Below are 72,089 nucleotides of genomic sequence, written 5' to 3'. Positions count from 1 at the left end.
GGTACCTCACGAGGTGCCCGTGACGCAAGCTATGACGACCAAGGCGCAGGCGGGCGCCAGGAGGGCGCCGGCCTGCGCAGAGTCTTTGTTTCCCCTTTGGTGCAAAGGGGGCAAGCGCAGGCAAGGGTATCAAGCAAAGGCAACCATTTTGGTGCAACAAGACCAAGACCAGCAGGACGGCAGAATGGAGGTCATCATGGATCCCAAGCCAACGTCATCGTCAGGGTCTTTTGGCAGGCGAGGACCAACTTTAGTCAGGATAAGTGTACTAGATGTTCCCCTTGAAAATGGCCAATTGTTGGCGCCCTTCCCGCTCAATATTTGGGAAGAGGCCCGGGGCCTTCGCCTATAAATAGGACTAGCCACCCACAGGGTAGGGGGAGATCGGATCGGACCCGAACCCAAGACACACACACAGAGAGGCGACTGAACCCCCCTAGTAGTTCATCGTCTCAACCAAGAACAGACCCTCGCGAGGCTGTTCTTCCCTTGTACTGTTCCTCATCAGCCCCAGAGGCAATCCACACACCTCAAACTAGAGTAGGGTATTACACCACAATGGTGGCCTGAACCAGTATAAATCTTGTGTCCCTAGTGTTGTTCTTCGTGTAGTCTAGATCCTAGCGAGGCGGTGAAACACGGGTAGGTTGAGGGTGTGATCTCCGCGCGCACCCCAGTGTTTGAGCCTCAAGGGTCTGCCGGAACCCGAAATCCTACAGTAAGCAGTCCCAAAGTGGGTTGACTCCTAGTAGGCGGCCACCAGAGTGGCCGGCCTCTAGCAGGTGGCCCACCCCATGCATCCTCAAAGTTTGTACCCCACATAATGGCGATAAGACGGGGCGCGGCTACAGTATAGCCTGCCACCCCCAAATCCCAGAGCAGGCATGGCCACAGTAGAGCGTACCGGGCGGCCATCCCCCGCCCGGCGCGGCACTGTTGCCTCATTGACTATGACATCATCCATGATAGAGCAGCCATGCCCCCCCGGCGAGCTGTCGGTATGGCCCGCAGGCGGCGGGCCCTACCTGCCAGTGAGTTATCAGAAGACGGCCCGACCAAACCAGTCGGCATGGGGAGAGGCCGGCTCCCTGCAGCCGGCCTACCCTCACCCTGGAAGTTTGTGCACCAACCAGATAAGGCGGGGTGAGGCTACAGTGAACGCCCGCGAGGCGGCGGCACTATAGCCATGCCCGCCCCGACAAAGTTATCATCATCAGGGGCAAGGCTACAGTAATGAGCAGCCGACAGGGTCCACAGGCGGTGGGCTCAGCCTGTCGGCCTAGAGCTCGGCGGCCGGCAGGACCCACCAGTCCGCGGGCCCCAGTGGACGGCAGAGAAGCCGGCGGCCACAGACATTGATGGCATGGGTCCACACCCGGCCGGATTACCATTGTACCCTTGGGGGTAGGCCTATATAAACCCTCCAGGGCACCATGCAAAGGGTTGATCTCTTAGAGTTTCCCACACCACATAGAGAGAAGAGGAGAGCTAGCCTTGCCATTCTTCTTCCTCTAGCCAAACAGCTCAAGGAGCAACTTGTAGCCACCTGTTGCCTTAGTGATCATGCGGAGACACCGCAAAGCAGGACTAGGGGTGTTATCTCCTAGGAGAGCCCCAAACCTGGGTAAGATTCGCCAGCATGCATGTCTTCGCCTTGTCCCGTTTCCAGGCACCAGCGACGTCTTACTATCTCCCACAATGATTAGCCATCCTTTGGCATATGTTGCACCTACCTCCCAACAATCGTGCTAGTGTCTCTCTAGAGTTGTGCAACAAGAGAGTTTTCTGTGGAATCTTCATTTTGTTCTCATTCCTCGATTGCACAACCTTAATTATCTATCTGTGTATGTGTTTCTGTGTGCCGTTCATTGCTATTAGTTTACTTGTTTCACTTGCTAATTTGTTAATCTATTTCAACATTATTGACTCTTGCTAACAGTTGCATAAATTTTTGTGTCACTATCCTCACCAAGCTACTCCATATGCTTTATTTGTGTAGGTGTGAGAATTGACAGGATCTGGTACCAATTGTGCTACTTCCATAATACCATATTGGATGATCATTGATCCATCTTGAACATTGGAAAAGGTACATTTGGTCTAGTTCTTCCCTTCCTTCCACTCACATTTGCTCGAGTCTCATGATGGATAGGCAAAGCACATCATCTCCGGTCTTCGATGACAACAATGGCGCGAATAACTAGGTCATCAACACTCACCATGTCGGACTACAACGACAGATGTGAGGTACTTTGCATGACCACATTGAGCGACTTGCCATCGACATCCATCACTCCAAAGCAAGGAAAAGGGACTACATCAACGACAAGTTGGACGAACAAATGGGTCAACTATGAGACATGTTGGCCAACTACAAGTCTTCTTCCCCTTCGTCATATTCAAGGTTGCGGCAAGCATGTCGCATCTTTGAAGTGCCCATGCGATACAAGCACAATTCGTCCATGTCCCCATATTTGTGACGACCACTACCACATTTTTCATCCACCTCGTCATGAAAGGCAAGTCCCTTACAAGAAACATGTGTGTGACGACGAAGCACGCCATCGAGCTCAAGCATGGCAATGTCACCATCAAGATGGAGATACTCGAGATGCGCAAAACTACAAGTCCCCGCAAGCTCCATCAAGCTACAGCCAATCTTCAAGAGCACAAGGAAAGACCATGAGATGAGCGCCACCAATAAAGAGACCCAGCTACCAACACCACTTTGGCATCTTCACCAAATGCTATCAAGGCATCTTCGCCTTTGGACATATGACATCTTCAACTACTTCCCACAAGTACGCCTATGCCTACATCCACGAGTCCAAGGCGAACGACTACACGTGAGGGTGACACTTCCATCGTTGGAAGCCCCTCAAGTAAGAAGGTCAAGCATGGGAATTTCCCTTTGGTCATGAAAGCGATCTACAAGGTGCCACATCATATGGGCCTCCTACAACAAGACACCGACAAGACGGTCGAGCATGGGCCACCCCCTTCGACCAGGGTGGTGAGCATGAACCTCTTCAACAACATGAAGACGGCACCCTAATGGGACTCATACTCCGAGTCAACCTACAAAACCGCACATGAGACCCTCTCTTTGGTCTCCACGGAGAGCGATGATTTGACACATACTATGGCATTCATCTTTGGTGGCATTATGGATGAGGAGGTTGAGCATGGGACTATCCCTTCAACAAAGGCGGTGAATGGAGTTGCGTATGGAGACGTTTGCACCTACATCTCTCCAGTACCCACATATGATGAGATGCCCGAATTCCCATGTAAGGAGAGCCACCACCCCATGAGTGTGATGAGTGACTCCACAATATGTGACATTGAGTGCATTTCCTATGAGTGGATGAGTGTGACCTCCACTAGCCCACGCGCAAGAACATGCCACACATCCTATGTGAGATTGAGAGTCATCAACACCATCTGAGTGACTCCAGCAACCATATGAATGAGAGCATCCTAGTGGGAGTGAGTGATCCACGACACTTAGTGAGTGAGGTAATTGAGAGGGCTTATGGAACCACTATGATTTCTAATGACTTAACCTCTACTCTGAGTGTGTTTTCCTTTTTGGTGCTAGATCTCCTACAAGATGAAGCGCCAATCCTTGATGAGTCCATACCTCAAATGGGAAAACAATGGCCATGGTGGACGATGATGCACCCTCCACATGATAACATAAAGTTGGTGAGGATATTGACCAAGTGTTATTTATTGCCACCTCACCTACAACACAAGAGTGGAGCTCTAATGGTAACATATGTTATGGTGCTTCACTTGACACACTAGTGTACTATATTGGCATTGATTGCTTCCATGATGTTGATCACCTTATGGATTCACTATATACTATCTCTTCTACATGCTTAGATGTGCCACCCATTCATGATGAATATGACGATGAGCATGTCGAATTACTTAGTTGTGATGCTATGCCCCATAGGATATCATGTGAATGCCCCATAGGATATCATGTGAAAATTCTATTGGTCACATCATGTTTGACAATCCATTAAATTTGTCATGTGCTATGAGATTTCCCATAACGCATCAGTACAAACTCACCATAGTATCTCTGCATACCCAATTAAAATAAATCCCTTTTGCACTTATGGCATAGATGACGAGATGATGGTTATTGGTATTAGTTTCTCTTGCAATGATATTGTTATGCTCCCCTTGAACATTTTGAGCAATGCATCCCATATGCCATGCCATAAAATTATGATCTATCCCTTGTGTGCACCATACGCATACCATTCATGACAATGCTCTAGATGTTTCACATGATGCATTACACATTTTACGTCTTCATTATGTTATACATAATAATAAACCTTTAATGATGTATGAAATTTTCTATATCATGCATCTCATTCATTTGAGCATTGGATAATTTGTGCTAACCAACACATGCACGTATGCATCACAATGGATGATGTGTACATATACCACACACACATATGTTTTCCTTTGCCTTTGTTTTGTGTAGGTACTTATGCATACTCATCAACTTCACAATCCCATGAGTTTATGAAAACGAGTTCTTGAGAGCAAGGATGATTTGGGATCCCGTGGATCATCCTTATCACCATTCACGCACATTACTTTTAATTGGCTCTCACACGACTATGGGCTATGTATCACCTGTCACCTATTGCCCATTTTATTGTGTTCACTTTACATATGTATGCCTCTTTCCATGATTTTGCCATGCAATTGTGACCCTTGCTTGCATTTACCCATGCTCCACCATTATAATACTACTATGTGTATTTGCATGCTTGGTGGAGATCCTTGTTGCTATTTCCATGTTTACCTTGTACCACATGCTATTGTTGATTCTTGCGTTGGGAGAGTCATGATGTTCCATTGCTATTTACATAGGACTTATTGCCAATACAATGGTCCTACTTTGCTCCTATCATGTTTTCGTGCTTGTGATATGTCATGTGCATTATGTATGCTGACTATTAATTGCCCATATTACTTCTAGTATGTTGCATCTTTGCACTACTAGCTTACATAACTTGATCACTATGATTGCTTGTTTGGTTGCATCACCAATGATTCATTCTTGCTTGTTTCATTGGGTTGATGACATATATGTTCATGTCTCTCGCATGATTTGTCGAGGTCATTGTACCTTGTCCCCATTAGTTGCCTCTGTCACATTCACTTGTAGTGAGTGAAACCATGCTTTGCTTATTGAACTTGGAGACTTGGACATCTTACTTGTGACGCATTCTTGTTTGATTGAGCCGAATGACTTTGATTGTGCTAGCATCTTATGCCTACATACCATGCCATACACACGAATGGTAGGTTTTGCATTTCCGCTAACCTTATTTGTTTTTCTGAGTGGTTGTCAAGTTCTTTCATTTTGGACATTCATGAGGTGGTACCATCATGAGCAATTTGGTCATGTGAAGGCGTACACGATGTGCGACACCGAAATCTTCGGGAACATTAATATGAACTCCTTCCCTTTGAGAAATCTTCAAAACAACATATTTGATGGGCCATACTTTCATTGTTGTCTCCTTCTTGTCTACATGATACATCTATTGTATCCAGGACCTACATTGGAGATGGACTGTATGGACCTTCAAGTTAACAAGTGCTCGAACTTAGTGGATGTGCCTAATTTGGAAGCACCACCGAATTCACCACTCATGTCACGACATCGAGCAACGGTATGACAAAAAACTTTGGGTATATTGCACTAACACTCCTGTATTTGTAGATGCGCATGACAAGTTTGCACCTTATGCGTGGATTCACTGACATTATGATTACCTTGATGCATCTTGAATTTTCATGTCATCCATGATATATGAGCTTGTGCACTTTCTTAGCCACTTTGTTGCCATCTACCTTAATGGCATATTAATACATTGTGATCACATTGTACACCATCAATTGCATGACAACACAAAAACACCATCACACTATGACATCATTTTTCACAATGGTAGAATTTGTAGCTTTGTGCACCATGACAATTACCATGCTTTGTCGGCACAACAAATGAATTTACTCCCATGAATGCTTTACATATAATTTGGCTAAGCGTCATGAACATTCTTGTCACATGGACTCATGCTTACTTTATGGACACCTTGTGTGTGCTAACCATTGTATTTCCAAGTGTCCCTTGTGTTTTCTCTTTTTGCATGTATACCTTACCGGCGACATCTTGGAGTACTTTGATTGTGGCATGACATACATGACATCCAACGACAAGTCCCTCCATGGTGATCAGGATTATGATCTGAGGTCGGATCTTTCCCAAGGGGGAGGGGATTATGCCGAGCATCCTACGGTCATCCCCATGGTCATACCATCGTCACCCGAGAAACTAAGTGGGCCGATGACAAGAGCTCGTGCAAGAAATATCTAACCTAAGGTTAGCTCTCTCCTCTCCAAACCTCCACTTTCCGCATGTGATACATGGCTATTACCTCAAATGTATGTGCTATGCATGATCGGGAACCAAGAGGAAGAACATGGAGAAGATAGGAGCAACAGGCAAGAAGGCGAGGAATCAGAGTGTAAGAAGCAAGATGAGAAGCTACCAGGAAGCTACAGGCAACGGACTTCCGAGGACATTCGACGTCCGGGAACCCACACGCCAGCCAACGAGAACAACCGCAGCCGAGTCACACTACCATGATCGGACGACCACCAGAGGCCGGATGTCCTACCACCTCCAATCACCGGATGACCGAGCATGGTCCGGAAATCTGACGCCAATCGACCATAGAAGAAACGTTGGAAGTCCGAAGCCTGATAGACGTCCAGTCCCCAACGAGTGACTGGACATCCGGTAACCACCGGACGTCTAGCCCTGCCTGTGTGCGGCCACCTCGAGTTTCCACCCATGTAGCTCTCTCTCACCCCTAGACTATGTATACCCCTTCACTTGGATGAATTAGAGTTAGCAAAGGATTACCTCAAGATAGAGATAACACTTTTCTCATCCACTTACCTCTCCCATGGAGATCAAGGCCTCCATGTCAGAAGATCCCCTAAGTGGATTCAACACCCCTTCATGGGAAGATCCTTCAAGGATTCAAGACCTCTCTCCTTCAAGGATTGGGATGAACTAGCTGGCCTTTGTATCCTCTTGTGTTGACTTTGGATCTATGTATCTCCTCTTGTGTATGTGAATTTAGCATATGTGTGATTTGGATCTTGTTGACTGAGTGTTCTCCCTCTCGTGTTCTTCATTTCTTCTCGGGATCCCCTCCATTTAGTGAAAAAGATCGACCTTTAGGGTTCCACCCTACATCTTAAGGTTTCACAAAAGTCTAAACATTTAACTTGGGTGGACCCTTATGCTAAACCTTGCCTTGTTTCTAGTGACATGTCCATGTTTATCTTGCTTCTTCTTAAAGATCCACTTTGTTCCAATGACATTATGATGTTCTTTGGGCCTTTCCACAAGAGTCCATACTTTGTTGCACATGAAGTTGTTGAGTTCTTCATGCATGGCATCTACCCAATACGGGTCATCAAGAACACCTTCAACCTTAAGGGGCTCAATACAACAGACCAACGAGTGATGTTCACAAAATTTTGCCAAACGTCTACGAGTAGTTACCCTCTCTTTGATGAATCTGTAAATGATCTCGGTGAGATGTTCGAGATGCTTTAGCTTGGCAGCCACTTTTTGCTCTTCGAGAGCAAGCTCTTCTTCACTTCGTTTTGAACTTGTTGAAGAAGCTTGACCTTGAGAATGTTTTAGCCTTGGAGATGCCCTTCTCTTCACAACCTCAAGCTCTTGTGCACTTTGATCTGATGTTATGGAAGAAACTTGAGGTTGAGATTGATCTTGATCTTGAACTTCAGCTTATCTTGAGCCTCAATATTTGGTTCTTCACCAATAGGTTGAGCTTGCCCTTGATCTTGCTCGAGAACATGAGGGACTTGATCTTGTTCTTGGATAGGTTTAGGATCTCCCCTAGCATTTTGCACTTGTGATGGCGGTGATGACTTCCCTTGTGGAGAATTTAAAAGAGAGGCTCTTACTCCTTCTACTTCTACTTGGACTTGGGGTGTTCCTTGTGGACGAATGTGACCTATCCCCGTGGTCCTTATAGCTTATGAAGGAGCCTCATCACCTACAACACTAGGAACAATTTGCTCCGCACGGGAACCGTTACCTTCACCAAACTCCACATTTACTGTTTCCTCGGTGCATCTGGTGGATTTGTTGAGAACACAGTAAGCTTGAGAGTTTGATGCATATCCAAAAAATATGCCCTCATAAGTTTTCGGCTCAAACTTTGCTAAACATGATTATTTTTTATACAATGAAACACTTACAACCGAATACTCAAAAGTATTTGATGTTAGGCTTTCTCCCGATAAGGAGTTCATAGGGGGTATTGTTCTTGAGCTTACGAAGATAAAGACAGTTTGTAGCATGGCACATAGCTTCGGCCCAAAGCTTGTATGGAGACTTGTACTTGGCAAGCATGTACCTACCCATCTGAATGAGAGTTCGGTTCTTCCTCTCCGCAACACCACCTTGTTGGGGAGTGTATGGCGCAGCATATTGATATATGATCCCCTCTTCACTCGAGAACTCATCCATCATATAATTCTTGAACTTGATGTGGTTGTTGCTTAGAATTGCCTTGATCTCACAATTATGTTGACTTTGAGCTTCTTTGGCAAAGTTGATGAAGGTGTCTTGTGTTTCATCTTTAGTCTTGAGAAAGAACACCCATGTATATCTTGTGTACTCATCGACAATGACATGGAAATACCTCCTTCCTCCCATGCTATCATAAGATGGAGGCCCAAAGAGTTCCAAGTGAATGAGCTCGAGGGGCCTCAAAGTGGTAATGATAGTCATCACCTTGTGAACTTTCTCGTGTAGTTTTCCGGCAATGCAAACACTACAAGGACGATCCTGGCAAAAGACACACTGGTTAGTCCAAGGATGTGCTCCCCCTTTAAGAGATCTTGTAAATTTCTCATGCCAGTGTGGGCTAGCCGTCGGTGCCATAGCCACCGCACATCGGTCTTGGCCATTAGACATGTTGCAACATGAATTTTCTCTTGTGAGAAATCAACCACGTAAGGGTTTTCTTAAACATTCCCAACAAAGATCATTTTGATATTGCTCCTCATAAAGATGGTCACATGAAATTCACCGAAACGAGAATCATAACCGCACGTGCCAATTGTATCATTGAAAGTAAATTGTAGTGAAGGGATTGAACAAACATGACATTCGTAAGTCATGAATCACTAGAGATTACCACCTTGCCCCAAACCCAATACCTTGACCTTGCTATTATCACCAAAGGAGATGTTTGAATAATCCTTGAGCAAATCAACGAACTCCACAAGCATCTCCCTCTCTCCGGTCATATGATTGGTGCATCCACTCTCGATCACACATAGTGTTCCACCGGAGGTATAGTCCTACATAAATCAAGCTTTGAGTTTAGCTTTCCATTTTGCAATGGCTCCTCAAGAGTTAGCAACAAGGATCTTAGTAACCCAAATAGACCAAGCATAATCATCATAGTTAGTGCCAACAAATTTAGCAAAGGTATAACCACCATCCCCTCTCATGAGGTCATAAGATGGGTTCTTTTTGCTGGAAAAAACTTTGGGAATGGCCTTGACCCTAGTGACCTTGCCATCCCCAACATTCCCCTTTTCCTTCTCCTTCTCCTTGTGCCCTTCGTGCACAAATACTACTTTTTGTTGAGGAGGAGGCGTAGGACCGATCATCTTATTGTTCTTCTTTTTCTTACAAGAGGGATCAAACCCCTTCCCTAATACGTCTCCAACGTATCTATAATTTTTGATTGTTCCATGCTATTATATTATCTGTTTTGGATGTTTTATATGAATTAATATGCTATTTTATATTATTTTTGGGACTAACTTATTAACCTAGAGCCCAGTGCCAGTGTTTTTTCTTGTTTTTGAGTTTTACAGAAAAGGACTATCAAACAGAGTCCAAACGAAATAAAATTTTCGCAATGATTGTTTTTGGACCAGAAGACACCCAGGAGACTTGGAGAGGAGGCCAGAAGACATACGAGGAGGCCACAAGCCCTAGGGGTTCCCCTAGGCTTGTGGGGACCCTGTAGACCTCCTAACCCTAATCTTCACTCCATAAATACCCAAATATTCCCCCAACATCAGAAGCATCGACGAAAATACTTTTCCAGCTCCGCAACCTTTTGTTCCCGTGAGATCCCATCTTGGGGCCTTTTCTAGCACCCTACCGAAGGGGGATTCGATCATGGAGGAATTCTACATCAACTCAATTGCCCTTCCGATGAAGCGTGAGTAGTTTACCACAGACCTAAGGGTCCATAGCTAGTAGCTAGATGGCTTCTTCTCTCTCTATGATCTTCAACACCATGTTCTCCTTGATGTTCTTGGAGTTCTATCTAATGTAATATTCTTTTATGGTGTGTTTGTCGAGATCTGATGAATTGTGGATATATGATCAGATTATCTATGAATATTATTTGAATCTTCTCTAAATTCTTATATGCATGATTTGATATCTTTGTATTTCTCTTTGAATTATCGGTTTGGTTTGGCCCACTAGATTGGTTCTTCTTGCAATGGGAGAGGTTCTTAGTTTTGGGTTCAATCTTGCGGTGTCCTCACCCAGTGACAAAGTAGGGGTAGCGAGGCACGTATTGTATTTTTGCCATCAAGGGTAAAAAGATGGGCTTTTCATCATATTGCATGAGTTTCTCCCTCTACATCATGTCATCTTACTTAAGGCGTTACTCTGTTCTTATGAATTTAATACTCTAGATGCATGCTGGATAGCGGTCGATGTGTGGAGTAATAGTAGTAGATGCAGAATCATTTCAGTCTACTTGACACGGACGTGATGCCTATATTAATAATCATTGCCTTGGATAGCTCCACAACTTTGCACTTTTCTATCAGTTGCTCGACAATAATTTGTTCACCTACCATATTATTTTCTTTCAAGAGAGAGGCCTCTAGTGAAACCTATGGCCCCCGGGTCTATTTTCCATCATATATTTTCAGATCTATAAACCAAACATACCTCGCTACAATTTATTTACTTTTACTTCGTTCTACATTTTAGTAATCTTTTATATCTATCTCTATAGATCTCATCCTTGCAAGTGACCGTGAAGGTATTAACAACCCCTTTATCGTGTTGGGTGCAAGTGTTTGATTGTTTGTGCAGGTGCATAGATTGGAGACTTTCTTGTGCCTCCTACTGTATTGATACCTTGGTTCTCAAACTGAGGTAAATACTTGTCTCTACTTTGCTGCATCACCCTTTCCTCTTCAAGGGAAAAACCAACACAAGCTCAAGAAGTAGTAATCCCCTCCTTGGCAACACACTCCTTTTGGTTACTCAAGAGGTTATTGAGGTTTTTCTCCCCTTGAATGCACGACACAAGCCCTTTATTAATTTGCGCTTTCAACTTCTTATTCTCCTCTTGGTGAGAGGTGCAATCATGAGCAAAGTTAGTTGTACAAGATTCATCATTTAAATCAATACGAGGGACGGAAGTAAGAGCCTTAATGGTTGTAGCTTTAAGTTGAGCATATGACTCAGTGAGGGAAATGAGTTCACCTTTGACAACCTCTGAACTAGTCACAAGGAGCTCATGTTCCTCAACAAGTCTTGTGTGATCAACTAGAAGCTTTTCAACCCAACCTTAAGGGCATCTTTGTCCTGAAGAGCAAGTTGCAAAGCATCATTGGTTTTAACAAATTCAATTTGATGAGAAGACAAGGCTCCCTCAAGTGTGCTCTCATGGCACTATTTTCTTGTAGTTCGTACTTGAGGAGTTCGACTCTCTTTTTCCTCGATGAGGAGATTTTCAACATTCTCAATAAAGTCATCGCGTTCGGTGAGTGACATAAGGAGATCGCCAAAACAAGCACGAGCTTCACCATGAAAAGCTTTCATGAAAGCCATCAAGGATTCCTCATCATTATCCTGGTCATCTTCGAACGCATCCTCATCTCACATGAGACATTGGAAGTGTGGATGGCGGGTTTTAGAGATTTGGACTTTACTTTTACTTCTTTGGCCATGAAGTAACGATAGTGAAAGTCTTGTCCTTGTTTGGGGAGTTGAAGAGGCCAGTGGTGGTGGAGGAGGTGGTGGCATGCACGGTAATGGCGGTCATGCCCACAGGGTCATCATCACTGTAATCTTCATCTCCGGACATGCACTCCTCATGAACAAGAGCCTTGTCATCTTTCTTCTTTGTGAAGTTGGTGAATTTCTTATTCTTGAGCACAATCTTTTCGGACTTGTCTTCATGTCTCTCATACGGACAATCATGCACAAAGTGTCTTAGGCTATCACAATTGTAGCATTTTATTCGTCCAAACGATCTCCCCTGAAGACCCTTTGTTTGCCATGGTCCCGGAATATTTCTTGACCAAGAGAGCCAAGTCTTCCACAAAGTCATTTGCCAGGCATGAGGTGTAAACATCTTCATCACAAGTCTCTTTAACCATCTTTTCTTCCCTTGAGGGTTGAGAAACTACTTTCTTGGCCTTCAAAGCAAGATTTAAGTTCTTGGTTGCTTGAGCAATGGCAAAGGTCTTCTTGGACTTGGTATCCAAAAGAACATGAGTGGGGAAAGTGGATACAACTTGTGCCGCGGTCAACTTCTGATAGTCCGAGCGTTGATGTATCATCGTCACCATGGTGTGTTCCATGAGAACCATAGATCAATAAAGTTTTCCATAATGAATTCGTCATTTTCCAAAGTGCACCAAAAGGTCCTCGAATTGAGCATAAGAAACTTCAACCTTTAGTACATCTCTTTCACAGTATCAATGACAGAGCGAATTCCCGTCAGATCCCTCGGTAGGGGTCCAAGCGCAGTTGGAAGTAATGGATCGGAGGTCACACGAGGGGTTTATCCAGGTTTGGGCCTCCTGAGAGCAATGCCTTACGTGCTGGTGGTTTTGATGATTCATAATGGAGGGATACCTTGTGTGAGGGGTTAATGGTGTGTGAGATTGCTAAGAGGTCACCTATATCAGGATAGATGATCAAGAGGAACCCCAGGCCTTCCTTTATATAGACAAGAGAGGCCTAGGGTTTACATGTTAGATGCAATCTAGGGCGCTGCCGCCCTCTAATCTTGGGTGTCAAGAAAGTCGTTTGGCCTCCTAGAGTTCGCGCCATGTCTTGGGCCCGTTGGACCCCCTTGTGGTTGATGAGGTTAGGCTCCCTGGTGTTAGCCACCCCCAGTATAGGCCCCCATAAGTAGCACCCAAGCATGGCAGAGGTCATAGTGAGGGCCACGAGACCTCCGGCAGGCTCCTTTGTTGACTTGTCTTCCTAGAGACAGGCTATGGTGTCGCCATCTCGATGGCTTGTGAGAGTATTGATGCTTACCCCTTGTGGACGTCGTCGGTCGATTCTGCTACAGCTGTAGGCCTCCTCATCCTGATTTTGATCCTGACAGAGAGGCAGGGCCACCACCTTTTACTTGAACCATCGCATCAGCACGGGGATTGAAACGGGTGAGTGCATGACTTATCATGACAACCTTTCCTCGATTCTCGCGCGCATAGGACATGAACGGGACCGCCCATAGGTCGTGGGATACACGGAACATAGGGGTGCCTTGATTTATGGCTTTCCCGTAGTGGGTCATAAGAGCGGTGGGGTGAACAAGAGCCATTTCACCTTCATCTGCTTCCTTTGCCTCTGTTTTTGTTCCATCTATGCTTCCACTTGCCCTGATTCATCATCATAGCGATGTTCATGCCCACCACCTCCTCCCCTGAGTGATGAGAGATGGGCCGACCAGGCGCCTCGACTAGCGCCCGCGGTTGCAGGCAACCAAGGAGTCAGAGTAGATGTAGAAGGCGGAGAGCTCCAACATCTTCGTCGAGCTGCAATCCACCGCTAATACCTTTGTCAACCGGTGGGTCGGTCCATTATTTCCGATGGGGACATCCAGAGATTGAAGGGAAAGGAATCGTTCCCATCTGATCTGAAGTATCAGATTCCTCTGTCCATGAAGGAATTTCCAGCGCCGCCGGCTGGCATGTGTGTCCTCCATATAGACTTTTTTGGGTGAGGCCTTGGCCGCCCCTGCATACTTCTTCGTGTGGGGGCTTATCTTCTTCTTTGGCATCCAGCTTCACCACCTCAACCCCACTAGCATTTTGCATCGTGCAAACTTCATAACATGCTGCGACTGTATTCTCGGGGCCGCCTCTCACTTTGACCTCTTTTGGCGTTTGTTTGGCGTCAATGGTCAGATAAGTGGTAGCACTGTTTGTGAAAATGGTGGGGCTAGCCTCCAGTTGCATCCTCACTCATCCTTCTTCCGCATGAGCCTACCAAGATCAATGGAGGCCTCACAGAAGAAGTGGTTCTATGTGTTCTGCCTCAAGGCTGATCTGCCGACCTTCTCAAGTGAGCCCCCACTGTGTCTGAATTCCCGGGAGTCGCTGTCGGACATCGTTGAAAACACAGAGTCGCTTTTGAAGGCCACTTCACTCCTAAAGATGGTGGACTAATAGGTCTCTAGATCACGCAGACTTGGGTGGAGTGTCGGGTTCTCCCCTGCAGGCCTGTGGTTCGCTCGTAAGAGATTACTACGGGTCATTTGACCCCTCTCGAACCTTCCCTATCGACCTTGAGGAGAAGGAGATCCGCCGCCATCTTTCTCTATTGATGGGGCTGGACACCGACAAGGTGTCCATGAAGGTCGAGGTGGAGGCCTCCATCCGTGCGGTGATACGTCTCTGTCGTATCTATAGTTTTTTTACTATTTCATGCCAACATTCTACAACTTTCATATACTTTGACAACTTTTTATATTATTTTTGGGACTAACATATTGATCCAGTGCCAGTTCTTATTTTTTGCATGTCTTTTCGTTTCGTAGAATATCCATATCAAACGGAGTCCAAACGCGATAAAAACTTACGGATATTTTTTTGTAATATTTGTGATTTTTGGTGTCGGAGTAAATGACCACGGGTAGCCTTATCTGCTCCTCGTGACGTTTCAAGACATCGGGGCCGGCTGCGCCCCTCAAGCATCCAAGACAAAGGGCCGTCTTCTCGTGGCCGGTTGGTCCAAGCGGCCGGCTGCAGGAAGGCGGTAAGGCCCAAAGAGCGGACCCAACATGGGCCGACTCCTAGCAGGCGGCCCACCCATGCACCCTCAAAGTTTGCACCCATATAACGGTCCCGCAGCGCGTGTGGCCACAGTGCAACATACCGGGCGGCCATCCCTAGCCCGACGCGGCACTGTTGCCATGTTGACTATGACATCATCCACGGCAGAGCTGCCATACTCCCACGCGGGGCTGTCGGTATGGCCCGCAGGCAGCGGGCCATACTTACCAGTGAGATAGCAGAAGGCGACATGCCTAGACCAGTCAGCATAGGTGGAGGCCGGCTCCCAACAGCCGGCCCTCCCCTTCCCTAGAAGTTTGTGCACCATTAACCAGATAAGACAGGGTGTGGCTACAGTGAACGCCCACCAGGCAACGACATTGTAGCCACGCTTCCCCCGACTAAGCCATCATCATCAGGGGCGAGGCCACAGTGATGAGCAGCCGACAGGGCCCACAGGCGGTGGGCCTAACCTGTCAGCCGAGAGCCCGGTGGCCGACGGAGAAGCGGGCGACCATAGACACTGACGACCCGGGCCTACTGTCGGTGTCAAAATCGGCGGTTCTCGGGTAGGGGTCCCGAACTGTGCATCTAAGGCTAATGGTAACATGAGGCAGGGGACACGATGTTTTACCCAGGTTCGGGCCCTCTCAATGGAGGTAATACCCTACTTCCTGCTTGATTGATCTTGATGATATGAGTATTACAAGAGTTGATCTACCATGAGATTGTAGAGGCTAACCCTAGAACCTAGCCTGTGATTATGATTGTTGTTGTCCTATGGACTAAACCCTCCGGTTTATATAGACACCAGAGGGGGCTAGGGTTACACAGAGTCAGTTACAGAGAAGGAAATCTACATATCCGAATATCCAAGCTTGCCTTCCACGCAAAGGAGAGTCCCATCCGGACACGGGACGAAGTCTTCAATCTTGTATCTTCATAGTCCAACAGTCTGGCCAAAGTATATAGTCCGGCTGTCCGAGGACCCCTTAATCCAGGACTCCCTCAGTAGCCCCGGAAAACAGGCTTCAATGACAATGAGTCCAGCGCGTAGATTATCTTCGGCATTGCAAGGCGGGTTCTTCTCCAAATCCTTCAGAGTATTGTTGTGACGAGTAGTGTCCGGCTCCTCATCAATGTCGTCCTCCTCGGCTTCTGAGCTTTAATAACGGCCGTATCCACGTGTCGAGCAAATGCGAGAAGTTGAGGCATTTTTACATTTACCACCCCAACCACGCGAGTAAATCATCTATAAAAGAGACAGGGATTCTCAGATCCAAATCACACCATCTCCTCCCAGCGAGTATTCATCACAGCGCCCGGAAAAATCCACACCACCATGGCCGGTCGTCGCAGTTCCTCCTCTCGCTCTAGAACTAGGCCAGGCGATTGGGAGAGATGTTCTGTTCCCCACAGCCGACTAGTTGAGTTGCAGACCAAGGGGTTTCTCCCACCTGCATACATGGTCCCCGTCCGAGCTGGACTAGCCACTTATAATGGCGGGGAGCAAGCGGAGAGCTTTCCAAACCCGTCCAAGGGAGAGCGGGTATGCTTTCCCCTACTTGCTGAGGGGGCTCGGATTTCCAATCCATCCTTTCCTCTGCGGGCTCATGGAGTTCTATGGCCTCCAACTGCATAACTTTACCCCAGCCTCCATACTGCATATCGCAGGCTACGTTGCCTTCTGTAAGCTTTTTCTGGGATGTGAAGCTCATTTCGAGCTATGGAAGAGGCTATTCTGCCTCGTACCCGTACTCAGGAGGGGTCGGTATATCAAGTGGGCGGAGTCGAAATATGGCGCATCGCCGGGACCGGATATCTATCCGGCACCCCGAAGAAGACATCTGAGAACTGGCCCTCGGAATGGTTCTACGTGGAGGACGTCCCTCTTTCGGACCCTGTTCGGAAGGGCCTTCCCGAGTTTGTAAATGCCCCATTGAAGAAACGCCACAGCTGGCACCCCAGGAGCCCCCAGGAGGAAGATAACAGAGAGATCCTTTTCTTGATGGACAAGATAAATACGTTGGCCAAATCAGGACTGACAATTATTGAAGTCATGTCCATATGTATAATGCAGGGAGTGCAGCCACTTCAATATCGGGGAAAACCCATGTGGCACTTCAATGGAGAAGACGATGCCACCCGCTGCGTCCGTAAAGGTCCGGACTCCCCCGCCGCTCTGGCGAATATGATGTCCGATTTATACAAAGGAGAAGAGGAGTAGTTCATCCATATCAAGCCACGGGATGGATTCTCCATGTACAACCCCCCAAGCTGGGTGAGTCGCTATCTTTTATTCCAGTCTTTCCCACATTTTTAGCACAGATGTTTAATTCGTCAATTCATAGCAAGAACTACGAAGGGCTATGAAGGATGTTTACAACCCATCTCCACAGCTAGAGGACCCTAACCGGGCTCTCGATACCGGACTCAAAGAAGATCCAGACACGTTTGTTGTTGAAAGGACTTTTTACCAGTTGAGCTGCGATGGTGTGATGGCCATCATAGCCGATTATCCTGGCCTACTCTCTGTATCCCAGGTAAGTAAAGCCAGAGTCCCAACTTCCGAAAAGGATTCCCTCTTTACACTTCACCCACCGCACATGTATTGCATCTTACAGGGAAGGCCATCGGGGCGCCAAGCTGAACTCGTAGTGACTCGCCAACAAGGGGCACCGAAGTCGAGTAGGCTTAAAAGGAAGGCGGATAGGACCGAGACACCGTTGCAAAGGTATGTTTAAAAACCTGCCATGAATTTATCATCGTTAAAATATAATGATGTCCACTGCGTTCCCACAGAAAGAGCGCTCGCCGGACTGTATCCGGAGAGCCTGCCGGTCACGCTTCCACCAGCCGACCTTCGAGGCCGGACTCAAGGGTGGAGGTCAATGCATACGATCCTTCTACAGAGGATGCGGATAGATTTTCTGCTACAAACTCCAAAGTGGAGAGCGCCATAAATCATAGGCGCCATCAGGCCGCACTACGCGACCCTAATTTCTCTGAAGAGGCGTTCGATGCCTTCAACTCAGGGGACGCGTACCTCCGGGCTGCTCAAGGTGGCCTTGCCAGGGCCACGGACCAGTACGTAAAGGATATACGGGTAAGAAAATTTGATAAGTATGTATATTGGTAGCCCCTGAGACTTGAAACAGTTGGCACAACTGATTTAAGGATCCTTGTGTGCATAGGTTCTGACAGAGAAGAATACCTGGCTATCCAAAGAGCTGGAGGAGTGCAAGGCCCAACTGTGGGCCGCAATTTCCGTGATGGAGGAGTCTACGAAGGCCCCATCTGGTAATATTTGTTTTAAATTAAAATAATATCATGGCATGTACCAGTTAAGTATTCGGCATGAGTGCGATTCTAACAATAGAATCTGCAGACAATCCCGGAGGCAATCCGAAGATCGTACCAGAGGATGAGCAACATGTTTGGCGACAACTGAAGGCTGGCCAGCATGTGCTTAAAAAGGTTATAAAGGAGAAAAATACTCTCCAGGATGTGAACGTCCGACTGGACGTCGAATTACAGGATGTTCGGGCCCAGCTTGCTGACTCCGTAAAGGAGAATAAGAGGCTACGGCGGGCCATATTCAGTAAGTGCTCTGACGAACCACTATAAAGTTCGGCAAAGAAGCATGCTAACAGAATTATATCTGTAGGCATGCTAACAGGCCGCCCCGAGGAGGAGATGGCCAGATCTGCATGCGATCTTCTGTCGGAGCTCTCACAACTGCACGAACAAGTTCGACAGGTGATGGGGGGCATTGCCCAAGCCTTGTGGCCATCCGCCTCCCTGCCAGGAGGCATGAGGGAGGTTGTGGAGATGCTCAAGGGAGCGCGGTAGCGCTTCCGATTATGGAAGATATCGGCCTGCCGACAAGGCGCAAGGGAAGCCTGGGCCATGGTGAAGACGCGGTACACCAAGGCTGACCCGAACCACATGGCCGAGGTCGGACCTATAGGGTCAGATGGGAACGAGATCCCTGTACATCTGGTGTATGACCAAGTAGCACTAGCCGCTAAGTATTCCCAGCAGGACTGTAGGCTAGACAGCCCGTTGGATGGTATAGAAGAAGAATTTAGTCAGTCTAAGTGACATTGTACTTCGAAGGACATATTTTGTCCCTAGCCGGATTGTATATCATTTGTCTTGGCCGACCTTTTCGCTTTAACCTCTGGACCCGACAGTCCGGAGTGTATCTGAATACCCGCTTGGTTACGTGAAAACTGGGGCACGCGTGGAAACCAGGCGTAGGGGTCATAAGTGCTTGAACAAACAAGTACCCAACTAGTTATGTTATATTACATAGGTAGTAAGAAACATCTTCCAGGGAGAATAGTTCCATTAAGGGTTCCTTTCCCTGGGTGTGCATGCATCAATGTACATGTCCGAACTGCAAGAATTTATGCAGGATATAAGCATCTGGGGGCATGTTTTGTAATAGGTAAAATACATCTTTTGTTCACTGACTGAATCAAAAGCAAAACATCCTCAAAAACCACGAATCGAGGCGCGCATGTGCCCCCCCAAAAAATATAAGAACAAACATTTTTGTATTCCCTTAAGAACGCTAGCTTTCGGCTTCACCCAGTCTGAGGTACACATCCGGCTGACCCGGCAGTAACAATCGCAGAGGTGCTCCCCTTGTGCCCTAGCCGAATTTGTCGGATTTCGGGTTCCGGTAGACCCTCTAGATTCGAACACTGGGGTGCGCACGGAGATTTGTCCCTCTGCCTACCTGCACCTCACCGCCTTGCTATGAACTAAGCAATCAAAGGAACAACACAAGAGACACATAGTTTATACTGGTTCAGGCCACCATTGTGCTGTAATACCCTACTCCAGTGTGTGGTGTGGTGGATTGCCTCTTGGGCTGATGATGAACAGTACAAGGGAGAACAGCCTCGCGAGAGTCTGTTCTTGGCTGGTGCGATGAACTGCTGGGGGGAGTTCAGTTGCTCTCTCTATTGGTTTCTAGGTGAGGATCCGATTGATTTCTCGATGCCACTACCTTGTGGGTGGCTAGCCCTATTTATAGGCAAAGGCCCTGGGAATCTTCCCAAATATTGAGCAGGAAGGGCGCCAACAATTGCCATTTTGAAGGGGAACATCTAGTACACTTATCCTGACTAAAGTTGGTCCTCGCCTGCCAAAGGCTCTGGTGGTGACGCCGGCTCGGGCTCCACGATGACCTCCATCCTGCCGTTCTGCTGGTCTTGGTCTTGTTGCACCGAAATGGATGCATTTGCTTGACGCTCTCGCCTGCGCTTGCTCCCTTTGCACCAAAGAGGAAAGAAGGACACTGTGCGGGCTGGCGCCCCCCTGGCGCCCTTGGTCGTCATGGCTTGTGTCATGGGCACCTCACGAGGTACCCCGCCTTGATCTCTCCACCTCCTCACGAGCCAGCCTGACGAGGCCGTGCCTGAGGAAGCCTCCCGTCGTCCGCCCCGCGAGGCTTGGCCCCTCGCGAGGGTCCTGAGCTCGTGTTGATGAAGATGGGCCATGCTGGGCCGCCCCTTGAGCCACGCCGTAGGCCGCAGGCAGGCAAGTCTGGGGACCCCCGTTCCCAGAACACCGACAGTAGCCCCCGGGCCCAAGGCGCGCCCGGACTTGGCTGAGCAGAGAGGCGAAGGGGCAAGCGCGAAGCGATGTGGGCCCTAACAGCCTGCGGCCTCGGGCGCCGCGTGGCGGTTGATTGGACGTGGGCGGCTCCGCAACCGCGTGAATTGACAAAAGAGCGGCATCTTCCTAGGCCTTGCTTCCCTCGCTTCCTCCGGTCATTGCCCAGATCCCCTTTCTTGCGCCCTTCCTCTCTGCCTCCAAAATCTTCAGATCTACTCCGACCGCGCACCCTAGCAAGTCATGGCGCCTCGCCAGACCCCGGCCGAAGCTTGGTACTCGTCCGCCTTGGACTCGCTGAACGTGTCGGAGGCGATCCTTGCCCGGATGCGCCGGATGGTGGCGGCACAAGGCGTCGACGGGGCGAAGGTGTTCAAGGCCGGCTCCGCCCCTCCTGAGGCCCAAGGGACCACCTTCTACCCGCTCTTCGTAAGCGCCATTGCTTCCGGTCTGGTGCCTCCTTTTTCTGAGTTCTTCTTCTCCGTCCTTCACCATTACGAACTGCAAGCTCTGCACCTCCACCCCAACTCTGTTCTCCTTCTGGCGATCTTCACATACTATTGCCAGGCTCATGTCGGGGTGCAGACTTCGGTGGCCTTGCTGCGCCACTACTTCTCCCTCCGGCTCTCCCGCGGTCCTCTCTCCGCATGCACGAGCTTCGCCGCGTATGGTGGCTCCAACACCATCTCGAAGCCCGGGAAGAGGATTGAGGGCTTCAGGAGCAAGTGGGTCATGGTGGATGCTGGGCGCATCCACCCTCGGCTGATTCTACCCATGGAGCAGCCCACGAGCTCTGATGATTGGTCTCGCGCGGAACTCGTGGACCCCCGCGCGAAGCCGGTGTTGGAGAACATGGATGCGGATCTGAGGCCGGGGAACACGGTGATGGCGAAGCTGACTGGCGCGTCGCTCCTGAGGGAGTTCCTGGAGCATCAGGTGGCCCCACTTCGCAAGTATTCGCTCCCGCTGTGGAGGCCCCTCCTGAGCCCCGAAGTTTTGGCTGACGAAAATCTGGCCGCGGTCCTCCAATCTTTGGTCGGAGGGGACGTGGCGAGGCTGGAGGGCGCCCCTGTTCCCCTGTTTCTTCGAGATGATTGGGAGAAGGTGGTTGACTCCATGCCCGTTTTTAATGGGGACGGGCCTATGCCCGCGGTGGCTCCCGAGGACCCGGCGGCCCAGGCGACGGTGAACGTGTCCTCCGGCGACTCTAGCGAAGAGGAGAAAGAAGAGGAGCGGGAAAGGGGCCTGACTCCGAGGCTACCGACGGGGAGTCAAGAGTGCCTCTCCCCCGGTGCAGGTCCCGCGCCCTCCGCCTTTCACCGAGCAACAACGAGGATGACGACGAGCAGGGCGGCGGGAGCTTGCCCCCGATCTTGAAGAAGGCCAGGTCTGGGCTGATCCCCCTCGGGTCTGCTCCGGCTCCGAGGCGGTCTGCAGACGTGCCTCCTGCTTCCGAACCTCTCGAGGCTGATCCCAGCAGTCGGCTCTCGGGCTTCAAGTATGGCCGGAGGTTGCTTGAGCTCGCGAGCGGCGACGAGTAAGTGCTCGATTCTTGTCTTGTTCCTTGCTTTGTCATTGAGGCTTGATGTCTGTATCTCTTGGCTAGGCTGGCGCCTGCGGCGAAGAAACTGAAGGGGGCTCTTGAGGCTCCGTCTGGGGCAGCACCTCTGCCCGCGAAGGGAGGTGGCTGCAAGGCATGGGCCTCTCCTGCCCGGTCTTCCTCGCGAGGCCTGGTGGAGCTGGCTGGGGCGAGCTCAACCCCCATGGCCCAAGCGACTCCTGAGGTATCCCTGCCTGGTGCCATCGCCACAGCTGTTGGGGCGCTGCAGGTCCTGCCTCAGGGTCCTGTGGTTACGCTGCCGTCCTCTCCTCCTACTCCACCAACTGCTGTCTCTCCGACCCCTTCCACCGTCTTGGATCGCGCTGCTGCCGAACTGGACCGGCTGCGGCAAGATCTTCTGGGCGCCGACCCTCTCTTGGTGGCCGGGCGCCTGGAGCTGGCTTCTGGCTTGATTCGCTTTGGCGCTTCGATTCGAGCGGCACTGGTTTAGGCCTCGACGGCTTGCGACGAGGAGAAGCTGGCCATCCTTGAGGCAAAGGCTGCTCGTGACGCCGCCTTGGGGGAGGTGGCTGATGCTCAAGGCCGTTGCAAGGCGCTAGAGTGCGAACTGCGGGGCCTGCAGGACCAGCTTGCTGAGGAGGCCCGCATCCGCCAGGAGAAGGAAGGAGACCTGAAGGCTCGCGAGGCGGCCATCAAGGACCGAGACGCCAAGCTCAACAAGCGCCGCGACCGCCTGGGCGTACTGGAGCAGGAGTTGGAGGCGTGGAAGGTCGAGCTGGACGGCAAGGCGCGGGTCCTTGCTGAGGACCGTGAGGCCTTCACGGAGACGGAGGTGAAGGTTCGCGGCTTGCTGAAGTCGCTCTACGATAGCGGTCTGGAAAGCCCGCTGGCCGGCACCAAGGACGGCCCCGCCAAGCTGCTCCCCTTAATGGTCCATGCCCTTGATGTCACCCTTGGCCTTGGCCCTACGGCCGAGGCTGAGGCACGCGTCTTGTCTTCTGCAGTGCTGACGCGGGTCCTCACCCACGTCTACCTTCACGACCCCAACGTCGACCTCGACAGCCTGCTGGAGCCAGCGAGCGGCGAGCTTGCCGCTGCCGCTGCTAAGGCCGTGAAGGGCACGCGGAGGCTCTGCTGTCGAAGTTCCGGGCCTTCAGCACCCAACTGAAGCGAGGCGCTGCCGGTCCTACAGCTCCACGAGGCGAACCTGCTTCGCGCAGCTCCGCTGCCAACAAATAACTCCACCGTGGCTCCTGCCTGCTTTCAGCTTCTGCAACACGCATCATGCCTCGGGGAGGTGTTTAATCTTGTGTTTGGTATCGTGATAACAATTATGGATTGTAATATTTGCTTTTGAATTCCTTGAAATTTGCACTCTTCCTACTTGCTTATGTTCTACACCGACAGAGCCCGGCCCCGTGCATACCTCAGCCGCCGTTAGCCCCGACCGGAAACCAGGACGGGACCAAGGAGTGAGGGGCTATGTGACAAGTTAGGAGGTGAGATGTGTGGGTGAATCTGTTCTTGGCTGGTGCGATGAACTGCTGGGGGGAGTTCAGTCGCTCTCTCTACTGGTTTCTAGGTGAGGATCCGATTGATTTCTCGATGCCACTACCTTGTGGGTGGCTAGTCCTATTTATAGGCAAAGGCCCTGTGCCTCTTCCCAAATATTGAGCGGGAAGGGCGCCAACAATCGTCCATTTTGAAGGGGAACATCTAGTAGACTTATCCTGACTAAAGTTGGTCCTCTCCTGCCAAAGGCTCTGGTGGTGACGCTGGCTCGGGCTCCACGATGACCTCCATCCTGCCGTTCTGCTAGTCTTGGTCTTGTTGCACCGAAATGGATGCCTTTGCTTGATGCTCTCGCCTGCGCTTGCTCCCTTTTCACCAAAGACGAAAGAAGGACACTGTGCGGGCTGACGCCCCCCTGGCGCCCTTGGTCGTCATGGCTTGCGTCATGGGCACCTCGTGAGGTACCCCGCCTTGATCTCTCCGCCTCCTCGCGAGCCAGCCTGATGAGGCCGTGCCTGAGGAAGCCTCCTGTCGTCCGCCCCGTGAGGCTTGGCCCCTCGCGAGGGTCCTTAGCTCGTGTTGATGAAGATGGGCCATGCTGGGCTGCCCCTTGAGCCGCGCCGCAGGCCGCAGGCAGGCAAGTCTGGAGACCCCCATTCCTAGAACGCCCGCAGAATTAACGGGAACGTAGGGCACAAACACAAGATCCAGGCAACCCAGCTTGGCCAAAACATAAGTCATGTCGATGCATATAGTTGTGAAAAAAGGCACATACGGAGAAGTGACACATCTGTGGTGGGCATAAAGCCCAGAAGACAATTAAGCTTCTGTGTAAGAAGCCCCCAGGTATATTGAGCGTGCATAGCACGGCCAGAGTGTGCGTTCAAAGCATACTTGAAGCTTTTAAGGCTACAAATGTAAAAGGCAGAGAGGGAGGATATAATTTAAAAAGGGAGACTGAGGTAAGGAGACAAACACGGAGTACAACACTAGGCGTAGAATCTTCGGAGTCTGGCCGCGTTCCATGGGTTCGGCTCGAGTCGATTATCTGATGCATCAGCAGACGGTACACGCCTCCAGTGATAACTTTGCAATGATGAAGGGGCCCTCCCATTTGGGCTTGAGCTTGTCCTTTTTCTTCTCTGGTAGGCGTAGAACGAGTTCGCTAATGTTATAAGTTTTGGCCCGCACTTCTCTGCTTTGATACCTTCTAGCCTGCTGTTGATAGAATGCGGAATGGGCCTTCGCGACGTCACGCTCCTCCTCCAGGGCATCTAAGTTGTCCTGCTGATCCAGCTCGGCTTCTCTCTCTTCATACATGCGCACTCTAGGTGAATCATGGATGATATCGCAGGGTAGTACTGCCTCTGCGCGGTACACCATAAAAAATGGTGTGTATCCGGTTGTGTGATTTGGCGTGGTCCGCAGCCCCCATAATGCGGAGTCAAGCTCCTCGACCCAGTGCGTATCTGATTCCTTCAAGAATTGCACTAGTCTGGGTTTAATGCCGCTCATAATCAGAGCGTTCGCTCGTTCGACTTGACCGTAGGTTTGGGGGTGATAGACGGAGGCGTAATCAAGTTTTATTCCCATTTTGCTGCACCAGGTTTTCACCTCATTGGCTGTAAAGTTTGGCCGTTATCGATGATGATGCTATGGGGGACACCGTAGAGGTGTACGACCCCAGATATAAAGTCTATCACTGGTCCGGATTCGGCCGTTTTAACTGGTTTGGCTTCTATCCATTTGGTGAATTTATCGACCATGACCAACAAGTATTTCTTCTTATGGCTTCCTCCTTTAAGGGGTCCAACCATATCGAGCCCCCAGACCACAAAGGGCCAAGTTATGGGGATTGTTTGGAGGGCGGTGGGCGGCATATGGCTTTGATTTGCAAAAAGCTGGCAATCGACACAGTGTTGGACAAGATTTTGTGCATCTGCTCGGGCTGTCGGCCAGTAGAAACCTGTACGGAAGGACTTGCTCACGAGCGCCCGGGCTGCGGCATGGTGGTTGCCGAGTCCGGCATGAACTTCGGCCAAGAGCTGCCGCCCTTCCTCTTCGGAGATGCACCTTTGGAGTACTCCTGTCGCGCTTTTCTTATAAAGCTCTCCCTCGTGGACTTCGTAGGCTTTAGAGTGCCGCAAAATGCAACGTGCCACATTTTGGTCCTCCGGGAGTTCCTGCCTATTTAAGTAAGCTAGGAAGGGTTCCGTCCACGGGGCGATGACTGCCATAATCGTGTGGGCTGAAGGTGTGATTTCGGTGGCGGAGCCTCCGATTATGTCGGATTGTTCAGGGTCTAGGGTTGTGTGAGGATCCGGACTAGTATTGCCGGACTCCCCTTCCCATACCATGGATGGCTTGAGCAGCCTTTCCAAAAAATATTTGGTGGGACGGGGTCACGTTTAGCGCTGATGCGGGCTAGGATATCCGCCGCTTGATTGTTTTCTCGAACCACATGGTGGAATTCGAGCCCCTCGAATCAAGCCGACATTTTGAGAAAGGCATTACGGTAGGCCACCATTTTCGGGTCCTTGGTGTCAAAGTCTCCATTTATTTGAGGTATTGCGAGATTTGAGTCCCCACGTACTTCTAGACGTTGAATGCCCATGGAGATCGAGATCCGAAGACCGTGCTGCAATGCCTCATACTTGGCTGCATTGTTGGAATCTGTGTAAAGTATTTGGAGTACGTATTGGACTGTATCTCCGGTGGGGGTCGTCAGGACAACGCCAGCCCCTAGACCAGCTAGCATCTTAGAGATGTCAAAGTGCCTGATCCAATTGGAGTACGCGTCATACTCTTTAGGGAGTTTGGCTTCCGTCCATTCGGCAACGAAGACAGCCAGCACCTGCGACTTAATGGCCCGTCGTGGCTTGTATGTTATGTCGAATGGGAGGAGCTCGATTGCCCATTTTGCAATCCAGCCCATGGCGTCGCGGTTATTTATTATGCCATTGAGTGGTACTTCGGAGGCCACCGTGATTGAACACTCTTGAAAGTAGTGTCGTAGTTTTCAGGATGCCATGAAGACCGCGTATGCTATCTTCTGATAATGTGGGTACCATGACTTGCATGGAGTGAGGACAATGGATACATAGTATACCGGCTTTTGTAATGGGAATTTATGTCCATCTGTCTCTCGTTCGACGACGAGCACTGCACTTACAACCTGGTGTGTTGCGACTATGTATAGTAGCATGGGTTTGCCAACATTTGGCGCTGCCAGAATTGGATTGGTGGCCAAGAGGGCTTTTATTTCCTCCAGCCCAGCCGTAGCCACATCCGTCGACTCGAAGTGTTCGGTGCGTCGAAGAAGGCGGTAAAGAGGTAGCTCCTTTTCTCCTAATTGGCAGATAAAGCGGCTTAGGGCAGCCACGCATCCAATTAGTTTCTGGATTTGCTTGAGGTGTGTTGGGGTAGCCAACTGTGACAGAGCTCGGATTTTAGCCGGATTTGCTTCGATTCCTCTATTGGAGACAATAAAGCCCAAGAATTTTCCGGCTGGTACGCCAAAAACACATTTTTCTGGGTTGAGCTTGATGTCGTATGTTCGGAGATTGTCGAACGTAAGCCTCAAGTCGTCTATTAATGATTCAACGTGTCTGGTTTTAATGACCACATCGTCTACGTAAGCCTCCACTGTTTTGCCGATTTGTGTTTCCAGGCATGTCTGAATCATGCGTCGATAGGTTGCACCACCTTTTTTGAGCCCGAAAGGCATGGTGTTTAAACAGAAGGGACCGTATGGAGTGATAAGTGCCGTTGCGGCTTGATCAGATTCCGCCATCTTGATTTGGTGGTATTTGGAGTATGCGTCGAGAAAACACAATGAATTATGTCCTGCGGTAGCGTCGATAATTTGATCGATGCGGGGGAGGGGGAAGGGATCCTTGGGGCAAGCCTTATTAAGGTCTTTGAAATCGACGCATAGGCGCCATGATTTGTCCTTCTTTGATACCATCACCAGGTTTGCTAGGCAGTCCAGATGTTTTATTTCTCTGATGAATCCGGCTTCAAGTAGCTTGGCCAGCTCTTCTCCCATGGCTTGTAGCTTGGGTTCTGAAAAGCACCGAAGAGTCTGCTTGACTGGGTTGTATCCCTTTAGTATGTTTAGGCTATGTTCGGCCAGCCTGCATGGGATACCTGGCACGTCTGAAGGATGCCAGGCAAAAATGTCCCAATTCTTGCGCAAGAACTCTCATAGTGCAGCGTCTATTGTGGGGTTCAGCTGTGCCCCAATTGATGTTGTTTTTGTGGGGTCCGTTTGGTGGACCTGAAATTTGACTATTTTGTCTGCTGGTTTAAAAGAGGTAGACTTGGGTCGTTTGTCGAGTATCATGTCGTCCCTGTCTACTGCAGAGCGCAGTGCAGTTAACTCTTCGACCGCGAGGGCTTCTGATAATGCCTCTAGGGCTAGTGCGGCAGTTTTATTTTTGGCCCGGAGTGCTATGTCCGGATCACTGGCTAGAGTGATGATTCCATTGGGCCCCGGCATCTTGAGCTTCATGTACCCATAATGGGGTATAGCTTGGAAGCTTGTGAATGCATCTCGTCCCAAGAGGGTGTGGTATCCACTGCTAAACGGGGCCACTTGGAATGTGATTTCTTCGGACCTATAATTCTTCGGGGTGCCAAATACCACATCCAGTGTGATTTTCCCTGCGCATCGCGCCTCCCGGCTAGGGATAATTCCTCTGAAGGTCGTGCTGCTTTGCTCAATGCGGCTCTTATCAATTTCCATTCTGTTAAGAGTTTCCTCATAGATGAGGTTTAATCCGCTGCCGCCGCCCATGAGCACTTTAGTAAGCCGAAATCCATCGATGATTGGACTAAGTACCAAAGTGGCTATTGCTCGGACTGTTAAAAATTGAGGTTCGTCGCTGGCGCTGAAGGTTATGGCCGTGTTGTTCCACGGGTTTATTGCTGCGACATGGCAGACTTCAGCAAGGCTACGGAGCGCTTGCTTGCGCCTGTTGTTTGAGGCGAAAGTCTCGAAGATGGTCAATACTGTATTGTTATTTTCTGCGGGATGGTGCTCTGCGGTATTGTCGACGAGAAGGTCCTCGCCGCTCTTGGCCACCTGCCAGAGTATCCAACATGCTCTAAGGCTGTGTGTTGGTATGGTGTCCGGTGTGATGTGAATTTTGCATGGCCTATTGAGCCATCCCTCCAGTATGGTTCCATGCCCTGTAGAAGGCTTTGGCTTCTTTGTAATTGGGTTGGGTGACTTGCGAGAGCGTACCCTTTTAGTTCGGATGAGGGGTTTAGTTAGGGCCCGAGGATCCCAGAATTTTGTTTGGGTCTTCCAGGCGCTTTCCATCGTGCAGTACTTCTGTACTATGGCCGCCAGGTCGGCAAAGTGTTCTATGTCACGGCGACTTATGGCATTAAGAATTCCCTTGTCTATGAAATTTTTGCAAAAGAATGAGATTGTGTCTTCCTCGTGGCAGTCCTTAACCTTGCTCATTACAAGGAGGAATCTGGCCTAGAAGTGGTGTAGTGTCTCTTGGGTCTCTTGTCTAATGTGGGAAAGATCGCTTTCGTCTGGGAGGGTGGGTGGAATTAAGTCCACGTCCGGACCCAATCTAGAACCCATGGGCGAAGGAGCTCCTGAGCCTGGGAGCTCGGGCTCCAGGATATTGCCCAATATTTGTGGCCCGCTGCCCGATTCTAAGTTCGGAGCCTGGGCCACGTGCTCCCGTAGACGGGTATCCGGCTTAGAGAGCTCGGGAATCTGGACATAGTTCGTCCTCAAAATAGAGGAAGAATTGTCGTTTTGTTCCTCCACCACTGCTATCTGATGGGTGACCGGCGGAGAGTTAATCTCCCTTAGGTCGGGTTTAAGCCCGATCCGATCATAATCTGTAACGACTCCCAGGGCGGCAATGCGATCCAAGAGCTTGTTTAAGGAGGAGAGCTCCATTGGATCCATCTGCTCGGTGAATTCCGGGCTGACGCGGAGGTTGTTTTTGATGACCTGAGATGTCATTGTCAGCACGGCGGCCGAATGGGCGGCCATGACGAAACCGCCCAGCCGGAGAGTTTGGCCTATAGCCAGGGATCCTCCGGAGGTGATGTTATCCTTAACAACGAGGCGGACCATCAAGCCTTATCGGGACGACACAGTGGAACTCTCAATGAAAGCACCAATATCGGTGTCAAAACCGGTGGATCTCGGGTAGGGGGTCCCAAACTATGCGTCTAAGGCTAATGGTAACAGGAGGCAGGGGACACGATGCTTTACCCAGGTTCGGTCCTTCTCGATGGAGGTAATACCCTACTTCCTGCTTGATTGATCTTGATGATATGAGTATTACAAGAGTTGATCTACCACGAGATCGTAGAGGCTAACCCTAGAAGCTAGACTGTGATTATGATTGTTGTTGTCCTACGGACTAAACCCTCCGGTTTATATAGACATCGGAGGGGTCTAGGGTTAGACAGAGTCGGTTACAGAGAAGGAAATCTACATATTCGAATATCCAAGCTTGCCTTCCACGCAAAGGAGAGTCCCATCCGGACACGGGACGAAGTATTCAATCTTGTATCTTCATAGTCCAACATTCCGGCCAAAGTATATAGTCCGGCTGTCCGAGGACCCCTTAATCCAGGACTCCCTCACCTACACCCGGTCGGATTACCATTGTACCCCTGGGGGTGGGCCTATATAAATCCCCTAGGGTACCCATGCAAAGGGTTATCTCTTAGAGTCTCACACACATAGAGAGAGAGGAGTAGATCTAGCCTTGCCCTTCTACCTCCTCTAGCCGAACAAATCAAGGACCAACTTGTAGCTACTTGTTGATTTAGTGACCATGCAGAGACCCCGTAGAGCCGGACTAGGGGTGTTATCTCCTAGGATAGCCCCGAACCTGGGTAAGATTTGCTGGCGTGCAGCTCTCCGCCTTATCCCGTTTCCAGGCACCGGCGACGTCTTACTAGCTCCCACAATGATTAGCCATCCTTTGGCATATGTCGAACCTACCACCCGACATTTCGCGCCTACCGTGGGCCTAGGTGCACCATCGTGCAAAGACCTGCTCTGGATGGGAACCCTATTCTTTCCCCGCGAGCGTAGATAGCCAGGCACACCCGACGGCGTTGGCACCAACACGCTCCATGGCGTCGAAGCCACCTGCGCGGCGAGCTGTCTCATCGATATCATTGGCGAGAACCGCCTCTCCGATGAGCCCGCGCCAGATGCGGGCGCAGCTAGCTCCGAGAGCTGCCTCATCGACCTCCTTGGCAAGCTTGACATCGCCAACAAGCCCACCTTTGACTTGGAGTCGATCGGCTCCACTAACCCGATGCTTGTCGACTCCGACACGGCATCCCTCGACGCCTTCCCCACCAATGTGGTGGTCATAGACGACTCACTCCCTCGTGCCGACAGCAGCGACAGCACCGTCACCGAGGTGCTTGTTATCAGCCATAGCGGAGCATCTGGCGCTGACACCCACGACTCACTACAGGCGACGATGCGCGACCTGTCTGCACCCATTGTAGGCGACGCCGACATAGAAACGTTTGAAGCCCACCGTCTTGCGCTCATCGAGAGCGACAAGAAGCTAGCCACCATGAGACGCCTCACCGAGGCCTATCAGCACGAGGTTGATCATGCCGCCTGCGGTATGCCAGCTGCTAGCGGGCCTAGCCGCCTGGGCGCTATCAAACAGCACGGCGCGACCATTGCCAACACGCTAGGGGCCAAGCGCCCAGTCTACGCCACGCCCATCGAGAAACCTGTGTGCTGCCCAGGCGGCAGCAGACGAGCTGGAATACCCGTACGGTGACGAATGATGCTACATGACGGAGCGCATCCAGCAGCTCATCGACGCGGCTGTCGAGCGGCAAGAAGCCGGCGCCCGCATCGAGAATCCTCCCCCCACTGAGAGCATGGCGTGACCTCCCGGACGCCAACTGTAGGCGGCGCCCGCGACCGAAAAGACAGAGAGCCGGCTGCAGACGCGCCTCACCATTGAGCGTGACGAAGACGGCCGCCCATGAGCTGTGGAGTGGCGAGGCGACTACCCGCGTCCTCCTCCGCCCCGCAGGGAGAGGTACGCCTCCCTGCTGCTTGTTGAGCACCCGACGCTCAGCGGTCAGCTGGGCCGCCGTGAAGGAATCAGAGAAAACGATGCCCGCCATCGGATCGACTGCCTGGCGCGATCCTTTGTGCTAGAAGAAGAGGATGCGGTTGGTCCGCCTTGTTTTGGCCTCCGCATTCGCGACGAGCCCTTCCCCAAAGGGTTCTCGCTCCTAAGAGACATGTCCAAGTACAACGGCTCGGTGAAGCTAGAAGACTGGCTGATCGACTACTCCACCGCAGTCAGCATAGCAAATGGCAACATGCGCCTTGCCGTGAAGTACGTCCCCCTCATGCTTCAGGGCACGACATGCACTTGGCTGAACAGCCTCAAGCCCTACGGCATCAACAGCATACAAGCGGGCGCCAAAGCATCGCCAGCTCTCCCTCTGTGTCCAAGGCCCCACCGAGTCCAGTCGCGACTACCTGACACGATGGGCCGAGCTCCGCAACTCCTGCGAAGGGGTGCATGAAGTGCAAGCTATAGAATACTTCATCCCTAGGTGTAGACAAGGCACCCTCCTCAAGCATCGACTCCTCTACGACGAGCCGGCTACACTGAACAAGTTGTTGATCATAGCAGACAAGTACGCCACTCCTGACTCCTCGATGAAGTCGGAGCTTTGGGTCGACACCTCCGGAATGGTGCTCCCTCCAGCTCCCAGAATGCCGGCTGGCGACACCAGTCGGCGCCCACAGCAGAACAACAACAAGCGCAAGGCCCCAATGTCGGCTTCCACCAGCCGACAGGTGTAAACAGTCGAAGATCAGCAGCCTGAAGGGCAGCCCATACCCAAGCGTCAGAAAGGCGGCAAGCCGGCTTGGCAACCTGCCTTTTCCTATGAGCAAACCCTTGATGCACCCTACAAGTTCCACAGCGGCGTGAAGCCGTCCAATCACACAACACTGAAGTGCCACTGGCACACCTGAATCTCCAAGGGTGAGGGGCTGCTGCCTCCTCCGCCTGCTGGCCAGCCGCCTCCGGCTCCTCAGCAACCGGCGGCCCACCCAGCAGTCGGCGACATCCCAGACGAGTTCCCCGAAGAACACAGAGCCTACGTTGTCTTCACAAGCCAGCCTGATGACCGGCACAGCAGGCGCAAGTAGCACCAAGAGGTAAATGATGTCGCCTCCAAGGCCCCAGAGTTCATGCTCTGGTCTGAGAAGCCCATCAGCTAGAGCCGTGCTAACCACCCAGAGGTGATGCCTTCTCCGGGTTCTTATGCCTTGGTGTTGGATGCCACCTTTGCAACAGAGAGGCGAGCTGCATGATTCTCCCGAGTCCTGATAGATGGCGGTAGCAGCATCAACATCCTTTACCATGATACCATGGAGAATCTGAACATCAAGACGAAGCAACTTCTGCCCAGTCGGACAGTCTTCCATGGCATTGTACCCGGCCTTTCCTGCTCACCGATTGGCAAGATCGAGATAGATGTCCTCTTCATAGACAAAGATCACTTCTGTCGTGAAGTAGTTTGGTTTGAAGTGGTGGACCTAGAGAGCCATTGTCATGCATTACTTGGCCGACCTGCTTTGGCCAAGTTCATAGTTGTTCCTCATTATGCCTACCTCAAGATGAAGATGCCAGGAACCAAGGGCTTCATCACCATAGTCGGAGACTACAAGAAGTTGTCCGCCTGTGCCACAGCGAGCAGTCAGCTGGCCGAGTCCCTTGTGATTGTTGCAGAGAAGAAGATCCTTGAACGGTTTGTGGCCATGGCCGGCAAGCAGCCGGACCTATCACCGGACCCCAAGGAGTCGGAGACTCGGGACTCCTTCCAGCCAGCCAAGGAAACCAAGAAGATACCTTTGGACCCAGACCACACGGAGAGATTCGCTCTTGTAGGAACCAACCTAGACAACAAATAGGAAAGCGAGCTCGTCGATTTCCTCCGTGAGAATCGGGATATCTTTGCATGGTCCCCCAAGGACATGCCGGGTGTTCCGACGGATTTCGCCGAGCACAAGCTACATGTCAGAGCAGATGCAAAACCAGTCAAGCAACCCCTCCACCGACCGTCGGAGGAGAAAATAAGAATTGTTGGTGAAGAGATAGCCCGGCTTCTAGCAGACGGCTTCATTATGGAGGTGTTCTTTCCAGAATGGCTAGCCAATCCAGTCCCTGTACTGAAGAAGAACAACAAATGGCGCATGTGCATTGATTATACTAGCCTCAACAAAGCCTACCCCAAAGATCTGTTTGCTTTGCCTCGGATTGATCAAGTGATATACTCCACAGCCGGATGCGAGCTATTGAGTTTCTTGGATGCCTACTTAGGGTACCACCAGATTAACATGGACCCGGCCGACCGCCTGAAGACCGCCTTCATCACACCATTCGGAGCCTTCTACTACCTGACTATGACATTCGCTTGAGAAATGCCGGTGCCACTTTCCAGCGTTGCATGCAGAAGTGTCTCCTCAAAATGCTCGGCAGAAATGCCCACGTCTATGTAGACGATATTGTGGTGAAGACGGAGAAGCGCGACACTCTGCTGGAGGACCTCAAGGAAACATTTCACAATCTGCGCCGCTTTCAGACCAAGCTCAACCCGAGAAATGCATTTTTGGAGTACCAGCCGACCAGCTCCTTGGTTTCCTGGTCTCTGAACGCGGCATAGAGTGCAACCCTGTGAAGATCAAGGCCATCGAGAGGATGGAGATACCCACCCGGCTGCATGACGTCCAGAAGTTTACCAGGTGCTTGGCGTCCCTCAGCTACTTCATCAGTCGGCTGGGAGAGAAGGCTCTTCCCCTGTACCAGCTCATGAAGAAAACCACTAACTTCGAGTGGAATGACCAGGCGGACGAAGCCTTTCACCAGCTGAAGAAGATGTTGACCACGCCGCCTGTCCTGGCGGCTCCGACTAACAAAGTGTCAATGCTCCTTTACATCGCCGCAACCAGCCGGGTGGTCAGTAGAGTCATCGTGGTTCAACACCCAGAAGACGGCAAGGCACAATCGGTCCAGAGGCCTATGTATTATTTGAGCAAAGTACTTTCAGCCTCAAAGAAGAACTACCCCCACTACCAGAAGATGTGCTACGGCGTGTACTTCGCCGCCAAGAAGCTCAAGCCATACTTCCAAGAGCACCCCATCACGGTCGTTTGCACTGCCCCGCTTGCCGAGATCATGGGCAGCCGGGATGCTTCAGGCTGGGCAGCCAAGTGGGCCATCGAGCTGGCTCCTTAAACCGTCTTCTACCAGCCTCGGACCGCCATCAAGTCCCAAGTGCTGGCCGACTTCTTCGTCACTGGGCCGAGACCCAGTATCTTCTGCTAGCGCCAGACTCCACCCATTGGCAGATGCACTTTGACGGATCCAAGATGCGTACCGGTCTGGGAGTCGGCATCGTCCTCACCTCTCCCAAAGGCGACAACCTCAGATACGCATTGCAAATCCACTTCACCGCCTCCAACAATGTGGCCGAGTACGAGGCGCTCGTACACGGGCTCCAGCTGTCCAAAGAACTGGGCATCCGCTGGATCCTATGCTACGGCGACTCCGACCTGGTGGTCCAATAGTCGTCCGGCAATTGGGACGCCAAGGATGCAAACATGGCAAGCTACCGCTTCCTTGTCCAGCAACTCAGCGGATATTTCGAAGGGTGCGAGTTCCTTCACGTGCCACGGGCCGACAATGAGCAAGCAGATGCCCTAGCACGAATCAGCTCCACTTGGCAAGCCATACCAGCTGGCGTCTCCCTTCAGCGCCTCCTCAAGCCGTCTGTCAAGCCTTCACCGGAATCAGATTCCTTCTTCATGTTGGCCGACCCCGAAGCAGTCGGATCCGACTTGGGGACTTCGACAAGAATCTCGGGGACATCGGCGGGCGGCTCGGGGACTGCAGCAGCCGCACCCGGCCCAGGGACTTTAGAGCCTGACCCTGCGATTGCAGCAGTCGGCCCGGGGACTTCAACGACACAATAGGCGGTGGTTGACTCCAACCCACCACCTCCCAACCCAACCGCCCTAGTTGAAGTGGCCGTGCTGACAATAGAAGAAGTCGCAGCTCCATCATGGGCGCAGCCCATCCTCAACTTTCTAGTGAACAGAGAGCTGCCGGCTGATGAGATCTCGGCCTGACAAGTTCAGCGTCGGGCAGGAGCCTACACAATAGTAAACGGAGAGCTCATCAGGCGCATCGTGACTAGAGTCTTCCAGCGCTGCGTAGAGCCAAAGAAAGGCATGGCGATCCTCAAAGATATCCACCAAGGCGAGTGAGGCCACCATGCGGCTTCAAGATCACTTGTTGCCAAAGCTTTCCGCCACAGCTTCTTCTGGCCGACTGCTTTGGAAGACACCAAAGATTTGGTCAAGCAATGCAAGGGGTGCCAAATGTCCAGTTCTAAGAAACATCTGCCGGCTTCTGCACTCAAGACCATCCCCCTCACCTGGCCCTTTGCCATCTGGGGGCTGGACATGGTGGGCCCATTCAAAACGGCACGCGGCGGCATGACTCATCTACTTTTCGCCGTCAACAAATTCACCAAGTGGATTGAAGCAAAGCGAATCAAGAAGCTGAATGGGCCGACTGCTATGACCTTCATCGCAGATATCACCGTCCGGTATGGCATACCACACAGCATCATCACCGACAATGGCACAAATTTTGCCAAAGGAGCATTGGCCCGTTTCCGTGCGACGCAGGGCATCCGACTGGACTTAGCATCTGTTGCCCATCCGGAGTCACACGGCCAAGTCGAGCGAGCAAACGGCCTCATCCTCTCCGGCATCAAGCCCCGACTGGTCGAGCCACTGGAGCACTCGGCCGGCTGCTGGATCGATGAGCTGCCGGCCGTCCTCTGGAGCCTGCGCACCACTCCAAACAAGTCAACCGACTTCACTCCCTTCTTCCTTGTGTATGGTGCCGAGGCCGTCATCCCAACTGACATCGAGTTCGACTCACCTCGCGTCACCATGTACACGGAAGCGGAGGTGAAGGAAGCGTGAGAAGACGGCGTCGATCTGCTGGAAGAGGGCCGGCTGTTGGCACTCAGTCGGTCAGCCATCTACTAGCAGAGCCTGCACCGCTGCCACAGTCGGAAGGTCAAGACAAGATCCTTGCAAGAGGGAGACCTTGTGCTCCGGCTGATCCAGCGAACAGCCGGCCAGCACAAGCTCTCAGCCCCTTGGGAAGGCCCCTTCGTCATCAGCAAAGCCTTGGGCAATGACTCCTAGTACCTGATCGATGCACAGAAGCCCAGGGAACACAAGAGGGACGACTCCGGCAAGGAATCAAAGTGCCCATGGAACGCAAATCTCCTTCGAAGATTTTACAGTTCATGCAATATGTACCACACTATCTTTTGTATTAAGTACAAGACATCGAGTCCCCCGAGGAGCACTCGGGGACTACCCTCTTTTATCTATATGATAAGTTTTATGCCTATGAATGTGTTACTACATTTTTTCGCCTTGCACCGGGTTCGACCAGTCGGCCCGGGGACTTGCCGCCTTATATTATGTTAACTGCTACCTGCAGTCGGACAAGTAATGTGCCGACATCTAAGCCCTCTCTTTCTGCAAGCCACAACTTGCAGAGCGGCTGTCCGGCTGGCAAGAGTCAAAGGCAGGAAACGGTGCCCACATGAAAAATGGCTAAGGACCAACACACTTACATACCACAAGCCGGCTTCCCGCCTTGCCAACCGACTATTGAACAGCCGGATGGCTGGCTTCTCACTTACCTTGCTACGTCCTAAAAAGCCGAAGTACTTGTCCTCCCAAACGGTTAAGCACTTGTCCCAGCCACAGTTTGCAGAGCGGCTATCCGGTTGGCAAGGCGGCAGCCAAGGGAGGGCGGCAAAGGAAAAAGCCAAAAGGATCAAAAAGAAAGCAAAGTCGGAGTACAGCACAAGCATAACACATGTGAAATAATATTTACATAAAGAAAGGCTTTCAAGCCGGAATTCAACATAGTTTGAATACACCCCAGTTGGTGGAACTGCGACAATTTAACAAGCATTGTTTAGAAGGTTACTAGGTAGGAAGTTAAAAATAAGTTGGCCGCCTAGGCCAAGGGAGTAGCAGGCAAGTCCAGCAGGTTGGTGGAGTCGGCCGTGCCGGCTGGTGGAGTGGTCTCCTGGCGAGTCTCGGCTTGGTCGTCCCCACGGCGGTCGGCGTGCTCGCATGCGGCTCAATGCTAGAGGCACGGTTGAGTTGAGGCTGGCCGTCCGCTCCGCCTTCTAGCGTGACGTCTTCGTCGTCCTCACTCTCCTCGTCCTCGCCCTCATCGCTGGAGGCAATCTCCTTCACCGAGTCTTCGCCGTCCTCCGGGTTCAGCTCAGGGACAAAGATGCTGCTGTCGGTGTAGTCGGCGATCACCGCGGCACGATAAATGAGAGCAGGCCTCACCACCACCAGCTCCTCGTTGGCCTCCTGTCGAAATGTGGCCAGCTTGGCTAGATCCAACCCAGGGTACCACGCCCTGATAAATTCCAAGGCCCGCCTGGCGCCTGCCCGGGCGGAGGAGGCCTTCCACGCCTCGAAGTGGCCGACTGCCACATCTAGCCAGTCGGCAGTCCGACTAGGGGTGCGCGGAGGCTAGACGCCTGGCCAGAGGGAGGAAACCACCTGGGCTCCGACACGCTGCAGCCGGTGGAGCATCCAATGAGCCGGCTAGAGATGAGCCTAGATGGCAAGGAGCTGCTCGTCGAGCATCGCACATGCGTTCAGCATGATCTCCGCGCCAGCCTTCCTCCGCTCTTCGCGGTTGGCTTCGATGGCTTGGCTGGCAACGACAGTGTAGCCAGGTACTCTGCGCAAGATGAAAAAAGAAAATATGAAGTCAGAAGACAGGTCATATAACAGGCGGCAGACGAAGGAAAGAAGAGGAAAGCAACTCACCGTCCACCATGTCCTCGATCCGGCCATAGTCATCGTTCAGCGCCCTCTCCGCATCGGCCCAGTTCGCCGTCTGGGTCTCATACTTGGCCTGGAGGGTGATCTCGATGTCCTTCACCGCCTGGAGGGCCACCTTGTGAAGCTCCTCCTGGTTAGCCAGCTTCTTGGCCAGGCAGTTGCACTCCTGGGCCACCTTGCTGCACTACTCCTCCTTGGCATGCAGCACGGTTTGGGCCTTGCCCAATTGTTGCTGCAAGGCAGCCTTGGCCTCTACAAATACAACAAAGAAGGATTATCAGTAAGCAAGAAAGAAAATGAGAAGTCGCCAGAAGAGATCCGACCCGATTGCTCAGCAGTCGGCCTGAATCTCGGGGACTACACCCAGCGGGTGCACTGACGCGCCCCCACAAGAGAAAGAAGGCGGAATGGTTACTCCGGGTTTCGGCCAAGTCGGCGGTCCGCTGGGCTAGCTCCCGGAGAAGGGAGTTGAAGGCGTACGCGTGGAGATTATGATAGTCCTGCAATAAAGACAACAGACAAGAGAAAGCAAGTCAGCACCTGAACCTACTTGAGAGTTCCAGGCCGCCTGCTCAGCAGCCAGCCCGGAACTCGGGGACTACACCCAGTGGGTTCGCTGTCGTGCCCCCACGGAAGAACACAACATTAATAAACAAGAAGCAAGAAGCATACCCGGATGGCCGTTCGCGATGCCGGGAACTCCTGGTTGTAGTTATGGAGGGCAGCGGCCTAAGCCTAGAGCCGAGCTCGGACGTCCTATGCTACCGCGTTCAGCGCGGCCATCCCGCCCCCAGGCATCCACTCCGACGAGCTGATGCTGGCGGCCTCCAGCTCCAGGGCCAACGAGCTTGCGCCACTGGCCTCCTACGGCTATGGCGCCGAGGCCGCATTTTCCGCACGTCGACGTGCCAGAGCGCGGACCATGGGGTCCGCCCCCGCCGCCAGTCCGTTGCCAGCCGGCGGCACCGGTGGTGCATTGGGCTGGCCGCCTTGGTCCTCGATGGTCGGCGCCGGCGGAGGCACATCCGCCCCCAAGGCGATGCCGTCACCCCTCCCTCTCCATGGCCGGCTGGTCGCTGCCGTCTCCTTCAGGCGTCGCCGAGTCTTCGGGTGCGGGTGGCACGGCGCGGAGGGGGACGATGACTTGCGGGGTTTGGCCGCATGCAACCTCTTCCGCCTGCGCCTGGGCCGCGCCGTCTGCCTGGGCCTTGTCCATGGTGTCGTCTTGTGCTTTTGCCGCCTCGTCCGCGTCCTCTTTCGCCGCCTTGGCCGCTGCCGCCTTCTGCCGCTCTGCCTCCTGCTCCTCGCGTGCACCCTGCGTGTTCCGCTCCGTCACCGCCTGGAGCTCGGCGCGCGGGTCCACGTGGCGGGTGTTGGCAGAGCCCTCCGCCGTCCCAACTATGGAGGCGGCTCCCGACCATTCAAGGAAGAGTGAGGCCCTGATCAACCAAACAGAAAAAAGTTCAGAAGGGCGTTTGCAAGAAAAAATAAGAAGGGATGCGATAAGGAATCAACACTTACGCAGACACCGTTCGGGGCTCCTTCACGGCCTTCCGAAAGAGGCTCGCCTTCACGGTCGCGTCCTCCCGCTTGGTCGCCACCGCTGAGCCCCTGGGATTCTTCGGCCGGCTTCCGTACTTCAACGGTGCGGCCCGGTGCTTCTGCGCGCCGCCTGGAGCAGCCGGCGTGGCTGATGAGCTCGCGCCCGCCCGGACGGTGGCCGGCTGGCAGCGCGGAGCATTCTCCTCGTCGTCATCGTCCGGCCAGTCGTCGAGGCCGCCTCCACCTCTGGAGCCGCCTGCTCCGCCGCCACCGCCCGTGGCGTCGTCTTCTTCTAGGGCGGCCGCCCCCAGGTCGGGGTCGTCAAGTCACTCACCGCTCAGTCGAGGAGATCTTCGTGGTTCTGCCCGCAGCGCCGGCTGCCGACTGGATGATGGAATTCTACTTCATGACTGACTGCTCAAACGGCAGATGAGAACCCAGCAACTAAAAATAAAAGATAAGGAGTGAATACTTACCACAGGCGACGGATGCGCGCGCGAATATGGCTCCTTGCCGAACTGCCACTCCTCTGCCAGGAGCTTGCAGTTCAAGATATAGTTCACCAGATGAGCCACCTCCATGTGTGGCATCTCCTTGGTGCTCATCCGGCACAGGTCCCGGTTCCCGCTCATCTGGCAGGTCATATGTGGCCGGCGTTGAAGGGGGAGCACCCGGCACGCCAGGAACGCGGTCAGCAGGTCCGCCCCCGTGAGGCCTTCCATCCTCGTCATCACCTTGAGCCGCTCGACGGCTGCGGCAGAGACGGCCGACAGCATCCTTGGTCGGTACGACCAGCTGGAGCGGGATCGAGCCGGCGGGCCGGCAGCATAGGCCGGCAGGCTGATGAAGTCGGCCAATGGATGGACGTTCTTGATGTAGTAGTACGACTGTTGCCACAGCTTAACCGACTGTGTCAAGCTCATGACCGGGAAGGGGTTGTTGGCAGCCGGCCTCCGCACCGTGACGAAGGAAGATGGTGAAGGTGCCGAGCTTCGTGTAGAAGAACACCGCTACCCCCTTGGTGACGGTGCCGAGCTTCGTGTAGAAGAACTTGCCCCAGAGCTCGAGCGTGGGGAGGATGCTGAGGTAGCCCTCACAGAGGGTGACGAAGGAAGACAGCAGCACCATCGTGCTTGGCGTGAGGTGGTGCAGCTGGATGCTGTAGAACTGGAGGAAAGAGCGAAGGAAGCTACTTGCCGGCAGGCCGAAGCCGCGCAGGCAGTGCGACCTGACGATGACGCACTCGCCTTCCTCCGGCGTCGGTGACATCTCCCTCTCGGGCGCCAAGCATACCTTCACGTAATCCTTGCTGGGCAACCGCGGTGTCCGACGAAGGAAGGTGATGTGGTCCTCGTGGACGTTGGACCCGTCCCACGCCCCGGAGCGTGCCATGAGCGCTTAAAGCCTGGCAGAGGAGAGGTGCAGCGATGAGTATGTGGACCCACGGCGGAACAGCAGCATAGTGAGGTGGCCAGAGACCGCGGCGGCGAACATCAGCAACAGGGGGAAAGGAAGAAGAAGATGGCGAAGGAGGAGGAGGGCACGCATGCGTCTGCCGCTCCCCTCCTGCCCCTACTTATAGCCCCAGGCGGCAACGTTGAGGGGGCGGGGCGTGGGGGTCGTGGGATTAACTGCCCCCACATCCCCACGACCTTGCGTTTATCGCACCATAACGGCGTGCATTAACCGCGCCCAGAATGCCAACCATCCACCTCGGCCACAGCGGATCCGCGCGTGGGCTGAGGCGCGGTAGTGGCGGCTCCCAACCTGCGGCGACATCCCGTCGCGCGCGTGGGCTGGTAGGCTGGTCCAGCCGGCTGGTGCCGTGTGGCATGGGGACAACGGGCGGCCGGCTCGACACCCGGCGCGCGCACCACCTGGCTCCCACCTTTATGTTTCGAGATCATCAAGACGGCATGCCTGGTCGTGGCCGACTCCTAGCTGTCTGCTCTTCAGAGTAGGAAGCTGCTGAGGCCTCTCGCCTTTTTAGCAGCGATGCCCCACCAGCTTTGGGGAGTACTGTCGGAGTAAATGACCATGAGTAGCCTTATCTTCCCCATGTGACGTTTCAAGAAATCAGGGCCGGCTGTGCCCCTCAAGCATCCAAGACAAAGGGCCGCCTTCTCGTGGCCGACTGGTCCAAGCAGCCGGCTGCAGGAAGGCAGTAAGGCCCAAAGAGCGGACCCAGCATGGGCCGACTCCTAGCAGGCGGCCACCAGAATGGCCGACTCCTAGCAGGCAGCCCACCCATGCACCCTCAAAGTTTGCACCCACGTAACGGCGACAAGACGGGGTGTGGCTACAGTGCAACCTGCCACCCCCCCAAATTCTAGAGCGGGTGTGGCCATAGTGCAACGTACCGGATGGCCATCCCGAGCCCGACGCGGCACTGTTGCCACGTTGACTATGACATCATCCATGGCAGAGCCGCCATACTCCCACGACGGTCTGTCGGTACGGCCCGCAGGCGGCGGTCCCTACTTACCAGTGAGATACCAGAAGGCGACATGCATAGACCAATCGGCATAGGAGGAGGTCGGTTCCCAACAGCCGACCCTACACTTCCCTAGAAGTTTGTGCGCCATTAACCAGATAAGACGGGGTGTGGCTATAGTGAACGCCCACCAGACGGCAACACTGTAGCCACGCTCTCCCCGACCAAGCCATTGTCATTAGAGGCGAGGCCACAGTGATGAGCAGCTCACAGGGCCCACAAGCGATGGGCCCAACCTGTCTGTCGAGAGCCCGGCAGCCGGCAGGACCCACCAGTCGGCGGCCCCCAGCGGGTGGCGGAGAAGCAGGCGGCCATAGACGCTGACGGCCCGGGCCTGCACCCGGCCGGATTACCATTGTACCCCGGGGGGGCCTATATAAACCACCAGGGCACCCATGCAAAGGGTTGTTCTCTTAGAGTCTCACACACACATAGAGAGAGGAGTAGAGCTAGCCTTGCCCTTCTTCCTCCTCTAGCCTAAGAGCTCAAGGAGCAACTTGTAGCTACTTGCTAATTTAGTGACCATGGGGAGACCCCGCAGAGAAGGCCTAGGGGTGTTATCTCCTAGGAGAGCCCCGAACCTGGGTAAGATTCCCCGGTGTGCATGCCTCCGCCTTATCCCGTTTCCAGGCACTGGTGACGTCTTACTAGCTCCCACAATGATTAGCCATCCTTTAGCATATGTCGCACCTACCACCCGACATTTGGGGAAAAGAATCAACGCGAGACGATGCCCGAGGGGCACACAAGGCCTAGGGGCATGCCCCTACCCTGGGTGCGCCTGGCAGGCTTTTGGCACCCCGTAAGGTGGTTGGTGCCCTTCTACATCTGAAAGAAAGATAATATCCAGATAAAAACCACATTATAATTTCAGCCCAATTGGAGTTATGGATCTCCGGGAATTTAAGAAACAGTGAAAGGACAGAAAACATGAACGTGGAAACAGAAAAAAAATAGAGAGAGATCCAATCTTGGAGGGGCTCCTACCCCTCTGCCACCATGGAGGCCATGGACTAGAGGGTAAACCCTCTTCCCATCCAGGGGGAGGCCAGGGAATAAGAAGGAGGAATGCTGCTGGGGCCATCATCATGACGACAATCTACACCAACTACTTTGCCGCCGTCATCACCAGCTCTCTCCCCCTCTATGCAGTGGTGTAACACCCCTTCTCCCCGCTGTAATCTCTACTTAAATAGGGTGCTCAATGCTATATATTATTTCCCAATGATGTATGGCTATCCTATGATGTTTGAGTAGATCTGTTTTGTCCTATGGTTTGATTGATGATCATGATTGGTTTGAGTTGTATGTTTTTATTATTGGTGATGTCCTATGGTTTTCTCCATGTTGCCCAAACGTGAGGGATCCCCGTTGTAGGGTTTTCAATATGTTCATGATTCGCTTATGGTGGGTGGGGTGAGTGACAGAAGAACATATCTAAGTAAGTGGGTTGTTTGCGTATGGTAGTAAAGAGGACTTCATACTTTAATGCTATGGTTGGGTTTTACCTTAATGATCTTTAGTAGTTGAGGATACTTGCTAGAGTTCTAATCATAAGTGTATATGATCCAAGTAGATAAAGTATGTTAGCTTATACCTCTCCCTCATATAAAATTGCAATAATGAATATCGGTCTAGTTATCGATTGCCTAGGGACCAATAACTTTCTTGTGACAAAAAAGCTCTCTACTAAAACTAACTTAGTTGTTTCTTTATCTAAACAGCCCCTAGCTATTATTTACATGTTCTTCATCATCTTGCAAACCTATCCCTTTAAACCTACAAAGTACTTCTAGTTTCATACTTGTTCTAGGTAAAGTGAATGTTAAGCATGCGTAGAGTTGTATTGGTGGTTGATAGAACTTGGGGGAATATTTGTTCTACCTTTAGCTCCTCGTTGGGTTCGACACTCTTACTTATCGAGAAAGGCTACAATTGATCCCCTATACTTGTGGGTTATCAAGACCTTTTTCTAGCGCCGCTGTCGGGGAGCAATAGCGTGGGGTGAATATTCTCTTGTATGCTTGTTTGCTTTATCACTAATTACATTTTATTTTCTATCCTAAGTTGTTCTCTATCTTTAGTTATGGATATGGAATACGAAATACCAAAAAAAATGTGTACTTGCTACTCATGGAGATGGGGAACCTCCTAAAACCCTCATTGCTCGTGTGAAAAATATTAACACTACTTTGATAATCGTGAGAAAACCCGTTCAACTTGATAATGGGAGACATATTGGATCACCGTGAATACTTTAGGGATTATCACTTGACTCAAAAAGGGAAACTTTTATGGGATCAAATTCATATGTTGCATTGGTATTCTTGGAATTTATGCTTGAGATATGATTATACTTTTTGCTCTAGGATGAAGGTTCCACACCTTCCTTTTCATGTAAATTTAATGATAATGAAACCTTAGCTTCTTATGATAATGGTATATATGATTACTATGATGTGGAATGAATAGAAGAATTTGTTCCTTTTAAGGGTGCTTATGAAATTGAATCTTTGTTTGAGAAGTGTGAAAATTATGATGATGCTATTTACAGACCTGAAAATTATGCTATACTTAAATATTCCTATGAGAGTTATGAATATAATGCCGATATTAATGAGTTTATTGAGAAACTCTCCGCTGTCCAAGAAGAGACTAATATTTTGCAGGAATCTATGGAAGAAGAAATTGATGACACAGTGAGGTCATTGGATGAAAAAGATGAGTGAGGAGAGCGAAGAACAAAAGGCGGAAGAGTGGATTAACTACCCATGCCCACCTTCTAATGAGAGTAACTCTTGAACTCATACATTGTTTAATTTCCCTTTGTGCTTACTGAAGGATGAATGCTATGATCCCGTTGATTCGTTTGAAATATCCCTTTTTGATAAAATTGATGCTTGCTATGCTTGTGGCCATGATGCCATTTGAATTATGCTTATGGAGATGAACTTGTTATAGTTCCTTTTTTTAAGAATGAAATTTTTGCTATTGCACCCACACGGGATAGTCCTATTATCTTTTTGAATTCTCCCAACTACACTATATCGGAGAAGTTTGCGCTTATTAAGGATTATATTGATGGGTTGCGTTTTACTACTACACATGATGATTTTGATAGATATAATATGCATGTGCTTGCTACTCCTACTTCCAATTATTATTAGAGAGGAACTACATCTCCTCCTCTCTATGTTTCCAATACGATAAAATTGCAAGAAACTGTGTATGCTATGTATTAGCCTTTACTTAATGTGCATGAATTGTTCTTTTATGACATGCCGATGCATAGGAAGAGAGCTAGACTTTGTTGTTGCATGATATATGTTACTTTGTGCTCAATACTAAATTACAAATCATTGTTAATTAAAATTGGATTTGATATACCTTGGGATCCGGGTGGATCCATTACTTGAGCGCTATATGCCTAGCTTAATGGCTTTAAAGAAAGCGCTGCCAGGGAGACAACCCGGAAGTTTTAGAGAGTCATTTTGTTCTGTTGAGTGCTTTTATAAAGTCAAAAAAACAAAAAATAGAGGCAAACCTAAAATCTTTTCCAAAAAGAAAAGCGAAAGTGAGAAAGACGAGCATTGTTATAGTGGGAGCTAGCCTTGAACTTTGTTCATGCCCATGGAAACTTTGGGAACTTTGATTATAGAAACTTCTCAACAAAAATAATATATATAGGTGGCAAATGTTTTCAGGGATATTAAATTATATATATAATTGTCTTAAAGTATTTAGAACATTTATATATTTAATTTAGTATCAGCGGGCCTAAAAAGGCGGTGGAAGGCAACTTGGGCCAAAAAGGCCTAAGTGGGAAACGGGGAAGGAGGCCGAATTGTGAGAAGGGGAGGATTCAGACTCCTCCTCCCTGGTCGGCGCACCAAAGAGGGCTCTTTCCCCTTTGGTGGCAGCCCTCCCTCTATCCTCTATTGTATAAATACATGAGGATTTGTGCTCTTTTGATACACAACTTTTGGGGACTCCTCTAGTTGTTCTAGTTCTAGTTCTAGTTGGGTCCTAGCTCACTATTTATAGCTAGGCTAATCCTCTTGTCCTCATAATTAGAAGCCCCATGTGGTTCAAATATCCTCCTTCTAATTCTTCGATGACAATTATCTCTGGACGGTGAAGCGCTGCCGGATCATGAAGGTCGCATGCTTGCAACCAAGTAGAGTGGTAGTGCTTTCGGTCTTCAGTTCGAGGGACTGTCCTGGGTGGTTCACAGGATTGTCCATCGATGGTTCGAGGGACTGCAAGTATGATCTACACCAACATGTTCTTCTTCGCTCAACTTGATGATGGTAAATATCGTGATCCCAACCCGTTGTGCATCATCATATTGATCTTGGGTGATCGTAGGCGTGTTTTTTTGTTTTCTACTACATTTCCCAATAGTGGCATCATGAGCAGTTATATTAGTAGATGCAGGTTGGGATCAAGATCACATATGATTGTGAGGGTTGATGTTCTTGCTATGCTTCCCTCAAGTGTTGCTTTGGTTCAATTCAGCGACGACATGGTGTCGGTTTTACAAGGTTCTGACAATTGGTCGGCTCTGGCGGTCGATGATCTACTAATAGTTCCTTGGGATTCACCATAGTTGAGAATAATAAAACATTGTGTACACAAGAGGGTTCCGAAGATGGATGATCTTCTAGGGGGTCACGCGTATTAGGCGAAGTTAGTGTGGGGGATGAGACTTTTGGTTAAGTCTCTTCTTTCACGCACCTCGAAACTTAATCTAGCATTAAGAATCATCGCCTATGTTGTGGATGAAGGTAGCTAGTATTACTTGCTAAAAATGGTTAACCGCATAGCTAATATTTTGCTCAAACTGATTAGAGGACATCTAACTTGGTTTTGCAGAGTATGCATATATTGTGGTATAGCCTTCATCATGATAATGAGTTTATGTATGAGATGGTTATATGTTGTAATGTTAAGTGCCTTGCACATGACAGCATGATCGCTGGAGCCACGATGTTGCCACGTTAATATAATTATCATAGAGATATCCTACATGTTACGTGTGATGATGGTAAAACATACAAGGACGACCCCAACGTGGAGAAGGTGTACTAGGCGCGGAATGAGCAGCTATAATTTCGTGCCACGATAGAATTTCTGAATTGGGAGAGGGGGAGGAGTCAGACTCCTCCTCCCCAGCTGGTGCACCAAAGGGGGTTGTTTCCCCTTTGGTGGCAGCCTCCCTCTCCCCTATATCCTATATATACACGAGGATTTGTGCTCTTTTGATACACAAGTTTTGGAGCCTTTGTCGGCATTCTGGGAACTAGGGTACCCAGACTTGCTTTCCTATGGCCTACAGCGTGGCTCCATCGACGGCCTGGTATGGCCCATCTTCAACATCGACAAGTCAAGACCCTCACGAGGGGCCAAGCCTCGCGAGGCGGACGGCGTCAAGACCTCCAGAAGGAGCGGCCTCCTGAGGAGCGGAGATTTCTATGCAAGCGTTCACCCCATGAGGCTGAGGTAAGGCCAGCCATGACGACCAAGCCCAGGTGCGCGCCAGCGGGCGCAGAGTGGCAGGTTTTCTCTTTGGTGCTAAGGAGGCAAGCGCAGGTGCAGAATCCCAAGGAATCAACCAAAGGTTATCGTTTGCGTTCAACAAGACCAATACCGCCAGGACGGCAGGATGGATGTCATCGTCGAGCCCACCATTACGTCACGACCAGAAGCTTTGCAGGCGAAGACCACCTTTCATCAGGATAAGATGTACTGCTTGTCCCCTTCAGAATTGGCCACTGTGGGATCCCTTCCCGCCTAAGTTTTGGGGGAAGAGGACCGAGGCCAGTATAAGTATAGCCTAGCCACCACCATAGCAAGGGATTGAGTCCTAGAGAGAGCGCTCCCAGATGGCACCCCAAGCACAAGAACAAGCCTCCTGTGGTAGTGCCTCCCCTTGTACCAGTTCATACTCAGCCCCCGCGAGGCTAATCCACCACAAAGCAGGAGTAGGGCTTTACACCGCAAGGTGGCCCGAACCTGGGAAAGTTGTTGTGTCCATTTCCTTTCATGTTCATCGAGCTAGGACGTGAGAGCAGCGAGTTGGCTGGCTAGAGAGGTTTAGTTGTTCGCACACGCCCCAGAGTTCGAACCTTTCTTGGGTCTGCGGAGTCCGGAATCCAACATTTGGCGCGCCAGGTAGGGGGCGTGTCGAAGCCTCTCTTCCGTCGGACTGTTGTTCTCATGACGGACGCTTGTCGAGTTCATGTTGAGCACCGGGCAGCCCTCGTTGCGCGCGTCGCTCAGACGGCGCCCGCGGGCAACGGTGCTCCTCGCCGCTCCCCCTCACATGTGGATAATGCCTCCACCGACCCCATGAACCACGAGCGGCAGGACTCGTCGTTGCCGCCCTCCATGCGACGCGACGGCCGCACCGCCACTCCATCGCTGACCCCGGCCGCTGCTTTGTCTTCCCATGCTTGTCGCAGGCTGGCGAACACGTAGGCAGTGCCACTCATGGCGTGTGAGCTCCTGCGCTACCGTTCGGCCAATGACCTCTACGAGGACTGGCTGGACCGCATCGCCAAGCTCGTTAGTGCTGCTGGAGAGGCTCATGTGCTGTCTCGTTCGCTGCCTCCCCCGCCGCCCCAGGCGGGCGACGTGGCTCACGACGTGCCTCCTCTCCGGCCAGATGTCGTCTCCGAGCCAAGGCATGAGGCCCCCCAGCGCGAACCGCCATGCAGGGTGCCCGCTCATGATGAAGAAAGCTTCCGGGTTGTGCAGCGGCCCAGGTAGAGGCATGTGCGCTCCTAGCTCCCTTCACACCCCCGCACCAAGACCGCGTGCAGCCCAAGGTGGTTGCGCATGGGCGTCAAGATCAGGCGCCCCCTCCATGGCAGGCTCCCGTGAGCTCGGTGGGCTGCCGAGCGTTCTGTCCAGAGCCGCGTCATGTCATCTAGCCCGGCAATTTCAAGCCAGATCTGCCTCTGCGCTATGACGGCACCCCTGACCTTGTAGAGTTCCTCCAGCTCTACGAGCTGAGCATTGAGGCGGCGAGTGGTGATGAGAAGGTCATGGGAAACTGGTTCCCCATGGCCCTCAAGGATGGACGCGCTTGTGGCTCCTGAACCTCCCGGTGGGTTCGATCTCCTCCTGGGACGATTCACGGGAGCGCTTCATCGCGAACTTCCATGGCACCCGTGACTGCGCCCCTGTCGCGGCGACCTGCAGCGCATCAAGCAGCAACCAGGGGAGACCTTGCACAAATACATCCAGCGGTTCACCAATGTTTGCCTCAAGATCCCCAAGGTGTCGGACGAGGCCATCATCTCAGCGTTCACTGATGGCATCCGGGACGTCAAGATGAAGGAGGAGCTCGCCGTACACGAGGACCTGTGCTCAGCTCTGGAGATGTTCAATATGGCGACCATGTGCACAAGGGCAGAAGAAGGCCGTCCCTCGCTCCTCGAACTCCCAGAGGCTGACCCAGAGGAGAAGAAGGCCAAGGCGAAGGCCGTGAAGCGCAAAGGCCTGGCGGTGCTCACGGCCTAGTTTAAGACGAAGCTCGGCTGTGATCACCCTGAGTCTTCCAAAGGCAACTGCCCGTTCTGGGTCTTCCACAACGTGCACAGCCACAACACCAATGACTGCCAAGAGCTCAGGGCCATTCGGGGCGGATGCCTCGGCTGCTGTCCTGAGCGAAACGACCGTGGCTACAGCCACGACGGAGGCCGCTGGGACAACCGTGACCCCCGTCAAGGCTGGTGCGACCAGCCTCATGAGGACGCTGGTAGGACCAACCTCACGACAGTCCATGGAGGGACCAGCCTCATGAGGACCGCCTTGAGGGCAATGCTGGCCTCCCTCTGCTGCCACCGACCCCAGCAAGGAACGACGACCACTGCCAAGATGACGGGGTTGGGGGCTTCCAAGAGCCTCGTGTTGTCGCGTGCATCCTGGCTGGTGCTCAGGCCCCTGCCTCCCATTGCATCTTCAAGCAGTTTGCTCATGAGGTCAACGCGATGCTCCCCAAGCTCGAGGCATCGCGTCCGCTCAGGTTGTCCAAGTACTCCATCACCTTCGACTCTTCGGACCAGCTCAAGTGTGCGGCCACTACAGGCGCGCTCCCAATGCTCTGTTCACCAACCATCAACAACATCCTCGTCACCAAGACACTCGTCGATAGCGGCACGGGGCTCAATGTCCTCTTCGTCTAGACATTTGACAGGCTCTAGGTGCCATACAACCAATTTCTACCCACCAAGCCATTCTCAGGAGTGACCGATGGCTCTACCCACCCCATAGGGCAGATCCGTCTTCCCGTCACCTTCGGCAAGTGCGACAACTACCGCACCGAGCTCATTGACTTCAACGTCTCTCACATTCGCCTTCCATACAACGCCATCCTTGGGTACCCAAACCTTGCCAAGTTCATGGCAGCGACTCACCACGACTACAACATCCTCAAGATGCCATGGAGCGGCGGCATCATGATGGTCGCCTGCAATGAGAAGGACGTGGTGTGCTCCCTCGAGCGTGCCTACCAGACCGGGGCGGTCGAAAACTCAGATGGTGAGGGGTACCACCCATCCTCCTGAGGCCATCCCCAAGAAGAAGAAGCAGCTCCTCCTTAGGGGCCCTCAGGAGGCCGGGGCGCCCGACGATCGCGCTTCAAGCCACGCGCCCTCTGTTGGGGCGTCTTTCCCTCTCGCATAGGAAGGCACGCTCGGCGCCCCTCTCCGGTTGGGCTCGGGGGCCCTCCTCTAGAGGGCCTCTGACCTGGTCAGCATCACGAGGGAGGCGTTCGGGCACCATGTGGAGGCGCGCTTCCGGTAGGAAGGAATAGGGCGTGAAGCACCAAGCACTCAGGAGTTCATCACCAAGACGATCGGGGAGCTTTAGGAGGCGTGGGCCATGCGCGGCAAGCGCCGACCCGCATCGCTCAGTGCAGCTGCCGCCCATGACATGAGTGGCGAGCTGTGCGTCTGCGACAACATCCCGGGCCTCAACAGGGCTGCTTCTAAGGAGCTCTTCTGGCCGTATCGCGTTGGCCAGTGTGGAGGCCACCCACACAACTATGTCCGCATGCTGTTCGAGCTGCCGAGCACGGCTGTCTCGCTCTAGTGCTACATGCAGGGCGTCCTGGTGGCTCACGAAGCCAAGCGCCAAGCGGTCCTAGCGGAGGAGGAGCCGGAGCCTCCGGAGCCCCCCGAGGCTCAGGAGCCCGCTGGCTCATGAGGAGCAACTTCTCTGGCGCACATCTGCCGCTACTTAAACACTTTTACCCCAACAGTGCCAGATGAGTTTTTAGTTTATTCAGTTGAGGGCGCCCCTCGGGCTGCATTATCCTCAAGCTGTACGGGTCCGCCCTACAACATGTATCATTTTGCGCATCTATCAGAACTTGCTTCACCCTTTCATGAGTTGCTTTATATTATTACCTACATGTCCGGTGCTTTGCCACCACGAACGTCGTGCTCCCATATGAACCCGCCCATGACCGCCTCATGATTAAGGATTGACACGGCATGCATGCTCAGTTCCTTCCGTGCAGCGTTGCCAAACCCAAGTAGTCGAGCTCTGTCTCGCGGGCCAGCCCCATGTACGTCACCTCCCGTGGTCCATGGTTCCTTATTCTCACGTGAGCTAATCATGAGCGGATAAGCTAGGGCGCGCGACACGGTGCCTCGCCACCACGGGAGCCATGCACCTATTGTCTTTCTTTAGGATTGTTGCATGAGAAGTCTGGGCACGGCGTCTGTGCTTGGGTCCGTCCCTACAGCGTCGACAAATCCAGCGGCTGAGCTCTGTCTGGCGGGCCGGCCCCGTTCATGTCACCTCCTGGGGTCTCTTGTGTTTGGCCTTCTCATGCAATATCCTCCGGGAATTCACTCAGCGCAGGTGACCTAACCATCTCACAGGATCTCCACGAGCATCCCAACCACGAATTCAGGTGCAACCGGCCTTGAGGTAGGGCCTCGTGAGTCTCGCGCTGGCTCACGGGTGCCCATATAAAACTCCTTTAGTCCTGTCGTGCAAGCTACGTGCCAGAACAGGGTTGTACACGCCCAGGAGTCTCCCCTCGAAGGGAGCTCTCACCCACGCACCAGTGGAAGCCCCATGCCCCGCGATGGCAGACGACACGGTCGAGGAGCGGCTAGGACCATGCAAGAGTGGAAGCGTCATGATCCGTGCTGATGATAAACAACTCGGGGTACCCTAGAGGCGGCACTAACCTCAGGAGAGCCCCTAGGGCTCATCGTCCGGCCCCACTGCACCACCTTTCCCCCAGGAGAGCCGCGTGAGGGGCTGAGCATGGAGGATTGCACCCAGGTCATGCCTGGCGCACGCCACCCTACCAGGTCCTCCGCACCTGATCTTCTCGCGACCCTCCCAGGCAAAAGCTGGCGAGGAAAGGTATGAGGACTTCGGATCAACCTAGACGTTGCTTACATTTCCTTCACGAGGGTCGTTCATACGTTAAGGGGCCCCCTGAGCATCACGACTCAGGGGCCTCACTAGTCACGTAGCCCCTCACCCCTTGGTCTCGGCCTGGTGATCCGGACGCCCCAACGGCGGTTGAGGTATGCACGGGGCCTGGCCCTGCCAACGCAGAACACTAAAGGCAAACAGAAGGAAATCGAGCACGTAATGGAAATCGCGGAGTCCTAACAAATTATTACACAACATAATGGCTAACGAATTCAAAGCAGAAGTTCTTACGCCTCCATGAGGCATGATAAATGTTGCAGGATAAAGTTGGGAAGCACTGCCTTCAGCCTTCCTTGCTACCACCAGCCGCCCTTGGGAGCGCGTCCTCGACGGTGCTGCTGTCACCTTCGCCGTCGGCTGCGGTCGTCACAGCCTCAGGGTCGATGTAGCGTAACTTCACCACCAGGGCCTCCACCTGCTCCTTCACGGCTTTGGCTGTAGCGTTCAGAGACTCGGGCGCCACCGGCTCTAGCAGCGTGCCAAGGTCCAGACTGGCATACCAAAGAGGGAGGTGGGTGAAGACATGCGTCGCGGCCGCAGTGAAGAGCGCGTGACACTCCCCTTCCACCGTGGAGCCCGTCGCGGCAGCGATGTTCTCGAGCTCCTCAACAAGCTTGGCGAGAAGACCGGGAAGGCCGTCGACCTGGGTCACCAACGGCTCCTCGTACCCCTCCCCGCAATGGGCGAGAAGACGGGCATGGGTGGTCTGCTCCTCGTGAAGCGCCTTCAGCTTGGCCTCCACCTCGCTGCAGCGACCTTCGGCTGATGCAGCATCGGCTAGCGTGGCATCGCGAGCCGCCATAGCTTTTGTGGCCTGCTTCTTGCCATCCGCGGCGGCAACCTCGGCCTGGCCCCATGCCACCCTGATGGACGTGTCGGCCTAGAGCCACCCCTAGATCAGTTCCAGGCGCCCCGTCGCCACACACCCTTCAGCACCCTGTAGATCAGCCCGAAGCCGGTCCAGCGCGGCATAAGCCTCCTCCAAAGCGCCAGGCCTGGCAGAGGGGCATTGGTCCGCTGTCTGAGGAGCCCGAGGAGGAGGTGGCGCCAGTGCCTGGACTGGCGCTGCCACGACAACGACGGAGGCAGGGGGCTTTGGAGCCCTCGCGCCCTTCATGGGCGCGGCAGGGGCCAACGCTCCCGAAGTCTGCTGGGCCACGTGAGCAACGTCCTCCTTCCTCCTCTTCACCTCAGGGTCCAGCCTAGCTGCCAAGTGGAGGACATCGAGCATGGTGTCACGACGAAAAAGAAAGGATAAGGTAAGGGACTTACTCATCGTCAGCAATCTATGCCGGCTTTCTGGCCTAGATTGCGGCGCCCCCAAGGTTCTTCAGCAAGGGCCTCGACACGCGTGGAGGCTCGGACGGGCATGCAGCAGATGTCTCTGGAGCGGCGGCGATAGGCGATGAGCCGAGGGCGCCGCCCTGAGGCAGCGTCGTCGCCTTTCCCCCCTTCGGAGTTCCGCGGTTCAGCCTCCACAGCGGGGTCCCCCCGGACCTCATGACGACACTGGAGGAGCGCGGGGGTCCCCCGACCAAGTCCTCCCCGGTGTCCTCATCATCAGGAAGATCTTGGAGGAGCTGGCTCTATAGTGGAGGAGAAGTCTCCCCCATCGCTTCCATGGTCGCTTCCAAGTCCTTCTCCTCCTCCTCCTCCCCCTGTACGGAGTCCTCATCGGAGGACACTGGTACCGAGGAGTTGGGGCGTCCAGACGGCACGAGCCCCTGCTCGCTGAAGGCCGACATGGCGGCAGCCAGCTCCACCCCATCACCATGGCAATATAGAGGGCGGTAGGCCACTAGGAGGTTGCCTGGATCCTTCCCGAGCAAGGTCTGCATGGCCTTGACTAGTTCCTCGCTCGACAGGTCCCCTCGGCCCAGTCGGAGGTTGTCATCTGCGCCCTTGAGGTCCCACATGGGGCGTGAATGAGCTTGGAGAGGGGCCAGTCACTATGTTAGGGAGTCCCAGACAATCAAGGCCCTCGTCAGCACCTCATAATTGATGTCCACCTGCATCTTCTTCAGGATCGGCGCTGCCTAGGGGGTCGGTGAGCTTCTCATGAGTCCATCGGTCCAGCTTCTCTGGCGGCCCGGTTGGCAGCTCTAGCCGAGCGTGATGGCTCCAAGCGTCCAGGTTGATCCACTTGCACCGGAAGTCATGCACCTTCTTCCAGGCCTTCATTTGCACATTGCCGTCATGGATCGCGATGCAGGAGACGCTTCTGGAGCACTGGTTTGAACTGTGCGTGAAGAAGTGGCGGAACATCGCAATGGAGGGCTTCACCTCCACGAAGGCCTTGTAGTAGAAGGCGAAGATTGACAAGAGGAGGACGGAGTTGGGCTGGAGGTGAAGCACGTGGGTCTAATAGTGATCGAGGATGGCGAAGAAGAACTTGGAGAAGTGTGGGACGAGCCCCCCGAAGACGCTGTGGAGGAAGAAGGGGAAGAATGTACCTGCCAAGGTCCCTCGCTTGGCGGAGCCGACCTGAAGTTTGGTCTCTCTCCCCTCGTTGTCGTTACTCGCCATCAGTGGGAGCACGACGGCGAGGTGGCCCGCCTCGATGATGGAGGACGGGCTGTCGCGGCCGAAGTGGCGGGGGCGCGATCGCGCCTGCGGGCTTGCTTTCTTAGCCGTCATTGACGAAGAGCTCGGAGGGAAAATCACAGCAGACCTAGAGGCACTCTCGGCGAGAAGGGGACGAGATATGAAGCAAGGCGAAGGTAAGGCAATGAAGGCTTCGTTCCATGCGCTAGCCTTTTTGTCAGCCTGCAAAAGTTGCCGAGGCAGCGTGGGGAAGCGGAGACACCCATGTCCCATAAAGCTCCATGCATCGACCCGGTCCGCAGGCGATTGGGGCCCGCGGCACTCCACACTTGTCCTTTGGCTTCACCTCGAAGCCAAGTGCGAGCGCGCCTTGGGCCCGGGGGCTACTGTCAGTGTTCTGGGAACCAGGGTACCCAGACTTGTCTACCTGCGGCCCACTGCGTGGCTCCATCGACGGCCTAGTACGACCCATCTTGAGTATCAACAAGTCAAGACCCTCGTGAGGGGACAAGCCTCGCGAGGCGGACAACATCAAGACCGCCTGAAGGAGCGGCCTCCCCAGGCGACCTCCTGAGGAGCAAAGATTTCTATGCAAGCATTCACCTCATGAGGCTGAGGTGACGCCATCCATGATGACCAAGGCCAGGCGCGCGCCAGCGGGCGCAGAGCGGCAGGTTTCCTCTTTGGTGCTAAGGAGGCAGAGGCAAGTGTAGAGTCCCAAGGAATCAACCAAAAGTTACTATTTGCATGCAACAAGACCAAGACCGCCAGGACGACATGATGGATTTCATCATCGAGCCCACCATTACGTCAAGACCAGAAGCTTTGCAGGATAAGACCACCTTTCGTCAGGATAAGATGTACTGCTTGTCCCCCTTCAAAATTGGCCACTATGGGATCCCTTTCCGCCTAAGTTTTGGGGAAGAGGACCGAGGCCACTATAAGTATAGCCTAGCCACCACCATAGCAAGGGGTCGAGTCCTAGAGAGAGAGCTCCCAGAAGCCACCCCAAGCACAAGAACAAGCCTCCTTAGGTTGTTCTTCCCCTTGTACCAGTTCATACTCATCCCCCGCGAGGCTAATCCACCACAAAGCAGGAGTAGGGTTTTACACCAGAAGGTGGCCCAAACCTGGGTAAACTGTTGTGTCCATTTCCTTTCCTGTTCATCGAGCTAGGCCGTGAGAGCAACGAGTTGGCTGCCTAGAGAGGTTGAGTTTTTCGCACATGCACCAGAGTTTGAACCTTTCTTGGGTCTGCATAGCCCGGAATCTGACACCCTCCTCTAGTTCTTCTAGTTCTAGTTCTAGTTCTCGTTGGTCCTAGTTAACTAATTAGAGATAGGCTAATCCTCTTATCCTCATAATTAGAAGCCCCATGTGGTTCTAGTCTCCTCCCTCTAATTCTTTGGCAATGATTATCTCTGGACAACGAAGCACTGCCGGATCATGAAGTTTGATCGCTTGCAACCAAGTAGAGACGCCGTGCTTTTGGTCTTCAGTTTAAGGTCATGGGCGGTTCACGAGATCGTTCATCGATGGTTCAAGTGACTCCAAGTAAGATCTACACCAATGTGTTCTTCTTCCGCAGCAACTCGGAGACAGTAATGATTGTGATCCCAACCCATTATGCATCTTCATATTGATCTTGGGTGATCGTAGGCGTGATATTTTTTGTTTTCTACTACGTTTCCCAACATTAGGGTACTGCGACCTCACTGTAGGACCTTGAGAAGAGGTGTCTAGAAGGGGGGTGATTAGACACTAAAGTACTAAAGTTGCAGTTTTTAAGTTCTTTAAGTTTAAATGGAGTTTAGGCACAAGTTTAACATTCACAATACATAACAAGCAAGCATGCAAAGAGTATATGAGCAGCGGAAAGTAAAGCATGCAACTTGCAACAATGTAAAGGGAAGGGTTTAGGAGGATTCAAACGCAATTGGAGACACGGATGTTTTTGTCATGGTTCCGATAGGTGGTGCTATCGTACATCCACGTTGATGGAGACTTCAACCCACGAAGGGTAACGGTTGCGCGAGTCCACGGAGGGCTCCACCCACGAAGGGTCCACGAAGAAGCAACCATGTCTATCCCACCATGGTCATCGCCCACGAAGGACTTGCCTCACTAGCAGTAGATCTTCATGAAGTAGGCGATCTCCTTGCCCTTACAAACTCCTTGGTTCAACTCCACAATCTTGTCAGAGGCTCCCAAGTGACACCTAGCCAATCTAGGAGACACCACTCTCCAAGAAGTAACAAATGGTGCGTTGATGATGAACTCCTTGCTCTTGTGCTTCAAATGATAGTATCCCCAACACTCAACTCTCTCTCTCATAGGATTTGGATCTGGTGGAAAGAAGATTTGAGTGGAAAGCAACTTGGGGAAGGCTAGAGATCAAGATTCATATGGTAGGAATGGAATATCTTGGCCTCAACACATGAGTAGGTAGTTCTCTCTTAGAACTGGTAAGTTCGAAGTGTAGGTTTGTTCTGATGGCTCTCTCAACGAATGAAGAGGAGGTGGAGGGGTATATATAGCCTCCACACAAAATCTAACCGTTACACACAATTTACCAAACTCGGTGGGACCGAATCAACAAACTCTGTCGGACCGATTTAGTAAACCTAGTGACCGTTAGGATTTTCGGTGGGACCGACATGCAACTCGGTAGGACCGATATGGTTAGGGTTAGGGCATAACGTAATCTCTGTGAGACCGATTACACAAACTCGGTGAGACCGGTTTTGGTAATTATCTAACCAGAGAGTTGGTCAGGCAAACTCGGTGGGACCGATTACTCAAACTCGGTGAGACCGATTTTGGTAATGAGTTAACCAGAGAGTTTGCATTGTAATCTCAGTAGTACCGATTGCTCAAACTCGGTGAGTCCGATTTTGGTAATGGACATACACAGAGAGATTACAATCCCATCTCGGTGAGACCGAGATCCCTATCGGTGAGACCGATTTGTCTAGGGTTTGTGGCAGTGGCTATGACATCTGAACTCGGTGGCGCCGGATAGAAGAAATCGGTGGGGCCGAGTTTCACTTTAGGTTTAGGTCATATGTGTGGAAGTGGGAAAGTAGTTGAGGGTTTTGGAGCATATCACTAAGCACTATGGAGCAAGAAACTCATTAAGCAACACCTCATCCCTTCTTGATAGTATTGGCTTTTCCTATAGACTCAATGTGATCTTGGATCACTAAAATGTAAAATGAAGAGTCTTGAGCTTGAAGCTTGAGCCAACCCTTTGTCCTTAGCATCTTGAAGGAGTTCCCACATCCTTTTAGTCCATGCCACTCCATTGTTGAACTTATCTGAAACATACTAGATAAAAGTGTTAGTCCAACAAGAGATATGTTGACATTAATTACCAAAACCACCTAGGGAGCACTTGTGCTTTCAATCTCCCCCTTTTTGGTAATTGATGACAACATAGATCAAAGCTTTAGATAAAGATATAAAGAATATCAAGTAAAGCTTTGGAGAGACATGTAACAAGCATAGGCTCCCCCTACATGTATGCAATCATGTGAATATGGAATATAGAGTCATGGGAGAGCATAACCATGATAGAGTAGGCAATGTGTTACATGTATCTTGGCCATATGCATCAGAGCAAAGGATATTAAAGAAAATACCTTCATGCCCATGAGTCCTTCTTGCAAACAGTATGTGCAACAGCAAGAATTCCTCATACACATGATTGTGATGCATATACTTACCTTGTAGTCTTGAGTTGGCTTAGGATGGAATGAACCTGCGCAAACAAGGTTAGATAACACAGGTACATCTACTAGCCAGAGCAAACAGAAGAAACCACAAGAACACCAAGACTGGGATGACATGTAGAGAATGAGTACTAAGTACCACATTGGTTTAGACATGTCCCCAAGAGTAAAGATATGCAATGAATTTAAATGATTTCTTTCCCTTAAATGTCTTGCTCCCCCTGAATCTAGCATGGGAAATTGGGATAAGATAGGGAACAGAAAATTAGAGCTGAAGGATATAATTGAACAGAGCTAATGCAAATAAGCACATATGAACATGTCTTTCCCCTCAAGAAGACATGTGGCATCTCTCCTCTTGATCACCAAGCATCTGGGATTCTTGAGAAATACTTTCTGCTTGAGTATTCTCTCCCCCTGGAGATCTCTTTCTCCCCCTGAGGAGGTGATACTCTCTCTCTGATGTGATCTCTCTAAGTGATAAGCTTTGATGTGATCTCTCTCTCCCCCTTTGACATCAATTTCCAAGAAGGGTTTGATCCTTGAGTCACAGCACAAAGCATTTATATAAATGTGATGCTTGTAGAGGACAAGATTCATTGAGTGGAGCTGGATCAGAAGAAACACAGAATAAGTGGCAAACTGTTTTTCCTGTTGTGAAATCGGTGGCACCGAGTGGTATGCGTCGGTTGTACTGAAAGGATTCGGTTGGACCGAAAACAACAAATCGGTGAAACCGAGTTCATCGCAGAGAAAACACTTATCACCTCAGCTCACTAGATTAGTAAGATCTCACAAAGATTTGCAAGGAATTTACTAAATGATATGCAATGAATTGGATGCAGAAGATGCAGAGCAAACAGAAAGAAATCTAGATGAAGTTTTTTTTGAAAGGGGAAACAAATATGCATGAGACAAATGCAAAAACACAGAAAAGATCACAGGAGAACTACATCTAGAATGGTCGGCGACAAAGTCACCTATGTTAGAGTATATTGACTTAGGAGTCAAGTGAGATCACTTGATCATAGGTCATACTCATCGTTTAAGCTCAAAATGGGGTTGCCATTTTTCGTTTAAGCATCTTGATGTATTCACACCTTGTCGAGTTGCTTTAGCTCATGACTTGGAGTAAAGCTTCTCTAAGATGGAATAACATACCTTGGTTGGTGGTGTTGTACATGTAGTTGAACTTGTGTAGGTTGGTCAAGGTTGATGTAGCTCATCAAGAGTTGGGAGCACCACTTGGAATTTGAGTCCATCTACCTACATGGGTTAGTTCTTGCAAGAAAGATCACTTGTGTATCCAAAAATGACAATCATGAAGCTCAACATAGAATTTGTCAAAGGATATGTTTGAACGGTTCCGTGCTTCCTTGTCTTCAACCACCATAGTGTAGAAACTTGGTGATGTAGAGATTGCTCAAGATGTGAGTAGATTACAATCTCATGGAATTTTATTCAACCAAGTACCTACATGGGTTATATAACATGCAAGATGCAAATATATCCAAGACATATGATCTTCATCATAAGAGAAATATCAAGGATTAGTCATAAGCTCATGTCTTGCATGTATCCAATGGAGTTTCTACTCCAAGTTTGAAGCATCAATGATATTCAATTCTCCTCTTAACCTGCAAAACACTTTCTCATCAAGAGGTATAGTGAATATATCCGCTAATTAATTTTTGGTGCGAACATGCTTAAGATTAATGTCACCCTTAGCAACATGATCTCGAATGAAATGATGACGAACTTCAATGTGCTTAGTTCGAGAATGTTGTACGGGATTATGACCAATCTTGATAGCACTTTCATTGTCACAAAGCAATGGAACATGTTTCACATATATCCTAGAATCTTTAAGAGTTTGGGTCATCCAAAGTAATTGAGCACAACATGAACCAGCGGCAATGTATTCCGCTTCGGCGGTGGATAAGGATACCGAGTTTTGTTTCTTGGAGGACCAAGACACAAGAGATCTACCAAGAATTTGACAAGTACCCGAAGTGGACTTTCTATCAACCTTGTCTCCAGCATAGTCCGAGTCGGAGTAGTCAACAAGATCGAAAGAGGCCTTCTTCGGATACCAAATGCCAAAATTTGGTGTATGGATTAAGTATCTCACTATCCTTTTCACGGCCTTAAGATGACATTCTTTAGGAGCAGCTTGATATCGTGCACACATGCACACACTTAGCATGATATCGGGACGTGAAGCACATAGATATAACAATGAACCAATCATAGAGCGATAAACTTTTTGATCAACCGGTTCACCATCTTTGGTCAAGTCAAGATGTCCACTAGTAGGCATGGGTGTAGACATACCTTTGCACTCTTGCATATTGAACTTCTTGAATAAGTCCTTGGTGTACTTCATTTGAGAAACAAAATTACCTTCCTTAGTTTGCTTGATTTGCAACCCAAGAAAGAATTTGAGTTCACTCATCATAGACATCTCAAACTTCTCCGACATTAGCTTCCCAAACTTTTCACTAAAATGAGGGTTAGTTGAACCAAATATAATATCATCAACATAGATTTGGCACACCAATAGTTCTCCATTAACTCTTTTAGTAAAAAGTGTGGAATCATTTTTCCCAATTTCAAAGCCTTTTTCAATAAGGAACTTGGTCAAGCATTTATACCACGCTCTAGGAGCTTGTTTAAGACCATAAAGGGATTTGTGAAGTTTGTAAACATAATTTTGTTTCTTTGGATTGACAAAGCCGGGAGGTTGTTTAACATAAACTTCCTACTCTATTTCACCATTTAGAAAAGCACTTTTGATGTCCATTTGGTACAAGGTGATATCATGGTGACTAGCATAGGCTAGTAAGATGCGAATGGACTCAAGTCTAGCAACAGGAGCGTAAGTCTCACCACAGTCCATACCTTCGACTTGTGTGTAGCCTTGGGCGACGAGACGTGCTTTGTTGCGAAATACTTGTCCATCTTCATCTTGCTTGTTGCGAAACACCCATTTGGTACCGATTTTGTTGTGGTTGTTGTCGGGCTTCTCAACCAATGTCCAAACTTGGTTCCTCTCAAAGTTGTGTAGCTCTTCATGCATAGCATTTATCCAATCCGGATCTTCCAATGCTTCTTCAACCTTCATAGGTTCAATGCTAGAGATGAAAGAATAGTTTTCACAAAAGTTAGCTAAACGAGTTTTAGAGCGAGTGATTCTCCCGGTTTGAATATCATTGTAGATTTGCTCGACGGGATGGTCTTTAGCAATTCTTGCTCGAACTCGTGAAAGCTTTTGCTTGGTTCTTGGTTGAACTTCTTCATCATCTTGTTCTTCTTCTTGGCCTTCTTCATTGTTGGTGTTGTCGTTCTCTTGTCGTGGTGGAGAAGGAGGTTGTTGACATTCATCTTGATGCACTTCCTCGTTTTCTTCATCTTGGTGTGTCCCACTTGTGGATGCTTCCGTATCAACTCTTGGTTCACCTTGTCGTGAAGTAGAAGCTTCCACTTGGACGGACGAGGTACTCTCCTTCACCTCCGTTGGACGGACCTTGCCAATAGACAAGTCTTGGATTGCTTCCGAAGGATCTTTGTCTCCTACATCAATTGGCAATTGCTCTACTTGCGAGCCGTTAGATTCATCAAACTTCACATCTACCGTCTCTTCAACCTTTTGGGTGAAATTGTTGTAGACACAAAAGTGTGAGAGTTTGAGCCATAACCTAGTAGGAAACCTTCATGAGACTTAGGAGCAAATTTAGAACGACGATGCTTATCAAGAATGTAGCACTTTGAGCCGAATACTCGAAAGTGTCCAACTTGGGGTTTGTTACCGGTGAGGAGCTCGTATGCCGTCTTTCCGAGTAGCTTGTGAAGATACAAGCGATTTGTTGCATGACAAGCTGTCTCAACCGCTTCTGCCCAAAAGTGCTTCGGTGTCTTGTACTCATCAAGCATCGTTCTCGCCATTTCGATGAGCGTCCGGTTCTTCCTCTCAACAACTCCATTTTGTTGAGGTGTGTACGTAGCCGAGAACTCGTGTGAAATCCCTTCTTCTTCAAGAAAGGTGTCCACATTTTCGTTCTTGAACTCCGTTCTGTTGTCGCTGTGAACCTTCTTGATCTTCACTTCAAATTGATTTTGGGCCTTCCTAGCAAAGTTTTTGAAGATCTTTTGGACCTGCGATTTATCATCAAGAAAGAACACCCACGTAAGCCTTGAAAAATCATCAACTATAACTAGACCAAAAGAATTTCCACCGAGACTCTTGTAAGAGTTGGGACCAAAGAGATCCATGTGAAGTAGCTCGAGTGGCCTCCTTGTGGTCATGATGTTCTCCACGGGATGCCTTCCTCCAACCTGTGTTACCTGCCTGACAAGCGCTGCAAAGTCTATCCTTGTCAAATATGACATCATTAACACCAAGGATATGATTTCCTTTAATAAGCTTGTCAAGGTTTCGCATGCCAACATGACCTAATCGTCTATGCCATAACCAACCTTTTGAGGATTTAGCAATGAAGCAGGTTTTAGGTTGAGCCTTTTTAGTGAAATCAACAATGTATAGATCACCTCTACGCACACCGTTAAAGACCATTTTATGATTATCTCTATGAAACACTTGGCAATCTACTTCAGTAAATAGGACATTGAAACCGAAATCAGCAAGTCTAGATACTGAAAGTAAGTTGTATCCAAGAGATTCAACGAGCATGACATTTTGTATGGAGCTATCATGTGATATGGCCACCTTACCGAGGCCAACCACCTTACCCTTTGAGTTGTCACCGAAGGTGACATACTTTCGAGGACCATCATTTTCAGCAAGCTCCCAAAACATGTCTTTATCTCCGGTCATGTGATCGGTACATCCACTATCAAGAACCCATTCCTTTCCTCCTGACATATATCCCCGAAGATTTGCCATAAGACCAAAGTGTCTCATTGCATCATCAAGATCGAAGTCACTATGATCATCCTCATCATAGTATCCATGTTCAACATCGTCATGTGGTGGATCAAATCCTAGAGAGGGTGATTCGTTAGAGTGAGTTTGACAATGATCTTGCTTATGATTTTTTATAGCTTCAGAAATAATATCACTAATAATCCCAACATCTCCTTTGGCATGCATAAGGTTTGTAAGCTCAAACAAACAATCACCAAACATAGGATCACAAGAATTCATCTTACTCAAGGCAATAGACTTATGGAGAATTTCATCAAGATTTTTCAAGGAATAATTTGGAAAGCGTTCCTCAAGAAATTTCCATATAGTGTAGGCACACTTAAGAGTAGGCAAACATCCAATCAAGTTTCTAGGAAATCCTCTAATGATAAGTTTGGCAGTTCTAAGATTGTGGATCATGTCAATAGACTCATCAAGGGTAGGATGCATAGGATCAACATGAGGTGCACAAGGGCTAGCAATGTACTTGTTCAAATGATATTGATTGAAGATTACAAGCATCTCATTTTTCCACACATGAAAATACTCTCCATCAAGTATAGGCACTCTATGTCTAAGACTCCCCAAAGTAGACTCATCCATCTTCCTCCAATGGTGATTAAACCAAGGCAATGGAGACCAATGCTCTGATACCACTTGTAGGACCTTGAGAAGAGGTGTCTAGAGGGGGGGTGATTAGACACTAAGTACCAAAGTTGCAGTTTTTAAGTTCTTTAAGTTTAAGTGGAGTTTAGGCACAAGTTTAACATTCACAATACATAACAAGCAAGCATGCAAAGAGTATATGAGCACCGGAAAGTAAAGCATGCAACTTGCAAGAATGTAAAGGGAAGGGTTTAGGAGGATTCAAACGCAATTGGAGACACGGATGTTTTTGTCGTGGTTCCGATAGGCGGTGCTATCGTACATCCATGTTGATGGAGACTTCAACCCACGAAGGGTAACGGTTGCGCGAGTCCACGGAGGGCTCCACCCACGAAGGGTCCACGAAGAAGCAACCTTGTCTATACCACCATGGTCGTCGCCCACGAAGGACTTGCCTCACTAGTGGTAGATCTTCACAAAGTAGGCGATCTCCTTGCCCTTACAAACTCCTTGGTTCAACTCCACAATCTTGTCGGAGGCTCCCAAGTGACACCTAGCCAGTCTAGGAGACACCACTCTCCAAGAAGTAACAAATGGTCCGTTGATGATGAACTCCTTGCTCTTGTGCTTCAATTGATAGTCTCCCCAACACTCAACTCTCTCTCATAGGATTTGGATCTGGTGGAAAGAAGATTTGAGTGGAAAGCAACTTGGGGAAGGCTAGAGATCAAGATTCATATGGTAGGAATGGAATATCTTGGCCTCAACACATGAGTAGGTAGTTGTCTCTCAGAACTGGTAAGTTGGAAGTTTAGGTTTGTTCTGATGGCTCTCTCAATGAATGAAGAGGAGGTGGAGGGGTATATATAGCCTCCACACAAAATCTAACCGTTACACACAATTTACCAAACTCGGTCGAACCGAATCAACAAACTCTGTCGGACCGATTTAGTAAACCTAGTGACCGTTAGGATTTTCGGTGGGACCGACATGCAACTCGGTAGGACTGATATGGTTAGGGTTAGGGCATAACGTAATCTCGGTGAGACCGATTACACAAACTCGGTGAGACCGATTTTGGTAATTAGCTAACCAGAGAGTTGGTCAGGCAAACTCGATGGGACCGATTACTCAAACTCGGTGAGACCGATTTTGGTAATGAGTTAACCAGAGAGTTTGCATTGTAATCTCGGTAGTACCGATTGATCCAACTCGGTGAGACCGATTTTGGTAATGGACATACACAGAGAGATTACAATCCCATCTCGGTGAGACCGAGATCCCTATCGGTGAGACTGATTTGTCTAGGGTTTGTGGCAGTGGCTATGACATCTGAACTCGGTGGCGCCGGATAGAAGAAATCGGTGGGGCCGAGTTTTACTTTAGGTTTAGGTCATATGTGTGGAAGTGGGAAAGTAGTTGAGGGTTTTGGAGCATATCACTAAGCACTGTGGAGCAAGAAACTCATTAAGCAACGCCTCATCCCTTCTTGATAGTATTGGCTTTTCATATAGACTCAATGTAATCTTGGATCACTAAAATGTAAAATGAAGATTCTTGAGCTTGAAGCTTGAGCCAATCCTTTGTCCTTAGCATCTTGAAGGAGTTCCCACATCCTTTTAGTCCATGCCACTCCATTGCTGAACTTATCTGAAACATACTAGATAAAAGTGTTAGTCCAACAAGAGATATGTTGACATTAATTACCAAAACCACCTAGGGAGCACTTGTGCTTTCACTCACACTAACCAAAACCCTCATGGCAACCTCATAAGCGGAAGAGTACTGCTAGTCAAGTAGTTGGGCAGGAGCCCGCTCCAGCAGGTTGATCACAACATCCAAGGTGTCATCAAGGGCCTCCTCCCCGCAGTACAAAGTCTAGTAGGCTATACTAAGAGTAGTGCACATCCACTGGGCGATGTTGGCAACCTGCTGGAGATGCATAGCCACATCTTCATGAACCATGTCTGGGATTGGCACTATAGTCACGACATCGGATCAGAAAACAGAAGAGAGGCTTAAGAGGTAACGTTAAAAGAAGACGACAACTCACATGCAGCGATCGCCTCCATCCAAGAGCCTCTTTGGCAACTGCTTTGCTCGGTCCTCAGCTTTGGTCCGGGCCTCAGAAATGTGCTAGGCGGTGGCCGTCGGCATTCTGGGAACCAGGGTACCCAAACTTGCATGCCTGCGGCCCACGGCATGGCTCCATCAGTGGCATGGTATGACCCATCTTTAGCATCGACAAGAAAAGACCCTCGCGAGGGGCCAAGCCTCGTGAGGGGCCAAGCCTCGCGAGGCGGACGACACCAAGACCTCCGGAGGGAGCGGCCTCCCCGGGCGGCCTCCCGAGGAGCGGAGATTCCTATAAAAGCGCTCACCTCATGAGGTTGAGGTGATGCAAGCCATGACGACCAAGGCTAGGCGGGCGCCAGCGGGCACAGAGCGACAGGCTTCCTCTTTGGTGTTAAGGAGGCAAGCGCAGGTGTGGGGTCCTGCCGAATCAGCTAAAGGTTTCCATTCCTGTGCAACGACACCAAGGTCACTAGGACGGCAGGACGGATGTCATCGCCGAGCCCACCATGGCGTCACGACCAGAAGCTTTGCAGGCGAAGACCACCCTTCGTCAGGATAGGATGTACTACTTGTCCCCCTTTAAAATTGACCACTGCGGGATCCCTTCCCGCCTAAGTTTTGGGCGAAGAGAACCGAGACGACTATAAATATAGCTTAGCCACCACCATAGAAGCGAAGAGCTCTCTGAAGGCACCACAAACACAAGAACGAGCCTCCCGAGGCAGTTCTTCCACTATACTAGTTCATCCTCAGCCCCTCGTGAGGCCAATCCACCACAAAGGAGAGGGTCTTACACCGCAAGGTGACCCAAACCTGGGTAAGCTGCCATGTCCATTTCCTTTCCCGTTCATCGAGCTAGGCCGTGAGAGGAGCACGTTGGCTGGCAGGAGAAGTTGAGTTCTTCACACACGCCCAAAGTTTAAACCTTCCTTGGGTCTATGGAGCCTTGAATCCGACATTTGGTGCACCAGGTAGGGGCGTGCTGAAGGATTGCTTCCTCGCTAGTCGTGCTTCTCCCTCGCTTCTCTGCTCCCATGGCGGGCGTCGCTCCACTCGGAGGGCTGCCGAGCGCGTTTGGGGGCTCCACGGGCCACCGGGCATTCTCCCCCACCCTGCGGTTGGTGCGATGGTTGCCGAAGTTTAGGCCGGAGTTGCCGCCGTGATATGATGGCACGTCGGACCCTGCGGAGTTCATCCAGATGTATGCAGAAGCCATATGGATAGTCGGCGGCGACGACAAGGTCATGGTGAATTGGCTCTTGATGGCTCTCGCGGATATGTCGCGCGCCTGGCTCCTCAACCTACCGGAGTCCTTGGTGGCCTTCTGGGAAGAGCTGCGCAGTTTGTTCATCGCGCACTTCACAGCACCGGTGCCTCTCGGCGTTTTGGGAACGGGGGTACCCAGACTTGCCTGCCTGCGGCCTGCGGCGTGGCTCAAGGAGTGGCCCAGTGCGGCCCATCTACATCAACACACGCTCAAGACCCTCGCGAGGGGCCAAGCCTCGCGGGGTGGACGACAGGAGGCTTCCTCAGGCACGGCCTCGTCAGGCTGGCTCACGAGGAGGCGGAGAGACCAAGGCGGGGTACCTCACGAGGTGCCCGTGACGCAAGCCATGACAACCAAGGCGCAGGCAGGCGCCAGGCGGGCGCCGGTCTGCCCAGAGTCCTTGTTTCCCCTTTGGTGCAAAGGGGGCAAGCGTAGGAAAGGGTATCAAGCAAAGGCAACCATTTCGGTGCAACAAGACCAAGACCAGCAGGACGGCAGGACGGAGGTCATCGTGGAGCCCAAGCAAGCGTCATCGTTAGGGTCTTTTGGCAGGCGAGGACCAACTTTATTCAGGATAAGTGTACTAGATGTCCCCCTTCAAATTGGCCAATTGTTGGCGCCCTTCCCGCTCATATTTGGGAAGAGGCCCGGGGCCTTCGCCTATAAATAGGATTAGCCACCCACAGGGTAGGGGCATCGAGAAGGCATCTAGAAGGCATATGGAGATCAACCAGAGAGAGAGAGAGAGAGAGAGAGAGAGAGAGAGAGAGAGAGGTGCCTGAACTCCCCTAACAGTTCATCACACCACCCAAGAACAGACCCTCGCGAGGCTGTTCTTCCCTTGTACCGTTCCTCATCATCCCCAGAGGCAATCCACACACCACAAACTGGAGTAGGGTACTACACCACAATGGTGGCCTGAACCAGTATAAATCTTGTGTCCCTTGCGTTGTCCTTCGTGTAGTTTAGATCCTTGCGACGCGGTGAAACACGGGTAGGCTGAGGGTGTGATTTCCGCGCGCACCCCAGTGTTCGAACCTCAAGGGTCTGCCGGAACCCAAAATCCGACATTTCGCCAGCAGAGCCTCCGCGCGACCCGTCACGGCCTCAGCGGCGACGGCAGCGAGCTAGCCGCTCACGGGCTCCAGTAGGCTGTCGAGGTCAACGCTGGGGTCGCGGAGGTAGACGTGGGTGAAGACGCGCGTCAGCGCTCCATAAGAAAGGGCATGCGCCTCACCCTTGGCCATGGGGCCAAGGCCGAGGGTGACATCTTCGAGGGCACGAACCAGGAAGGGAAGCAGCTTGGCGGGGCCCTCCTCGGCACCGGCCAGCGGGCTTTCTAGGCCACTGTCATAGATCGTCTTCAGCAGAGTGCGAGCCTTCACCTCCATCTTCGCGAAGGCCACGCGGTCCTGGGCCAGGACCCGCGCCTTGTCATCCAGCTCGATCTCCTTCGCCCCCAACGCCTACTCCAGCACATCCAGGCGGCCTTGGTGTTCGTCCAGCTCGGCATCCCGGTCCTTGGCGGTAGCCTCGCGAGCCTTCCTGCCTTCCTCCTTATCCTGGCGGACAAGGGCCTCCTTGACAAGCTGGTCGTGCAGGCCTTGCAGCTCGCTCTCCAGCACCTTGCAGCGGCCCTGGACATCTGCAACCTCACCCAAGGCGGCGTCGCGAGCGGCCTTCGCCTCGAGGACGGCCTGCTTCTCCTCGTCACAGGCTGTCACGGCCTAGGCCAGCACCGCTCGGACTGAAGCATCAGAGCAGACCCAGCCAGAGACCAACTCCAGGCGCCCGACCACCAAGCGAGGGTTGGCGCCTAGAAGATCCTTCCGCAGCCGGTCCAGCTCAGCAGCGGCACGATCCAGAGCAGTAGGAGGAGCCGGAGAGATGGCGGTTGGAGGAGTAGGAGGCGAAGACGGCAGCGTAACCACAACGCCATGAGTCAGGACCTTCTGTGCCCCGATGACTGCGGCAGTGGCGTCAGGCACGGACGCCCCAGGAGTTGCTTGGGCCATGGGGGCTAAGCTCGCTCCAGTTAGCCCCGCCAGGCCTCGCGAGGATGACCGGGCAGGAGAGGCCCGCGTCTTGTCGCCCCCTTCTTCCGCGGATGGGGGTGTTGCCTCGGACGAAGCCTCAGGAGCCCCCTTCAGCTTCTTTGCCACAGGCACCAGCCTAGCCAAGGAGTATGGACGTCAAAACCCAACAACCAAGCAGGAAGCAAAACAAGAATCGAGCACTTACTCGTCGCCGCCAGCGGACTCAAGCAACCTCCGGCCGAACTTTAAGCCCGAGAGCCGGATGCTGGGATCAACCTCAAGAGGCTCGGGAGCAGGAGGCGCGTTAGCAGATCGCCTCGGAGCCGGAGCAGACCCGCGGGGAACCAGCCCCGTCCTGTCCTTCTTCGGGATCAGGGGCGAGCTCTCGCCACCCTGCTCATCGCCATCATTGTCATCATCCGGCATGAGGCGAAGAGTGCGGGACCTACCCCGAGGAAGGGGCGTTCTCGACTCCCCGTCGGTCGCCTCCGAATCGAGCTCCTTGTCCTCCTCATCATCTTCTTCCTCCTCTCCGCTGGAGTCGCTGGAGGACACATTCACCGTCGCCAGGGCCGCCTGGGGCCTCAGGAACCTCTACGGGCGCAGGTCCACCCTTGTTGAAAGCAGACATGGAGTTCACCACCTGCTCCCAGTCATCCCGAAGGAACAAGGGCACGGGTGCATTATCCAACCTCGCCACGTTTCCCCCAACCAAGGATTGGAGGACCGCGGCCAGATCCTCATTGGCCAGGGCTTCTAGGTTCGAGCGGAGGGCGGCATCGGCCCTCCCAAGCCTCCACAGCGGGAGTGGGTATTCCCGGAGTGGGGCCACCCTATGCTCCAGGAACTCCCTCAGGAGCGACGCCCCGATCAGTTTCACCGTCGCCATGTTGTCCGGCCACAAGTCCGCATCTATCTTCTCCAGCACCGGCCTCGCGCGGGGATCGGTGAGCTCCGCGCGGGACCAATTGTTAGCGAACTTGGGCTGCCCCGTGGGCAGAATCAGCCGGGCGCGGGTGCGCCCGGCATCCACCATGACCCACTTGCTCCTGAAGCCCTCAATTCTCTTCCCGGGCTTCGAGATGGCACTAGAGCTGCCGTGCGCGATAAAGCTCACGCACGCGGTGATGGAGCCGCGGGAGGTCCGGAGGTAGAAGTAGTGGCGCAGCAAGGCCACCGAAGGCCTCACCCCGACATGAGCCTCGTTGTAGTAGGCGAAGATCGCCAGGAGAAGAACGGAGTTGGGATGGAGATGCAGGGCTTGCAGATTGTAATGGTTAAGAACGGAAAGGAAGAACTCGGGAAAGGGGGGCACTAGACCGGCGGCGATGGCGCTCATGAAGAGCGGGTAGAAGGTGCTCCCTCTGCTCTCAGGAAGGGCGGTGCCGGCCTTGAGCACGGCCGCCCCGTCGTGGCCTTGCATCGCCATCATCTGGCGTGTCCGAGCGAGACTCTTCTCCGACACATTCGGAGGATCCAAGGCAGGCGAGTACCACCCTCCGGCTGGGGTCTGGCGAGGCGCCATGCCTTGCTAGGATGCAGAGTTGGAGTGGATTTGGAGATTTCAGAAGCAAGAA

Source organism: Triticum dicoccoides, chromosome 3B, assembly GCF_002162155.2.
Source record: "Triticum dicoccoides isolate Atlit2015 ecotype Zavitan chromosome 3B, WEW_v2.0, whole genome shotgun sequence".
Taxonomy (NCBI): domain Eukaryota; kingdom Viridiplantae; phylum Streptophyta; class Magnoliopsida; order Poales; family Poaceae; genus Triticum; species Triticum dicoccoides.
The sequence above is the reverse complement of the archived record's forward strand: the minus strand, read 5'-3'. Positions refer to the sequence as shown.